At 40.1% G+C, this 71,642-nt stretch overlaps 5 protein-coding genes across 6 annotated transcripts; 2 read left to right on the forward strand and 3 right to left on the reverse strand.

Moving 5' to 3' along the window:
- Positions 1-13,430: 13,430 nt before the first annotated feature.
- On the reverse strand, positions 13,431-15,404 carry LOC122721401. The gene is made up of 2 exons (XM_043949141.1): positions 14,641-15,404; positions 13,431-13,891 (listed from the first exon to the last, which is right to left on the reverse strand). The coding sequence occupies exons 1-2, from the start codon at positions 15,186-15,188 to the stop codon at positions 13,696-13,698; spliced, it is 744 nt and encodes a 247-aa protein (XP_043805076.1). The 5' UTR covers positions 15,189-15,404; the 3' UTR covers positions 13,431-13,695.
- A 6,236-nt stretch (positions 15,405-21,640) lies between these two features.
- On the reverse strand, positions 21,641-24,469 carry LOC110628102. The gene is made up of 5 exons (XM_021774595.2): positions 24,115-24,469; positions 22,878-23,019; positions 22,314-22,384; positions 22,031-22,234; positions 21,641-21,926 (listed from the first exon to the last, which is right to left on the reverse strand). The coding sequence occupies exons 1-5, from the start codon at positions 24,322-24,324 to the stop codon at positions 21,897-21,899; spliced, it is 657 nt and encodes a 218-aa protein (XP_021630287.1). The 5' UTR covers positions 24,325-24,469; the 3' UTR covers positions 21,641-21,896.
- Positions 24,470-24,498: 29 nt separating this feature from the next.
- On the forward strand, positions 24,499-31,529 carry LOC110628101 (peptidyl-prolyl cis-trans isomerase CYP65). The gene is made up of 11 exons (XM_021774594.2): positions 24,499-24,866; positions 24,962-25,024; positions 25,128-25,231; positions 26,588-26,679; positions 26,766-26,855; positions 26,975-27,050; positions 27,133-27,506; positions 29,413-29,669; positions 29,765-30,053; positions 30,468-30,581; positions 30,691-31,529. The coding sequence occupies exons 1-11, from the start codon at positions 24,742-24,744 to the stop codon at positions 30,901-30,903; spliced, it is 1,797 nt and encodes a 598-aa protein (XP_021630286.1). The 5' UTR covers positions 24,499-24,741; the 3' UTR covers positions 30,904-31,529.
- Positions 31,530-36,439: 4,910 nt separating this feature from the next.
- On the forward strand, positions 36,440-38,514 carry LOC110627486 (protein SHORT-ROOT). The gene has a single exon (XM_021773820.2). It carries the CDS (start codon positions 36,799-36,801, stop codon positions 38,302-38,304), a length of 1,506 nt encoding a protein of 501 aa, XP_021629512.1. The 5' UTR covers positions 36,440-36,798; the 3' UTR covers positions 38,305-38,514.
- Positions 38,515-41,946: 3,432 nt separating this feature from the next.
- LOC110628481 lies at positions 41,947-48,410 on the reverse strand. 2 transcript variants are annotated; one of them, XM_021775154.2, is made up of 3 exons: positions 47,922-48,410; positions 46,846-47,348; positions 41,947-42,917 (listed from the first exon to the last, which is right to left on the reverse strand). In XM_021775154.2, the coding sequence occupies exons 1-3, from the start codon at positions 47,962-47,964 to the stop codon at positions 42,072-42,074; spliced, it is 1,392 nt and encodes a 463-aa protein (XP_021630846.1). In that variant the 5' UTR covers positions 47,965-48,410; the 3' UTR covers positions 41,947-42,071. The 2 variants fall into 2 exon arrangements, with proteins under 2 accessions (XP_021630846.1, XP_021630845.1); XM_021775153.2 differs by having other exon boundaries at positions 46,846-47,431.
- Between the last annotated feature and the right edge of the window lie 23,232 nt (positions 48,411-71,642).

The raw sequence follows: 71,642 nt of genomic DNA on the forward strand, positions 1-71,642 counted from the left end.
GATAGGGTATTCGCTTCCGTCCGTTCCATGCCGTGATTACCTGAGAAATGATGCATTCCATGAGAGCATATTTTATTCTCCACTCACTGGGCTAGTTGAGCTCATCCCTCTCCCCTCATCCCAGTATTGCAGGTTTCAGTCATCAGAGTTCAGAGAACAAGGGTAGCAGAGGATAGAAGGATTGAAGGATATGTAATAGCTAGTGTGGACATGACTTGTTATGAGATAGATTGTACAGTGTATAGATTGTGCTTGACTAGTTTGCTAGTGCCCTAGTGTATGCATGATCATTTTATGAAAATGTTTTATGAAATGTATGTGATGGAAACCAGGCTTAACATATAATGAGTATCGTATGCACAGGTTAAGCCTGGAAAAGAAAAGAAAGTTTTAAATTTTTACAGAAAATGTATGATCATGTATGAGTTTTCACAGGTACACAGAGTTCACAGTAGGCTTACTACGGGTCCCGGCGGCCTTAAGCCGATCTGGATCCTAGTGCCGGTAATGGTTCGGTTTCTGGGCTGTTACAGAGTGGTATCAGAGCACAAGGTTCGTATGGTCGGACCTATAGAGAAAGAGGGGCTCATAGAGGTTTTAGTTGGTCAAGCACAATAGGAAAAACATGTCCACTAGGATAGGATGTTAGTCCTGTCTTTTGATGATGATGTGACATGCCCTGCTTTATGCATGTGCATTCTGATATGTGATGTTTATGTGCTTACGTGCTATGCTATATGTTGTTTTTCAGTGAGTTCAGATGCGAGGAACTCGTCGATCAGCGAGATTGACTAGAGTCCCACCTGTCAGTGAGGAACCATCTGCTCATCCTCCTGCTTTGCCAAGGGCAAGGACTCATAGGTCAAGCAGAGAGGGAACGTCACAAGACCCTAGAAGGTCTTCTGATGAAAGCAGAAGAGGAGTAAATAGAGGAGGAAGAGTAGAGGAAGAAAGAGAAGATGTAAGCATGGGTGTAGGAAGCTCAGAAGAAGGCATGGGGGAGTCACAGGGAGGCGCACAGGCCTCGGGATATGGCTATCCACCCTTTCCACAGGGCTCAGGGTATCCGATGGGAGGTACGTCGGATTACTCCAGTTTTGCTCCATATCCACCGTATATGCCGTACATGCCTTATCCATCCTTTTATCCACCCTACCCTATGTATCCACCTCCACCTTACCCAACAAGTTCAGCACAACCAGAACCCAGAGAAGCAGTACCTCCACCACCACCATCTGACCCAGTAGCCCCTGTTGTTGATAGACAGCAACCCAGTTCGTCAGGGGGAAGCAAAGTGAAGATGACTGACTACTTGAAGTTGGATGCTCCAAAGTTCAACATAGGAGATGATCCCTTCGAGTATCTCAGTGCTGTCAGAATGATAGCTAGTGAGCTGGGAGCTGATGACCAAAGGGCCATTGAGATGGCAGGATTCACACTAAAGTGCAAAAAGGCTAGAGAATGGTTTAAGCACTATGTGGAGTTCAAGATCGCCACCATGTCTTGGGAAGAGTTCGCCAATGAATTTGCAGGGTGGGCTTTTCCTGACAGTGCTAGAGAAATGAAGATGGTGGAATTCGAACAATTGAGACAAACAGAGGGGATGAGTGTAGATGAGTATACTGACAAGTTTTTGGACTTGTTCCAGTATGTAGGGCAAGCATATGATACTGAGAAGAAGAAAGCTAGGAGATATGCCATGAGGTTACACCCTCGGTATTTCTCTTTGATTCAGACAGCTGATAAAGAGAGTTTTCATTCAATTGTTGATGCAGCAAGAATGATGGAGGCAAGTGTCAAGTTTCAAGAGACAGCTCAGCGACAGGTGGCACAGTCCTCAGGTTCTAAAGCTCCTGGCGTAGCTTCATCAGAAGAGAAGAGAGGAGAGAAGGGAAAAGGGAAGAAGAATAGATTCTGGGGCAGAGTGAAATCCAGTTTCGGAATGGGTAGAAGCTCAGGTTCTGGCACGGGCAGTCAAGTATGTAAGAAATGTGGAAGACTACACCGAGGAGTTTGTCTGTTGGGGACTTCAGCCTGTTTCCGATGTGGGCAGGAAGGACATATGGCACGGGACTGTCCACAGGCGACTTTGGTTGCACCGTCTCAGCAGATGACTTCTGGCAGTGTAGCACAGCCAGCAGCTTCAGCCATACCACAGAGCAGTGGCAGAGGCAGAGGAAGAGGGGTAGCCTCTTCATCAGGGATGGGTTCCCGGGGTGCAGGTCCGTCAGCCCCAGCACGGATTTTCACCATGACTCAGCAGGAGGCAGACACTTCGAACACTGTGGTGTCAGGTAATCTCATCATTGGGTGTTCAGAGGTGTATGCTTTGATGGACCCCGGTGCTTCTCACTCTTTTATTGCTCCTAGAGCCGTAGAGAGGTTGGGTTTGATGGTCTCCGAATTAGAGTGTCCTCTTTGGGTTAGTGGACCCAAGTGTGACCCATCGTTGGCAGAGTCAGTCTGTCAGTTCAGTCCAGTATGTATAGCGGGTAGATACCTTCCAGCTGACCTTGTGGTTCTAGAGTTGACAGATTTTGATGTCATTCTAGGGATGGACTGGTTATCTACGTATGATGCTACCTTGAACTGCAGAGACAAGGTAGTTAGTTTCAGAGACCAGGATGGGTCAGTGTATGTTTTCAGAGGAGATAGGAGGGGGACACCTAAGGGTTTGATTTCAGCCCTTCAGGCTCGTAGATTGTTGAGGCGAGGTTGTCAGGGGTTCATAGCTCATGTGAGAGAGCTAGATAACCAGGTTAGGGAACCATCCTCAGTACCAGTTGTTAGAGAATTCCTTGATGTTTTTCCTGAGGAGCTTCCAGGATTACCACCTGATAGGGAAATAGAGTTCGAGATAGAGGTGATGCCTGGTACCAGACCGATCTCTATACCTCCCTACAGGATGGCACCAGCAGAACTGAGAGAGTTGAAAGAACAGTTACAGGACTTGGTAGATAAGGGTTTCATCCGCCCGAGTACCTCACCCTGGGGTGCTCCAGTACTGTTCGTCAGGAAGAAGGATGGATCTCTTAGACTTTGTATCGACTACAGGCAGTTGAACAAAGTCACTATCAAGAACAAGTATCCTCTACCCAGGATTGATGATCTATTCGACCAGCTGGCAGGAGCAGGTTGCTTTTCTAAGATAGATCTGAGATCCGGATATCATCAGCTGAAAATCAGGGAAGAGGATGTACCCAAGACCGCTTTCAGGACCAGGTATGGGCATTATGAGTTCCTAGTAATGCCGTTCGGGTTAACTAACGCCCCTGCAGCATTCATGGATCTCATGAACAGGGTTTTCAGGGAGTACTTGGATCGCTTTGTGATTGTCTTCATTGATGACATCTTAGTGTACTCCAGAGATGCAGAAGAGCATGCCCAGCACCTACGGATAGTTCTCCAGACTTTGAGAGAGCATGGCTTGTATGCCAAGTTCTCTAAGTGCGAGTTCTGGCTGAGGAGCATTTCCTTTTTGGGTCATGTAGTTTCAGCGGAAGGCATAGCAGTGGACCCTAAAAAGGTAGAGGTAGTAGCCAATTGGCCTACACCCACGACAGTGACAGAGATCAAGAGTTTTCTGGGTTTGGCAGGCTACTATCGGAGGTTCGTACAGGACTTCTCGAAGATAGCTGCTCCTATGACCAGACTAACCAGGAAGAATCAGAAGTTTATATGGTCAGAGGAATGTGATGAGAGTTTTGAGGAGTTAAAGAGACGTTTAACTTCAGCACCGGTGTTAGCTCTGCCAATTAGTGAGGAAGATTTCACAGTGTTCTGTGATGCATCCCGAGTGGGATTAGGTTGTGTGTTGATGCAGAATGATAGAGTGATAGCTTATGCTTCTAGACAGCTGAAGAAGCACGAGCTAAATTACCCGACACACGATCTGGAGATGGCAGCTGTTATCTTTGCACTGAAGATGTGGAGGCATTACCTCTATGGGGTAAAGTGTGAGATCTACACGGATCATAAAAGCCTGCAGCACATCTTAAGTCAGAGAGAGCTCAACTTGAGGCAGAGACGGTGGGTCGAACTGCTCAGTGACTATGATTGTAAAATTCAGTATCATCCGGGTAAGGCTAATGTTGTAGCTGATGCCTTAAGCCGGAAGTCGCTTGGCAGCTTATCCCACATGTCAGTAGAGAGAAGACCGGTGGTGCAGGACTTCTACAAGCTTATGGAAGAAGGGCTACAGTTGCAGGTATCTGGTACAGGTGCTTTGATTGCACAGATGAGAGTTACACCAGTGTTTCTGGAGCAAGTGGCTCTGAAACAGCACGAGGACCCTGACTTAGTAAAGATTGCCAGGACTGTTCAGTCTGGCAACAGTGCCGAGTTCAGATTTGACAGTGAGGGGATTCTTCGTCATGGTAAGAGGTTATGTGTACCAGATGACCCTAGTTTGAAGGAAGACATTATGAGAGAAGCTCATAATGCGAGGTATAGCGTTCACCCTGGAGCCACCAAGATGTACCAGGATCTGAGAAGAGTGTATTGGTGGCCAGCAATGAAGAGAGAAGTGGCACAATTTGTGTCAACCTGCGAAACATGTCAAAGGGTGAAGCTAGAGCACCAGAAGCCGGCTGGATTGCTTAACCCACTGTCGATTCCAGAGTGGAAATGGGAGAATATTGCTATGGATTTTGTAGTGGGGTTACCGGCGACATCCAACAGGCTAGACTCCATCTGGGTGATAGTGGATAGACTGACGAAATCTGCTCACTTCATTCCAGTTAGGAGTACCTACTCTGTGGATAAGTTAGCGCAGGTGTATGTAGAAGAGATAGTGAGGCTTCATGGAGTTCCAGTGTCGATCGTATCAGATAGAGGACCTCAGTTCACCTCCAGGTTTTGGCGGAGTCTGCAGAATGAGATGGGCACAAGATTGGATTTCAGCACTGCTTTCCATCCACAGACCGATGGTCAGTCAGAGAGGACCATCCAGACCATTGAAGATATGTTGAGAATGTGTGTGTTAGACTTTGGCGGTTCTTGGAGGCAGCATCTACCTCTAGTGGAGTTTGCCTACAATAACAGCCATCATGCTAGCATAGGGATGGCCCCTTATGAAGCTCTATATGGAAGGAAGTGCCGAACACCAGTTTGCTGGGAAGAAGTGGGAGAAAAGGCTCTTGCAGGGCCAGAGTTAGTAGAAGTTACCAGCAAGTTAGTGCCTATCATCAGAGAGAGGATCAGAACAGCTGTCAGCCGACAGAAAAGCTATGCAGACGTCCGTAGGAAGCAGATAGAGTTCCAGGAGGGGGATATGGTATTGCTAAAGGTGTCTCCGATGAAAGGAGTGGTTCGCTTTGGAAAGAAAGGTAAACTAGCTCCACGGTACATTGGTCCCTTTGAAATCCTGCAGAAGGTCGGGAATGTATCGTACAGGCTGGATTTACCTGCATCTATGGAGAGGATTCACCCGGTGTTTCATGTTTCGATGTTGAGGAAATTTGTGTCAGATCCGAGTAAGGTTCTCAGTGAACCTGATGTAGAGATCCTAGGAGATCTCACTTATGTAGAACAGCCAGTGCGGATCTTAGACACCCAGATCAGGAAGCTGAGAAACAAGGAGATACCAATGGTGAAAGTCCTATGGAACCACCACAACCTCGAGGAGTGCACGTGGGAGACACGGGAGTCTATGCTCCAGCAATACCCATATCTGTTTTGAGGTTAGTTTTCCCCTTTTCTATGTGTTTTAGTGTTTATATGTGTTTAGGAACATTCGGGGACGAATGTTCTTAAGGGGGGGAGAATGTAATACCCGGCTAGAGTCCGGCATCGGAATTCCTGTCGTCCGGTGGGATCTCGGGTGTCGGAAGTATCTAGAAGGGTACTACATGTGTTTTCTAAGTGGTTTTAATGGTTTAAGGACTAAGGTTTTGAAAGAAAAGCATTATGGGAGAACTAGCAAGTTCGGCCGCCGAAGGTGACTTTCGGCCGCCGAACCTTGCATGGATTCGGCTTCACGTTTGGCCGCCGAAGGAGGTCTGGCCAGCCCCCTTTAAATGGTCAAAGGTCGGTGATTTGGATAAGTTTTCCATTTTCTCCACCAGAGGTGAGGCTCTGAGTCTCCTTGGGAGATTTTCATGTTCTTCCATAACTTTTTCCAAGTTTTAAAGAGTTTATGTTTGTTTTTGAAGGTTTTAAGCAAAAAGAGCTAAGTTTGGAAGTTTGAAGGTTTGGAAGCTTGAATCTTCATAACTCCACGTTAGGATCGTCTGATCTCTTGTTTGGAAGAGGTAATTGAAGATCCTGACCTTCCTTACTTGTGTTTTTAAGGTTTTATGAAGTTTGGATGGGTAGTATGCATGTTTAGGTTTAAGGGAGGTTTTGTTGATCTTTGGTGTCACAGCATGTTTAAGTGTTCTTTGATGTGTTTGTTTGGGGTTTTAGGTGAGTTTTGGACCCCTTTGTGCATATATATGTGTATATGCTAGTTGGGAGTAGTTGATATGCATGTTATAGGAATTTTGGGCAAGGTTGCATGAAGCAGAGCAAGGTTCTGCCCTTCGGGCAAAACCAGGTTCGGCCGCCGAAGGAAGGTTCGGCCGCCGAACCCCTTCAGGAGGCAGTTTCGGCTGCCAAAGCTTGCCCCCGAAAGCTAGGCTTTCGGTTTAGAAAAGGACTTTCGGCCGCCGAAAGAGGAAGTTCGGCCGCCGAAAGTGTGTGAGTTTCGTCTCTGGACGAGACCTTCGGCCGCCGAAGGTGCCGCCGAACATGCATGAGTTTCGTCTCTGGAGGGGGGTTTCGGCCGCCGAACCAGCCGCCGAAAGTGCCCTGTCCAGCCGTTTCTTGCATGTGTTTGTGATTGTTTTAGGACCTTTTAGAGGGGTTTTGGGGAGTTTCTTAGAGTCGTGTTTATGATAGTTTGAGCCCTCATATAGTCCATCTGTGTAGGAACGGACCAGAGGAATCAGAGTGGTCATCAGTGAGCATAGTTCAGAACCTGCAAGGTTAGTTCAGAGTCAGCAAAGGTGAGTGGAACTATGACTTTTTCACTAATGTTCATGACATGATTCATGCATCATGATGTACTTAGGATGTTTGCATTAGAGATCACGAATATGCTACATTTATTTGACTTGTGACATGAAGGAATGGACATTGCACGGATTCGAATAACCCTGTAGTTGTGTGTACTGAAGTCCCGCGAGCCTTCGGGCCGGGCATAAGGATGTGTGTACTGAAGTCCCGCGAGCCTTCGGGCCGGGCAAAGTTGCATGATACTGAAGTCCCGCGAGCCTTCGGGCCGGGCAAAGCTTGCATGATAGGGTATTCGCTTCCGTCCGTTCCATGCCGTGATTACCTGAGAAATGATGCATTCCATGAGAGCATATTTTATTCTCCACTCACTGGGCTAGTTGAGCTCATCCCTCTCCCCTCATCCCAGTATTGCAGGTTTCAGTCATCAGAGTTCAGAGAACAAGGGTAGCAGAGGATAGAAGGATTGAAGGATATGTAATAGCTAGTGTGGACATGACTTGTTATGAGATAGATTGTACAGTGTATAGATTGTGCTTGACTAGTTTGCTAGTGCCCTAGTGTATGCATGATCATTTTATGAAAATGTTTTATGAAATGTATGTGATGGAAACCAGGCTTAACATATAATGAGTATCGTATGCACAGGTTAAGCCTGGAAAAGAAAAGAAAGTTTTAAATTTTTACAGAAAATGTATGATCATGTATGAGTTTTCACAGGTACACAGAGTTCACAGTAGGCTTACTACGGGTCCCGGCGGCCTTAAGCCGATCTGGATCCTAGTGCCGGTAATGGTTCGGTTTCCGGGCTGTTACACCAGTGGTGAAGGAGTTTTACAAGCTCATTGATGAAGGTCTACAGTTGGAGTTGTCTGGTACAGGTGCTTTAGTGGCCCAGATGAGAGTGACACCTGTGTTTCTGGAGCAAGTGGCTCAGAAACAGCATGAGGACCCAGAGTTAGTGAAGATTGCCAGGACTGTTCAGTCAGGCAAGGACAGTGAGTTCAGATTTGACAGTAAGGGGATCCTCCGCTATGGGAGTCGATTGTGTGTACCAGATGACATAGGGCTAAAAGGAGACATTATGAGGGAGGCTCATAATGCAAGATACAGCATTCACCCCGGAGCCACCAAGATGTATCAAGATCTGAAGAAGATTTATTGGTGGCCAGCGATGAAGAAAGAAGCGGCACAGTTTGTGTCAGCCTGCGAAGTGTGTCAGAGGGTGAAGCTGGAACATCAGAAGCCGGCTGGAATGCTTAACCCGCTACCTATTCCTGAGTGGAAATGGGAGAATATAGCTATGGACTTCGTAGTGGGGTTACCGGCAGCGTCCAACAGAGTGGACTCCATATGGGTGATTGTGGACAGACTCACCAAATCTGCTCACTTCATTTCTGTCAGGAGTGGCTATTCTGTGGACAAGTTGGCGCAGGTGTATGTGGATGAGATCGTCAGGCTGTATGGGGTTCCTGTTTCTATAGTGTCCGATCGAGGACCCCAGTTCACCTCCAGGTTTTGGCGGAGTCTGCAGAATGCCATGGGTACTAGATTGGATTTCAGTACTGCCTTCCACCCCCAGACGGACGGACAGTCCGAAAGGACCATCCAGACTATCGATGATATGCTTAGAATGTGTGTGCTGGACTTTGGCGGTTCTTGGAGGCAACATCTACCTTTGGTGGAGTTTGCCTACAATAACAGCCATCATGCTAGCATTGGGATGGCTCCATATGAAGCTTTATATGGGAGGAAGTGCAAGTCACCTGTTTGCTGGGAGAAAGTTGGAGAAAAAGCCTTGGCAGGGCTTGAGCTGGTAGAGATCACCAGCAGGGTGGTACCTATAATCAGAGAGAGAATCAAGACTGCTGCAAGCAGACAGAAGAGTTATGCAGACATCCGCAGAAGACAGGTAGAGTTTCAGGAGGGGGATCTGGTATTGCTCAAAGTGTCTCCAATGAAAGGAGTGGTTCACTTTGGGAAGAAAGGTAAACTAGCCCCACGATACATCGGACCCTTTGAAATCTTGCAGAAGATTGGGAATGTGTCATACAAGCTAGATTTGCCTGCTTCAATGGCAAGAATCCATCCGGTTTTCCATGTTTCAATGTTGAGGAAATTTGTGTCAGATCCGGGCAAGGTTCTTAGTGAGCCTGATGTGGAGATCCAAGAGGATCTCACCTATGTTGAGCAGCCAGTGCGGATCATAGACACCCAGATCAGAAAGCTGAGAAACAAGGAAATCCCGATGGTGAAAGTCCTATGGAACCACCACAATATGGAAGAGTGCACCTGGGAGACACGGGAGTCCATGCTCCAGCAATACCCTTATCTTTTCTAAGGTTAGTTTCTTATATGTTTCATATGTTTTATGTGTATGTTATGTGTATGCCATGCTTTGTGCTAGTTGAGGAACATTCGGGGACGAATGTTCTTAAGGGGGGAGAATGTAATACCCAGCTAGACTCCGGTATCGGAATTCCTACCGTCCGGTGGAATCTCGGATGTCGGAGACCTCTAGAAGGGTAAAACCATGTTTTCATGAAATGTTTTAATGTTTTGATGATTTTAAGTAAAGAGGAAATGAGTTTTTTTGAATAAAAACACCCTTGGAGGAAACTCAGGTTCGGCCGCCGAACATGCATGCATTTCAGGTGAGCCTTAGGCCCCCGAAGGCATAAGTGAGGGAAGCCCAGGTTCGGCCGCCGAACATGGCATGCATGCGGAGGCACGTTCGGCTCCCGAACGTGGCCTGGCCAGCCACTATAAAAGGGTCCCTTAGCCGAAAACGGGCGAGTTTTTCTCCCCATTGTCGGCTAAGGTGAGCTCTCCGCCGTTCCTCACCATTCTTGAGTTCTTTCCTTCAAATCTTTCACGATTTTCACAAGTTTTTGCTTTGTTTTGAAGATTTTCGAGCTTAAAGTAAGTTTTGGAGCTTTGAGGTTCAAGAACTCAAAATCTCCCACCTCCGAGTTTAGGACGTCTCTCTCTCGATCTTCAAGAGGTAAGAGCCGATCTTAAACTCATTTCATGTTTAAAGTAAGTTTTATGCAAGATCTATGGGGTAGAATGCATGTTTAACTCATAGTTAGGTTTTTGAGTTAATGTTATGCTTTGAGCAATGTATGTTGGATTTGTTTTGTTGTTGTGTGTTGTAGTTGGGGTTTAAGTTAGTTTGAAGCCCCTAGGAGCCAATGTATGTATATTTGCATGTTTTGGTTGAGCTAAATGCATGATTAGAAGTTTTGGAGGCAAATGTGCTTAAAGGAGCCAAGTTTCTGCCCTTTGGCAGAAACCAGGTTCGGCCGCCGAACATGGCTGGGGAGGCAGGCCTTTCGGCTGCCGAAGTTGCCCCCGAAAAGAGACTTTCATCTCTGTCTGGGACTTTCGGCCGCCGAAGGTGCCGCCGAACCTGCCTGGGTTTCGGCTCTGGAGGGACTTTCGGCCGCCGAACCTGCCGCCGAAAGTGCCCTGTCCAGCCTTCCTTTGCATGTTTTTGCATGATTGTTTTGAGGTGTTTTAGGGGGTTGTTTGGGGGATGTTTTTAGAGTTATGTTCTAGTTGTTTGGTCCCTCATTTGAGTCCACCTGTGTAGGTTCGGACCCGAGGAACCGAGGACCCCAGCAGTGATTTTAGCTGCTTCTGAGTCAGTAAAGCTTCAGCCAGAGGTGAGTAGAATAAACCTTTATATTTTTTTTAAAGCAAATGAATTATACAGTTGAGCATGTTCATGCATCATGAATGCCATGTGATGAATTAGGTTGTTTTGCATTAGAATTCACGAATATGTTGCATTGCATTTATGATGTTGATGTGGATTGGTTATTGAATGATCCTTTAGTCCTCATATGGTATGATGATGCTACGGCATGATATGGTATGGAAGTCCAGGTTGTACCCATTCTACGTCCCTGGCACTATGTAAGAGAAAGTCCAAGTTGTACCCATTCTACGTCCCTGGCACATTGGTATGTATGATATGTTATGTTAAGAGAAAGACCGGTTGTACCCAGTCTACGTCCCGGCACTTTGGAATGTAGAGGACTATTGGTGACAATACCATCCGAGATGTGATTTGTTGTGATGTGTTGCATTACATGATGGCATGAGATTTGAAATGTTGTTTTCTTTAATTCTGCTCATTGGGCTCTAGTAGCTCACCCCTTTTCCCTAATCCCCCAGGATTGCAGGTACGGGCTAGACAGAGAAGTCAAGAAGAGTAAAGTCTTATGTTTGTAATAGATAGATAGTGGACATGATAAATTGTAAGATGATGTATAACTGAATAGTTATGTTATGTATAATGATATTGAGGATTAGAAGTTGTGCTTGACCCTATAGATGTTGTAATCCCTTGTTCATACATGATCTTAATGTCTATTGATGTTTATGTTTAACCAACTCAACTTATGATGTATCGCCCATTGGGGCATTGATGAGATCCCACTGAGGGGTCAAATTTATGATTATGATTATGTTTAGTGCATGCACAGGTTGAGTTTGGTGTGTGAGGAATGAATGAAAGAAAAGTTTTAATTTTTATGTATGATTGTTGATCATGTATGGGATTAAATAGGTTTACAGGTTACATGTCAGGCTTGCTACGGGTCCCGGCGGCCTTAAGCCGATCTGGATCCTAGCGCCGGTAGCGGTCCGATTTTTGGGTCGTTACACTACGGGTTCCGGCGGCCTTAAGCCGACCTGGATCCTAGCGCCGGTAGCGGTCCGATTTCCGGGTCGTTACAGGGATATCAGGAGCAAGCCTGGCTTCTCTTAAACCCCGATTGAAGCCAGTCGCGAACATGCGGAAGCCTTTTTGCCAAACAGCAGTCTTCATCTTATCAGAGGCTTTATACTCCGCAAGTTGTGACTCACAGGCCTCAGCTATAATTGCCTTCAGCTCAAGAGAATCCTTATAATCTTGGAGGTGAGCTTCACAGGCCTGCTCAATCTTCCTTTTTAGCTCATCCGACTCCTGATACTCCGTCAGACGCCTCTCACACTCCAGCTGGATCTTGTTCTCAGCATGTCTGGTCTCCTCGAATAGGGCTGAACCTTTACATTCTAAAGTCCTTACTTCATGGCTGAGCTGTTGTTTATGAAGTTTGAACTCCTCCGCCGATGAAGCCAGGTCTCTGATACGTTCAGAGTTCGTGCTCAGCTCCTGCTCGAGGATTTCCACTCTGGCCAGGGCCCCCTCTTTTTGAATCTTCACCTTATCAAGGTGAGCCTGAATTTCTTTGAAATCAGCCTTCAGGGCCTCATACTGGCGCTGGACTTCGTCCTTTTGGCTTATAGCCTCGTTCCTCTCACGAAGGGTCTCCACCATGGAGGACAACTGCTTCAAAACTTCCTCACAGCGAACCTCAGTTGCAGGTACCCTCTCGTCAGATTCCTTCAGGACCCCTCGGGTGTGAGACAACTCTGCCTCCAGGGATTTAGCATGTTCCTGCGCCTCAGAGGCCCTCACATCAGCCCTCTTGAGAGCCTCCAAGGCTATATGTAGCTCGAGCCGGAGGGATTCAGAGTGCTCTCGAGCAGCTGTGAGATTGCCTCTGGCGTCGCTGGTGGCGGACAAGTTCTCCTCCAGACGCCCATCCTCAATCCGGCGATTCACAGACTCCCGGAGAGAGTGGTCGCGAGCATCCACCTCCATGAAGAGGCCCGTCACCTAGTACAAAAAAAAAACAACCATCAAAAGAAAGAAATAAAGAAAGCCAGAAGGGAAACAGAAAGACGACTTACCATCAGAAGCATCTCCCTAATCATATCCCCGAGCTCTTCCCGAGGTCGAGATCGGAACGCTGCTTACTCCTTAGTAGAACTGGCTAGAAGACCAGTGAGGGCAAGCAGGCGTGAATCTGAAGCCTCCGTAACTCCACCAAACATCCGCTCTTTGAGGATTTCGACAACTACACTGGCCGAAGATTGGTGGGTGATGTCCTCCGCGTTCAGAATATCGTTGTCAGGAGCAGACAACAGAGGTACTATGGGGACATCTTTTTCCTTTCCAATAGGAGGGAGGGCTGGAGCTGATCCTTTGGAAGCCCTGGACTTCTTCCGAACAGGAGCTGGGGGAGATATTTCAGGAGGGGCTGGACGCTTGTCCCCGGTCTTCACTGTGACGCCTCCGTCAACAGATCCAGATCCAGTCCCCACAGGGGCAGGGGCATCCCCGATAGGGGCCTCCAGGACATTCTCTTCCACAAGTACGACCTCCATTCCCTTCCTTGGGGCTTCCTCTTCAATAATGGGGGACCCAAACCTTCCCCCTGGCACCTCCTCGGAAGAAAGAGCAAGATCCGACCTTGCCTGTTCAATGTCTTCTGTCTGCTTCGCAATGACCCGTGGAGCTTCCCTCACCTCCTCTATGAAAGCTTAATTGGATCTAGACTCCTGGGCAGGTTTAGGAGCCGAGGTCGACCTACCATGGCTAGATGGCTGAGAGGATCCGGCACCGCGGGAGCTCGGCTTAGGAGCTCGAGAGGAAGCTCTGGCAGGAGGTCGGCTAACCTTCCTAGAAGAAACAATCTGAGCCACTTCTTCAGCGGCCTCAGACATGTGGCGTCCAGCCCGAAGGGCGTCTAAGGCGGCGTTCATGCTCTCCCGGGATAGAACTAAGTTCTTTGGGGGCTTGATCTGGTCCATCTTGACGTCAGAAGCTGCCAAAAAACACAAAACCAGAAAAAGTTAGCGTATTTTCTAATACCAGTTACGAGAAAAAAACAGAACTGCTGGACAAAGCACTATACCCGTATCTCGAATATCCCTAAGATTAGACACGAACATACACTTCCCGACGTCATACTTCTTGTCAACAGAAGTCAGTCGAAGATACCCCACCTGCTCGGTAAGGCTTAGTTGGGGCAGGTCGTTGCAGCCCAGGGGGACATCCTCCCTGTAACAGCCCGGACGTGATTCCCGGCACTGTTACCGTTCACGGCCCAGGGCTATCCCTCGCCTGGCCTCTTTGCCACCTCGGGCTTTCCACTGGCGTCGTGAACAGCTCTTAACATCCATTCACCCTCACGGGTTCCTGGCAAGATTTGTCCCCTTGGGTTCTTGCATCGAATGCATCCTTCCCCAAGTGGATTTGGCCCAAATTTCCCTTTGGAAATTAGGTCGCCTCCCCCACTACTCGAACTCTTGACCTCCCACTTTAAGGGAATAGTCTGGTGAGAGTGAGTACCAATTGTTCCAATTGAACTTGAGACAGAGGAGATGGGTAGAGCTGCTGAGTGACTATGATTGCAAGATTCAGTATCATCCGGGTAAGGCGAATGTCGTGGCAGACGCCCTAAGCCGGAAGTCACTAGGCAGTCTATCCCACATCACGGCAGAGAGGAGACCAGTGGTGAAGGAGTTTTACAAGCTCATTGATGAAGGTCTACAGTTGGAGTTGTCTGGTACAGGTACTTTAGTGGCCCAGATGAGAGTGACACCTGTGTTTCTGGAGCAAGTGGCTCAGAAACAGCATGAGGACCCAGAGTTAGTGAAGATTGCCAGGAACCCGTGAGGGTGAATGGATGTTAAGAGCTGTTCACGACGCCAATGGAAAGCCCGAGGTGGCAAAGAGGCCAGGCGAGGGATAGCCCTGGGCCGTGAACGGTAACAGTGCCGGGGATCACGTCCGGGCTGTTACACTCCCAGTCTAGCCCCACTCCCCACGACAAGTCAGTCTCTTTTCTCAGCTCTGCCACAAGGAAACTCTCTACCCATCCCTTTATTGAGTCCTTGTAGCCCTTGAAAAGAGACAATCCACCACGGAGGGCAAAATAGTAAAAATTCTGAATCGCCCTAACGAGACAGAAGAAAGTGACGAATAGACACGCCGTGGGTGTAAAACCCCAACTCAAGCAGATAGATTCAAAACAAGACATGAACAAAATAGAATTTGGAGACAACATCCGGGGGGTTATCCCGAAGTATTGGAAAACCTCGATGAAGAAAGGGGTAAAAGGGAAAGTCATACTGAAGTCCCTCTGCTTAAGGAAGAAGACTAAGCTACGACCCTTCTGGGGATCTATCAAACCGGAAGGGGAAGGGTTTGGAAGAACTATCCTCTCATTTTGCAGAGGAGCTCGAATATAGTAAAGCGGAGTATCTAAATATCTCCGAGAAATATACTTAGTTATGGTAGAGGGAGTAATGTTTGACTCAAGATTAGAAACATCGGGAAGTTTAGAACCTTCCATGGAGGAATAAGAAAGCGTACCTGAAACACAATAAGGATGAATAAGCAGAAGAGGTCGAAGGAGAACAGAGAGCAGAAGAGAGCAAGTTTTCTTAGGAGACGGAGAGAATTCAAAATGAGAAACAGTAATGAGACGAAGAGTTGCTCTGAGCAGTTTTGTCCTGGAGCGGCGCGGTCATTATTACTCTTGATATTTACCTCCTCGTCTGTCGGACAATAACTGACAAGAAGGTAAAGGGGCAATTGATGATCGCTGGATTTCTCCACCCCGGTCAAGGGCCAGGGCCACGGCAATAGCCCATCATCCGAAGGCCCACACACCATCTGCACAAAACAGGCCCGGCTCGTCCAAACCTTAAGGTCGGGCTCCACCTGGATTTCTCATCCAGGTCGGCCAATCCTGCCTAGCCTCTCATATAGGTCCCCTTTTGGGCTCGGTTCTCATCTCATCTCTCGACCCAGCCCAGAACTAGGAAGGAGTTCAGCCCCTTCGCCTTGTGGAACCATCTGCATGCGCACCCGGGGAGAATCAGGGGCCGTTATGCACGGGACAGAGATCTGATTCTCTCGTACGTTCGTATCAACGTAGTAGGGACAGGTGGACCAATGATACACGTCCTGTCAACACGTCACTAGCAGACAAAAGGAAACATATAAAAGGAGAAATACTCTCCTCTAGGTCTAAGCTTATTGTAAAACCCTATTCTCTGAATCTCAGATCATTACGTACCATTCACAAAAAAAAGATATAGAAATAACAATTTTTAAAATTTTCTCAACCCAGAAAACCCGAGAAACCCAATTTTAACAAAATCTACTTCAAATACTCTCATTTGATTCTATCGTAAACCTTTGCTATATCCGTCTTCAAAGCCAACCAACCAATATTATCCTAAGTTTTCCGTTTTAACAAGTGAAAAGTCTCATAAGCAATAATTATGTCATTTGTAATAAGACGGTTAGGAATAAAGACGTACTGTGATTCCAAGATAACTGACGGTAGAATCTGTTTCAGCCGATTAGCGATTGCCTTGCGTACAATCCTGTCCACCACTTTACTGAGAGAAATCAGTCTTAGATCAGCTACAAGTTTAGGTACTTTTTCCTTAGGAATCAAAACTACATTCATTCTATTCAAATCAGGTAATTCCGCCTCCCCATTCAAAAATTGTAAACAAACATCAATGACTGCTTCTCCCACAATTGACCAGTAACCTTGATAAAATCCCGGATTAAGCCCATCAAAACCCGTGACTTATCTGGATGCACTGAGAATAATGCTCGTTTAACTTCTTCGGACTTTTTGCCAATTTAGATGTAAAAAATTTTTTATTTGTGGATTTGAGGCTGAAAAAGAATTATTTGTAGATTTAGGGTTGAACTGTGTAGCAACAAAAAAGAGAAAAGAGTATTAGAATGGTGCCAAAAAATTATTATTATTTTTTTTAATTTTTAAAAGTGGCCTGGCGCCACTTAGAGGGCGCCAGGCCATGATTTTTTAATTTTTTTAATTATTAAAATATTATAATTATATTAATTAATTAGTATATTATTTTTATATTATATTAATTTAATAATTATATTTATATTACATTTTTATTATAATAAATTTTTTATAATATATTTTATTAATTTTAATATATTTTTATAATAATATTATAATTAAATAATACTAATTATAAATTTATTTATTTGATATTAAATATATATAAAAAATATTGAATTAAATAATTAATAAAAAATTAATTAATTAATTAATTAATATAAATATTTAAAATTATAAAAATTAAATTTATTTTTATTAAACTGTTTTGTGTAGATAATCACAGAATAAGCTTAATTTATAACAATATACATAATTACATAATAATATTAATTTTATAACACTAAAATTATATAAGGTGAATAATATTTTTAATTTAAATATTAATAGTAAAATATATTAAATATTAATATATAAATATATTAATATTTAAAATTATAAAATAAAATTATATTATTAATTAATTTATTATGTGATTAAATTAATTAATTAATTTATTTCTTTTTGATAATTTATAATTCAGTATTCTCATATAATACCTAATAGCACAATAATATAATAATTTTAAATATTTTATATTCAGTAAAGTGATTTTATATACGTTTAAATAGCATAATAATAGATAATATTATAATTTTAAATATTTTTGTGTATAGTCCCTTTAATATTTTTATATATTAAAAATATTTTTACAAAATATAATAACCGTTTATAACTGATTTTAGTAATTTGTAGAGTTATAAAATAACATTATTATGTGATTAAAAAATTACTGTATTAATTTATTAAAATAATAAAAAAATTATTACTAAATAAATATATACAACAGTATTAAATTATTTTTATATATTTAATCGCAATCGAATTATTTTTATATATTTAATCATGATAGTATGATATCCAGAATAATGAGATTTAATGCGGGTAGAACTATAAAGTAATTGGACCTGCTGTACTTCTTCAAGTCACATCACTGGGCTGGACTCTTCATGCTGAACCGGGGCTTGCGAGCGGTCCGATCTGTCCCCGTGTCTGGATCAGGACCGAAGATGCTAGACTGGCTAAATGAAGTGAAATTCTAAAACTTTGCGTGTATTTTACTTTTTTAGATTTAGCATTTCCTAAAATGAGATAAACACAGTAGTTATTAAATCATATAATTATATATTTTATAACTCTCTTAAATATTAGGATATTAATATTATTCTGTAATTATGTAAAACCGCATAACAGCAGTCCAATAAAAATAAATTTAATTTTTATAATTTTAAATATTCATAAATTTAAGAGATTTCAAATTTACTTCCAATCTCCATTTGATAAAAAAAATTAAATATTTATATTAATTAATTAATCTATTTTTTTATTAATGATTTAATTCAGTATTTATATATATATATAATAATAATATATAAATAAATTTATAATTAGTATTATTTAATTATAATATTATTATAAAAACATATTAAAATTAATAAAATATATTATAAAAAATTTATTATAAAAAAATATAATATAAATATAATTATTAAATTAATACAATATAAAAATAATATATTAATTAATTAATATAATAATAATCTAGCGACTCTCTAAATGGCGTCAGACCATTTTTAAAAATTAAAAAAAAATAAATAATGATTTGACACTTATCAAATATGCGCCAAACACTCAATTTAAATGCAACTTAACATCAACCCTAAATCTACAAATAATTTTTTTCTGAATTCTAAATCCACAAATAAAAAAATCTTCAGCACATAAATTTACAAAAAGCCCAACTGCTTCTACTGCAATGTTAAAAAAAATATTTTGCTTCAGTTACCTTCCTTTGTACAAACTGAAAAATAACCTCCATACTTTCTTGTGCTGACGTAAACAACTGTTCATAAAAATCAATAATCAAATTGGGTAAACCGTTTTCCCAAAATACCTAATTTCCTGATTCATCCTTCAATTGAGAAACATAAATTTTCTTTTGTCAATTGGAAACCATCCTATGAAAAAATTTGGAGTTTGAATAACCTGCAGTTTCATTCGGTAACAACAAACCAGAATAGTAAGCTTCAGCCACCTTTCTGTCTGTGAAGGAATTTTAGATGCTGCTTAGCCTCTTTCAACTATTTTCGAGATTCAGCATGATGATTTTTTGCCCAATTTCTCAATCGGCTAACATAACCTTCCACCCGAATTGAAAACTCCATTGGAGCAGACTTTCGCCACCCTTCTTCAACCACCTCATACAATTAACTTCTAATTTCCAAGAATTGTCGAACCTAAACCGTTTTGCCACCCAATGATTTAGCTGTACCACCAAGGCAAGGCAAAATAGGTATATGATCAGAAACATCTGATTCCAACACATGAAGTTTTGTCATTGTAAATAAATTATTCCACGTTTCTGTTGATACTGCATGATCCAGTCTTTCCCTAATTAAAGCCTCACCAGTTCTTCCGTTGCCATGTAAAAAGGGGGCCATCATAACCCATGTAAAAAAGGTTACAATTATCCAAAGTTCTTCTAAAACCTTCAATCATAGCCCTTGGTTGATTACCTTCCCCTTATTTCTCCGAAGGCTAGAGAATATCATTAAAATCTCCTAGCACACACCAAGGCCTGTCCAATTTGACTAATAAGGACTCCAACAAAGACCAACCATTACATCTCAAACTATGCTCAGGACCCCATAAAATCCCGTAAGCCTCTAAGCCTGCATTCTTTCAATATTCACATGTATATTAATGTGATGGGTTGAGAAACTCAAACAACTATCCCCTTATCCTTCAATTTTGAATTTCGAATTGCCACCCTATCCACCGCCATGCTACTGCCATCTCCCTTTTCCGTCGCAGGTTTGGCTACCAGAATAAACTGCTCCACCACCTTCCTTCCCTCCTCCACCAAATCATATTTAAAATGGAGGCATTTTGACCCGACCTGTGATACATTTTTTGTTTCTACTTTTAGCCATGGACTAAACAAAAACTTTTCAGGTGGAATATGGGGCATATCATAAAGCAGACGACAAAATTTATCTGTATGACTAAAAATACCACAAAAATAACAAAATGTAATCAATGATTCATATTTAAATTCCACCTTTTCCCAATCACACTTTGGTCTCTTCACTTCAAGTTTCTTTTTCAATGGTTTCCTAACGTCTAGTCTTACCCTGATCTTCATATACTCCCCCCAAGTCTTCGAATAATTTTTAGGATCAGACTCTAAATATTCACCAACATGCTCACCAAAATCATTAGCATATTTTTCTGATATAAAACCTAATGGTAAGTTGTGAACTTGAACCTCTGCTTCGGCTGTAATACATGCAACGATGATGGAACTTGTTGATAATTCCATGGAGCTCCTCTCACAACATGATCCGCATCTAAATGATGAAAGAATTGAAATAAAAAAGCATTATTCTCCAATTCCTTAATCATAACAACTTTTACAGGCCTCCAACTACTAGACATTATTTGTTTGTAAATTTGGAAATTGATCGATTTCTCTATTAACAGCTGACAAATCACATAAAATTTCTAATCAACTTCCTCTTCGACAGATTCCTCCATCGTCTCCACATCCACATATTCAATCTGCCCATTCTCATCCTCCAAATTCAACCTTCGATACATCTTCGCCACATCATCATCAATACCATCTTCAGCCATAATCACAATATAATAGAAGAAATTTAATTGATAAGATTTGAAAGAAAGAAAATAAATTAGAAAATAATAGAAGAAATAAAGAATAGCTTGTTATCATAGAAACAAGAGAAAAAAAGCCTCTACTTCTTGAGAGCAGCGCTGAGAAGATGGCAAACCCATCTTTTGAGCCTTTCGAGGATTCAATTTTGTGGCTTTACTGAAATTTTTAAGTATTATTCTGAGTATTTAGGTCCGTAGCCTTACCGGCACTTCCAGACTTTTAGCCTTACTATATGTTTAGCTACATTGACCTTTATTTTGCTTTAAAAACTTATATATAAAATAAAAATTTACACTGTATATATGTTTAGTCACATTGACCTTTATTTTGCTTTAAAAACTTATATGTAAAATAAAAATTTACAATATATATCGTGAATTCAATAATATTTATCAATAAATAATATATCACACATAGCACGTAGATTCATATTTCAGATGAATGTAAATTTTAGTTTTCATTAACAATATTGACTTGTACAATTCAATGAGTTCATTAAATAATATTTTGCATGTGTATATGTCTTCAAACTTTTTTAATTCCTGAAATACATAATTATTTTCAAAATATTTGTGTTGACGTTAGATTAATAATAGAAATTTTATGCTAAGTTAACATTTCAATATAGTGTATCATGCGATTATATGTATTTATGTTTACAAAAAAAATAAAATGAATACCACAAATTTAGAAGAATGTAATATTAAGTATAAAATTCAAGATATCTAATTTTGGAGAAACAACCCTAAAAAGGTTTTGAGTACTCCTATTTATAATGAAAGATACTAATTAATTTTTTTTGCATGTGCATAGTTATCCCCAATTAATTTCAAAAACTAAATTAATTCAGCATTTTATTAGTTTCAGTGTCGAATGGAGAAAAGTTTAAATAATCATCGTCATATGCCCTACAAATAAGAATTGAATTTAACTAACATTTTAGTTTAAACTGACAAGACAATTCTCTAGAATTTGAACTAAATGAACATGCACATTGTCTTGACACGATCAGAGTATTCTGAAGTAATATTATTGTGCATGCACCATGTACTCATAGAATTATTACAAATTCAATTTTATACGTGGTTTAATTCTATAATTCCATAATTAATTGTTGGACTTGAAATATGATACTGGCTCATTGAGGGGATTCCTTACTATCTAAGGCCATCTGTGTAGCAGTGAGCCCGTGACATTTAACTAGAACTCATGACTAGAATTTCACTTGCCAATTATGAAATGGAAAAGTATTCAACATCCAATAAATTTCATGATATAAATTTGTACACAAATAATAAGAACAAAGTTTGAAATTCTATAATTGCTCGTCTTGATGGAAGCATCTCAACCATGGAGTTCTTTTCTAGGAGGCGATCTGCCATATTAAGCCACAAATACACCTGTCTCAGGTCAGCTGTGAGGCAGAAATATCAACCCAAATGGATATTTGCCTACACTTTTTGCCCGTTATTTCTGTTTAACTGACAGACAAGAGAAGCAGCCAACAGATGATTAAAAGATTGAAGTCAAATTCTCTGATAGAAACAATAAGAGAGGACAGAGAATTGCATGAATCCAAAGTTACCTGCATTTCCTTTGCAATGGAGGGTAGCCATTTCTCCCCCCGGATTCTTTTCAATTCTGCAACTCTTTCCTCTTCCTTTTTGGCTTTTGCTTTTGCTGCTGCTTCTTTGGCTTCCAATTTAGCTAATGCTTTTTGGCCCTTCTCTCTTGCTGCAGCAATTATGTCTGCTCCATCCACAGCAACAGATCTGATTTGCCGTCTAAACTGCAAGATATCATAAGATTCTGAGTAAGATTTTGTCGTTTTAACATATCAACGGTAAAAAGTCCATTAAGAAGCAAACCTTCTTTGATTTCTCGTCAATGTCATACCCAGGTAGAATTCTTGGTCGCTTTCTGGGCCCTTGAATTTCATCTGGCAGTGACAGTAGCACACATAAGCTTCAGTGTACAATGTGGCAAGAGTGTATGAAGAGTGCAGGACGGAGTTGCATCCAGAGAATAGTAACTCTCCAATCATGCAAACTACTCCATTGGCAACATGAAGTTCAATAATTTCAGCTTTTAGCAGAATATTAGCCAACAAAAGCAGCTCTTGTGTAAATAAGGCATATCCCACATAAAATTTTGCTCCAAGTGTGCTGCTTTCTTGGCTTGTTATCTAAACTAAATGATCTATGGGTTTGTCATCTACAACAAATTTTGAACCTATGGCTGGCTGAGACAGTTATGATGGACAACTCATATAAATAACTCAGGAAACAGGTCATTTGCCTTGCATGATTAACGTCACCAAAGCAGTGGGTCGATAGTGCTGATTTATAACTAACAACCAATTGAGAGAACCATCATTCCATTAAGCAAACACTGAAAACTTAATACACACAGACAAAAAGAGATGCACTCACCTCTATGATCAAATATTATCCCAGCAGGAGAATGTTTAAATAGCCGCACTCCACCATCTGCAATGGGATTATCAGGAGCATGAATGGGCTCACTCACCAATACTAAGGTCTTTCCTAAGATGTCATCTAAAAGCTTTTGTGCCTGCCATTAGCTTCTACTGGTAAATTACAAAGTAAAAAAAAAAAAAAACAGCAAAGAAATCGAAATACATAACACTTGAAGCTGAAAATGTGGGGGATATATATATATATAGGCACTATCAGTAAGGCGATGCTGAACACAAATTGATCATATTTGGTTAACTGTGGAAATGGAAACAAGTTAAAATTGGAATTATTGAAATAGGAAACAGTTTTCTTGTTTGCTGTACAAGAATCTAAATATTTTTTACAGTATCCTTATATTTGAATAACTTGAATATAGGCAAAAACGATACCTACTCTTAACTATGATTTTTAAGATTATGCACATTATATTTAATGGTCCCTAAAAAATGAACTTGGAAGTGGATCTTTGCATAAAAATGAGACAATGTAGGATTCCAATAGATGAAGATACATATAGGAAACCAAATTATAACTACTTAGAATCTAAATAGATAATCAGACAACAAGTCACTAAGCCAATGCAATTTAAACAAATTACAAAAGCCAAATGAAGTGATAAAACAGCATGCGAATAATCCACCCATGACAAGGTTGAAAATGATCTCTCTGTAGTTATAGCCAAATAACAATAATTATGTGAACCGAATATCAACCTCCCGATCAATATCAATATATCATATCCACATCACAACTAGCACATGCAATTCTCTACTCCATGCATCACAAACTCTTATAAAGAAAAATTTTTGCCCTTCATGGTGCACATGAGAACACTAAGAATACCAGTCTCTACAACATAGGCTGAGTCTAGCTTGGCTCATCGCTAGCTTGAACAAAGAAACTCCAAATCTACGATCATCTTGGAAGCTCTTCCAGCACCAAACGAGCCACAAGGGCTCGTGGGTATTTACTAAGAGTTTTCAAATGTCCTTATCATTTTTGTTGAGAGCGACTAAAGTTGACCACCAATATCCACCTACGCGTTTCACAGAGACCACACTCCCCCTCACGTATACAAAACCAGCAAAATATACATCCTTTTCCCGAAACATTTTCATCCCATGAGATAAAAATCGAACTATTAACATGTAAAAGGAGCAATTTAAATTAGGATGAGGAGAGCAGTGACCTTGAGTTGGTAGTGCTTGAGCTTTTGGGAATTCTGGGTTTGCTCACTTTCAACATCTCTATTAGAAGTGGAATGAGATGTTGAGCCATTCGAACTGTTGCCAAAAACTTTGCTGCCAAAAGTAGTAGTGGCAGCTATTGACTCGATAGCCGCTTTCCAATTGGCATCCTCCTCCTCACCGCTGCTGCTGCTACTGGTCGGCCCTCCCATTTGCCTTTATGCAGCTGAGGTTCCATATTTCCAGATTGCAGCGTTGTTTTTGTTTAGGGGTTTAAGGTTTTGGAAGTAAAACAATGGGCTTTTCTGGGCTAACTTGGCCCAATTAGTCAAGTGGTAGCCTATATGGGCTGCCCCTGACCCAATCGGAGGTTCCATGCATCTCTCGCCGATTCAACGTTGATGTCGGCGAGCCTCACCGTCACAAACCTCTCAAACATTTGAGCATTAACATCTCGTGCCCGCCAATTTCCTCTTCCTTTCTTCGGTGGCAAAGAAGGAGAAAAAGAGAGCAGAAGGATCAGATTTCTAGAAATTGATTTGGAGAACTCCTCAAATATAGATTGCCGAAAAAAAACCCTAAGTTTTGATATCACCGTTGATTTGTAAGCTCCACGAAGCAACAGAAAGATGGGGAAGAAACAGCATAGCAAAGATCGAATGTTCATAACGAAAACGGAATGGGCCACCGAATGGGGCGGCGCCAAATCCAAAGAGGTCGTCCGTTTCAAGCGCCTTCCCTTCTACTGCTGCGCGTATGTATCCTTCCCCTTCCTTGTAATGCTATTTTTGTTTTACTATAGAGCACTGAATTTTCTATTTCTTTGTTTGCTTATCATTTTTTTCGCAGTCTTACATTTACCCCATTTGAGTATCCAGTGGGCACAGCAGATGGAAGCGTCTTCGATTTAATGTTCGTGTCTCTGTTGCTTCTTCTTGAATTTTCTACTTTCAGACTACTTTTTTGTGGCTAAATTTGATGGTAACGTAATTTTGGTTTTGAAATTTATGTACAGGAACATTACTCCGTACATAAGGAAGTATGGGAAACATCCAGTAACTGGAGCTCCGCTCAAACAGGAGGATCTTATCCCACTCACTTTCCACAAGAATGCTGAAGGTTTTGGCTTTATTTAATATTAAGTTATAATTCAATTTCTTGCTTTTTTTTTTAAAAAAAAAAAATCAGTTTAGCACTTCTTCTGAATTTATGAATGTCTAGAGTAGTGAAAATTGCTTTCAAGTCATATAAAATTTAGTTTGAATTATGGTTTGAAGCATAATCCATATAAATTTATTCGTATCATCCTCCTGACATTATGCTGTTTAAAGTACTTATTGCAATCAAGTTAGGGAATGATGGAAACTCATGGAGAGAATTCCATCCACAGTTAAAGTTAATGGGCAATAGATTAATTGCTTGGAACAATCCTATTTGTTGTTGTTGTTGTTGTTATTATTATGAGACCAAATACATATTTACACTTCCGAACTTTGCTAAAAAAATTCTGGGCGACACCTTGAACTTTGAAAATGTCCCATGACACATCTAAGCTATTTAAAGTATAATTAATATAATCTCACAATCTTAGTACAAGATAGTGTGAACTTCAAACGCACTAACATGTATCCACAAGCCTCAGATTACTGTCCAAATTCAACATTAACAGTCAATAACTTGGTAGTAATAATCATACACAATATGAATTCTGATTACACTCAAAGAATCTTCTCCTTGTATTTAAATTGGTCTGAGAATGCTTTAAAAGATTCACATTATGTGCTAATTGGGTTTGTAAAATCATTTTAATTATACTTTTAAATAGTTCAAGTGTGTCATGAGATCTTTTCAAGGTTTAAGTTCCTATGAGACTTTTTTAATTAAGTACAGGGGTGCAAATATGTGCTATGCATTATTTTATTTTAGACTTTTTATTGTTGCTTCATAAATATATGTGCGCCAGATACGCAGTACCCAGGGCTGTGTCTTCATGGGCCTGGTGCATTCTAGGTTGGTCTTGGCTACATACAAGTGTTTGTGCAGAGTCCCAGCTACTATTAGTATGTTTCTGGGAGGCACATTAGATTTTTTGTCTCTTTGATTGTGTTATGTGAAATTAATGTCACTGGAGAAGAAGATGGAACAGTTGTTCTTCAATGAGTTCAATTGCAGCTGCATAGTTGAAAAAGAACTAGTAGCACTATCCATGTAGGTTATATGTATAAAAATGAAATACATAACTACTATTCATGTTATTACGAGTAGTATTATACTCATTCTTTGTTTTTGGAAAAACTTTCCTCATAAGAATTGTTTTCCTAAAACACTTGTAGTTCTCTAATTGCAGAATGTGATTGTTTCTCGCAATATTAATTACTGTTTTGTTTACTTTATGCAGATGCCGTCTCTTTCTTTTCTGGGTTGTTATTCGCCTTTAGCATATATTCATGTCTTAACCATTGTTAATGTCTGCAGGAGAGTATCATTGTCCTGTGCTAAACAAAGTTTTTACTGAATTTACGCATATAGTTGCTGTAAAGACTACAGGGAATGTTTTTTGTTATGAGGTTTGTTGCATATTGAATTATTAGTAGCAGTAGTTTTCTGTTAATTTTTTTGTACGATTTTTTATTGTACGCTTTTTATCTTGTAGGCAATTAAAGAATTAAACATCAAGACCAAAAACTGGAAGGAGCTTCTTACTGATGAGCCATTCACTAAGGAAGACTTGATAACAATTCAGGTATTCATAACTTTGAGATGCATTGATCTTTGACTATGTTGAAGCATGCTGGCAGTTTCTTCTAGCATGAATATTATGATGAGTAGAAGCACCCTTATTTCTGCTTGTATGCTTTTCAGAATCCAAATGCACTTGACAGTAGGGTCACACTGGATTTTGACCATGTTAAGCATGGTCTGAAAGTTGATGATGAAGGTGAGGCTAGATTCATCATTGCTAATAGATTCTTCTTTATCCTTTCTTTTTCATAATAATAACCTTCAGTTCAATCTTCTAGAGCTAAAGAAGATGAATTCAGATGCAACATATAACATAAATGCTAATGGAGATATGAAGCAGATGCTGGAGGAGCTTGGGACTGAAAAAGCAAAGGAAACTGCACTTCATGGTGGAGGTGGCAGCAAGGCACAAAAAGAAAGAGCTGCTGCCCTTGCTACTATTTTGGCTGCAAGGTCACGTATTAAAGAGGATTCAAAATCAGATTCAAATGGACAGTCTAAGCCCCCACAAGCATATAGTATTGTAGATGCTGCATCTGCTGCAGTACATGGGAGAAGTGCTGCTGCAGCTAAAGCTGCATCAGGTGATAAAACTGCTGCTCGGATAGCCATGCACATGGCTGGTGAGAGGGCACCTGTTAATGCAAAGATGGTTAGTTTGTTCAATCTTGATCTTTCCCTAATCCTTACACGCAACAGCATATGCTATAGATCTAAACCAATGATTTTTTTTTTTTTTTGAGTTCTATTTTCCATATGCCTCCTTTCTCTCTGTATGTTGACCAAATTTTCTTTTATGGTGTCATAGATCTGGCTGAGATGCTCTAATTGCACGCATGATGTTTATGCCAGTATTCAGGAGTACATAATTTGAATTCCGTTCATTATAAACTTTGTGATAAAGTCGTAATTCCTGCAATTGAAATTTTGCTTATCATTTGACAATCTGTATGTTACTATGGCTGAACAAAACTGGTTTATAACCCAAAAAGTGAACAGATTGGATTCAGTATTGGTTTGGTTGCAATTTATGAATTTTGAAAAACTGGATATTTTGAACTTGAAGGAAAAAACTCAACACCGAACTCAACCTAAATAAATTATGTTAGGATTAGGGTCAAATATGCATTCTCTTTCTTGCTCCTTTCTGCCTCCAGACCAGCCTCCCCTTCTTCACTATCCTCTCTATGTTTATGGTTCTCTCCTCTCATAGGTGATCTTGAACTCAATCCAAACTCCCTTATTATCCTACTTTCAATGTAAAATTGGCTACTCTTTTCACATTCATTGTGGCTGATGGGGATGCTATTGCTAGGGCTGCAATTCTCAGTTGTGAGCTCAAACTTGTAGAAAGGTCATCTATAGGACCTTTCTTTGTCTCTCTCCATGCCTCTAGGTGACCTCGTGGTTTCCAGCTGCTGCCAGAGAAGCCATGAGGTGTATGATTAGCCATGCATCTGGGTTTGATTGGGAGAATTCTCTCCCTGCTTGTTCAATCTCTCTTAACTAGAAAAGTTCTCCTCCATCCTATTGTTGTTGACAGTTAAATGTGATGGGAATTTCAAGGGTTACTCTCTGGTAATCTGTTGGGTATTGAACTGCTGATTGAAGGTTACATGAGTGTGTGTGTGTGTATAATGGGTATTAAATATTGAAATTTGGCTTAAGTTGCATTTTTTTCGAATTGATATAATTAATTGAAAATTCCTGCATGGTGCTGATTTCTTATTTATGGGTATTTGATTGAAATTTTCAAGCCATTGCAAAATTCTCTCTCTCTGTTTTTTCTTTTTTGGTTGAAGTTTTTCTAATAATTTTTTAAAGAAAGAAAAGACTAAAAATGTGGCAATCAAGATTTTTTGCTTTTCTTTTCTGAGCTTTAGAGCCTGCTAATATTTTGCTCCCTGCCAGGTGTAGGGCAGAGGAATTTTGGTGGATTGTCTAGGGATAGCAATGAAAATAGTTGGTTTACAAGCAAGGTTCCAATGTTGATAGCCAAAAGACAAATTAGTTGGTCTGATTCAGATCTTAGCATTTTGGTTTATCGAACCAACAACTTGCATATCTGTAATGAATAACGGATAGATTAAATCCATAACAAATAGATTATTTATCTGTTATTTTATCTTTGCTATCTTATTTTATTTCTAGTATCTTATCTTATGCATTTGTTATTAGATTTTTGTTATTTTATCTTAGGAGTTCTTTATCTAATAGTTGTTTATATTAGATTTGTACTCTAATTAGAATTAATATGATTGTGTGAATCTCCACTATATAAGAGCTTTATTTTTATTCAATAAAACAAGCAGAATTTATTCTTAAAATTATGAGATTTAAGACTCTCTCGTTAACGAGTCGGAGGTGGTAAGAGCTCTCTCTAACGAGATTCTTTCCTATCAACCATCCCGTGATGCGATCCATAACTCGTGACCGTAACAACTAGATTAAATCCATAACAATACCCCTGGACATTACTGGCTTTTCTCCTCCCAGACATGTAAAAGATATTAAAGACTAAAACTCAATGTCAGTTTTGACATGAGATTTTGTTTCAGGTAAAGAGCCAGTACACTACTGGTGCTGCTTCACGATCCTTCACTTCCACCTCTTTTGATCCTGTCACCAAAAATGACTTTGAATATATCAAAGTTGAGAAAAATCCAAAGAAGAAAGGATATGTTCAACTGCATACAACGCATGGTGATTTGAACATCGAGCTGCACTGTGATATAACTCCAAGGACGTGTGAGAACTTCATCACCCTTTGTGAGCAAGGCTACTATAATGGAGTTGCTTTTCATAGAAGCATTCGGTATATTAGCCACTTCTTTTTGACTTAAGTTAATTTGCTATTTAGTTGATTCTGTGTTATAATCAGATATAGAAAACTTTTTATCCTTTGTGTAGGAATTTCATGATTCAAGGTGGTGATCCTACTGGTACTGGGAGAGGAGGCGAATCCATTTGGGGGAAGCCTTTCAAAGATGAGGTGAACTCCAAGTTGCTCCATTCTGGAAGAGGTGTTGTTAGTATGGCAAACAGTGGGCCCCACACCAATGGTTCTCAATTTTTTATCCTTTACAAGTCTGCAAATCATTTGAACTTTAAACATACAGTGTTTGGTGGGGTTGTCGGTGGCTTGACTACATTGGCAGCAATGGAAAAGGTTCCTGTTGATGACAATGACAGACCTCTGGTTAGTTTTTTTCTGCTTTTCTTTGGAGAATTTATCTCTGTTCCTCGAGTAATAGGCATGACTGCTTTTCATTTACTTTAATGCTTGCTGCTATTGAAGATGGAAATATAACACTCATGTCGTATAAAGCAAAGTCTTTACAAGTTGGGTTTGCATCTTTGTACTCAGTCTTGTTCTTAAAATGCCAATGTGAATCTTTAAACATTGGCGGAGTTTGGTATCATGTTTTCTGCGTCACACAGATGATCACATGGTTGTGAGATATAGCGGGTGAGGATGTAATTGCGAGTGGATTAGAAAATTGACTTAATCTATAATTTTCTGGCTCACAAGAGCCACTGAGAAAGTAAAAGATAAGTTTTCTTGTGAAATCATTGCCTCATATTGCTTTCGATTCTCCTATTCCTTATACAGGAGGAGATAAAGATTAATTCTATTACGGTATTTGTCAATCCCTACACGGAGCCTGATGAAGAAGATGAGCAAGAGGAGGCCAAAGATGAGAAGGCCACTGAAGATGAAGAAAATGTTAGTTTCTGGAGTGTATTGTAGCGACTTTTCATATTCCATTCATTGATTTTGGTTTTTCTTTGAGATTGACATGACTTTTGCAATTTTTTTTTCTTTGACATTTCAGGAAAAGGTTGGATCATGGTATAGCAATCCAGGCACAGGAACTACAGAATCTGGAACTATGGGAAGTGGCGGCGGTGTCGGTAAATACTTGAAAGCAAGGAATTCTCAAACTGAATCAGCTACCATGGATGCTGGTTTATCAACAAATGGTGTGGCAAAGAAAATGAAAGTGGGAGTTTCAACAGGGGAGTTCAAAGACTTCTCTGGTTGGTGAAAACTCCAAAAATCTTGTTCAGTTGATGAAATGGTGAAGAAAGTGGAGGTGGTGTACGACAAACAGTGTAACATATTCTTTTGAGGTGCTGAAAATCAAATGGATACTGTTGAAGGAGGCAGTCTATTCCATTGAATTGTTGTGCAGGTCATATGTACAATAGGATATATTAGTCACAGAAATTATGTATAGTTCGGATAACACTCAGCCTTTGTCCAGTCCATAGGGTGCCCTCTTCACCATCTCTCTCTCTCTCTCTCTCTCTCTCTCTCTGCGTGTGTCTCTCTCTCTCTGTCACACACACACACAAAACACAAATACATCCACTCATATTTTGTGCAGCAGAAGCAGAGGATGAGTGAACATGTGTAAAGGTGAAATCACAGTTCCAAGCTGCCTTTCTACAGCAGTCTTTTATATGGTGGTATCATTAATGTGATGGTGAATTGTCATAATCTCATGATGGACATCTAGGACCATTTTTTCATGGTCTTTTTGCAGTTTTCCTCTGAACTCGAGGCCCCATTTCCCAGCTGTTTCTTACCATTTGTTATTTTCTTTACCTCTGATTTTCTGCTCTATTTTTGGTGCATTGCTGAAGGGAATTCGAAACTTTTCTCTGTACAGATTTTGTTTCTCTTTTTATTTTTCTGATGAATGTGGCTGCATTCCAAAGGGTGGTGGTTGACAGTCTTTAGTTATCTACTGCTTCTAAAATGGCTTTAAGACATGCTACCTTTAAATTTTGAAGGAAAAAATTATTATTTAGTTTATATAATATGGATAATTTACTAGTTAATTTTTTAATTTTAAAAAATTTATTAGTTGATTTTTTAAATTTTTTAAAAAAATTATTAATTAATATTTTGTATCAGTAATATTTTAAATTTTATTATAATATCTTATAGGTAAAATTAATATAGAAATTAATTAGACTTTTTAAGATGTTAGAATATTTTAATATTTTTTTTAAAGTAAAAAAATTAATGAGAATTTTTTTATAATATAAGAGTTAAATAGTTTATTATTTTAATTTTACTGCAATATCAGAGACATGAAGCTTCGGGCCGCATGCGGGTGAATGGAAGACGATGACAATTTGAATTTTGTGGTAACTTTTAACACTTATTTTTATAAATATTTAATTCATTTAACACTTAATTTTTTAAAAAATATTTAATTCTTATACATGATTATGAGGTATATAGCTCAAAATTTTTAAGATTTAATGTAACATACCTTATCTGGGAAGAAAAGAGATTGAACGGACTTATGTATATTTAGCTCATAACTACTGAATTGTTTGGGACAATCATTGTGGATTAAATATAAAATAGTAATTATTTAGATTAATTTTAACTATTAATATTAAAGATAAATTGGATACAAAAACTATGAAATTAATATTTTTAGCTAAAACTTATTCGAAACTTTAGTGTAACCTTAATTTGAAAGGTTAATACATTTTTCTTTATTTATTTTTTATTTTTTGTGATCGTCGCTATGCTACAATACTGTCGTACATGTGAATGTTCTGTTACTTTTTCCGTTATCAAGTTGTTATTTAATTTCCTAACCCGTATGAATATGGTCCTGGATGTAGAGAGATTTATTTTCTTGACTCATCAAATTAGGTGAGTTGGATTTTTTTTATGAAGTTCGAGTTTTATTTTATTCGAATTGTCCGAACTTAGTTTGGATTTTGCGCTAAAAAATAAATTTGCATATTTAATTTTGATAGAATTAGGCTTGACGTTTTTTTATATGGACTCGACGTACTCTAATTTAATACGTGTATTTTATAAAATTAAAATTATTTTCGTGAAAATGAAGTGTCAAAACAGTTTAATATCAGAAATAGATTTTTTTAAATGAAAGTTAAATATTTGGCTTTTTTTTTTCTTTCCTTTTTTCAACAAATGAACGGACTTTCCGTATTCAACCCATAATCACAATCTTAACCTGAAAATTTAAAAGCTTAATGAACAAGGGATGCTTGTGCCTTGTGATGCTGGCCTCTCTCACCAGAAAACATTAGAAAATGGGAAGGGACAAACGGGATTATCAACCCTTGACGTGTTTACACTATTAATCAAGCACCAACCCTTGAACTCTAGCAATTTTCCCTTTTATTTTTTTATTTTTTCCTTTTGATTGCTTGATGAGTCGTCATCTCTCTACCTAAAACAACAAGACAAGAAACCTTGATAATACGGTAGGTGCTTCATCAAACACATTTTGTTACTCAAATGATTGAGCTTAGATCTTCGTGGAGAAGAAATTGAGATGCTTTTCCTCTGCAATGGCAGATGCTTCAACCAAGATTTCTTTGGCTTCTTAATCCAACCCAGATAAAGAAAGGGGGAGAAAAGCTGCCATACAGTGAAATTTTAGAATTATTAATCTGTTATTTAGGAGTTAAAAGAGTAAGGCATAAAAAGTTTATTTGTCATAATAATAACCGTTATAAAAATAATTAATATTATTAAAATAATTTAGTATAAATATCAGAAAATAATAAGTTATTAACGAGTTTTAATTCATTGATTTTGAAATTATTTTTTGACTTAAAACGTTTTTAAATTAATTATATTAAAAAAATAATTATGAAGTTGTTGTCAATTCTCTCTCTTTTTATTTTTTTAAAATTCTTTAATTATATATATATATATTTTTAAGCCAACACCGTTGGATAGCAGACGTAACAGTGACATAATAATGGCATATACTGGAGTCACTTTTCTTTAGAAAATATATAGGAGGACAAAAAAAAGAAATGGGGTTAGAGGTTTGGAGAAGATTAACACGCAGCCTTCAATTGAATATTTAATGCCTACAATCAAATAGCATTGATTTATATTGATGACCGCCGAACTTTATTCACTCTGGGCGACGCCAGATCTAAGAGAAGAGAAATGACCCAAAATCCATCGAGCCCTCATTATACTCTCGATCCAGACACGCCGAGCCGAATGAGTTATCGTGAGCCCTGACCCAGCAGGAAGAAACTCAGTCCGGTGATGTGATGTGAGGGAGAGAAGTCGGTCCAGTCACTTCGCAGTCCTGCCCGCACGCCCGTCTGAGAAATTAAATGGCTGTCTGGCGTGGAGAGAAATTTGACACGTCCGTACGTATGGATCTGAGTAACATAAACAGATAGCATAATAGCAGAAAAGAAAAAAACGTGAGGGGCAGATAAAAAGGAGAAGGTCTTCTCTTTCCTTATTCTTTTTCTGACTTCTTTCTCAGCTCCATATCTAGTTCATAAACCTATCTGACCTAAACGTCGGTCTTCACCGGGAGCATTTCCAGTAAACCCATGACCATCATTTCTTATTTTGCAAGTCTTTTCATTAAATTGAATATTTGAGACACCCATATGATAGACCATATGATGAAACATAAAAAAAATCAGATCTATCACGGAGTTAGAGAAAAATATAATGTATCATATTCTATGATCACTAATATTTAATTTAAATAATAAAATTAATTAAAATTAAAATGAAAATTATAATATAAAATAACAGTTTAATTACAGTGGCAATATAAATTTTATTATAATTAAAAATCAATATTCAACCATTCCACATGTATAAAATAATTTTTCCACCTCTGCAGACCAATTCACCTAACCTAATTAAACAGACTAAGTTGAAAGGAAAAGGGCTTCTGAAAGGGAGAGATGGGACCATTTAGCAAAGCTATATGGCTAATTAATGGCTTAATGACCTCATGCCACCGTGGAAAAATGCTCATTCAGAGATACGTGGATTAATTCTTTTTTTTATTATTATTATTTTTTAATTACTTAACTTATTCAACACGGCCAAATTAAAAAATTAAAATATTTTTTCATAAAAATTTCCATTTTTTATTAAATTAAATTAAAATATGTCTTTCTCAGGTGACCATGTCGACTACGTCCACTTTGTACCCCTTTTTTTTCTTGCGTGGAAACTACCACAGTTATAGAGTTTGATTATTTCCACACGGATTAAGTATTCAACGGTCTGAATATATATATATATATATATATATGAAAAGCATGCATTATTTTTTAAATAGAAAAATCATTGAATCGATTTAATTTTAATTATTTTAATTTAATTTAATTTTAATTAAAAAATAAAAAATTAAATCGAATGATAATAATATATTATTTTTTATAATATAGAGATTAAAATATTAAAAATAAGATATAAAAAATAAAAAATCTATTAAGAAATCTAATCAACCAAATTGAACTAAATAAATTGAATTAAACCAAATCGGTTCAATTTAAATTAATTTTTATCTAACTCAATTCAGATTGTTTATTATAAATATTAAAATTTTAATTTTTAATTTATTTAATTTGATTTAATTTTAAATTAAATTGATCAAATAATTATTTTTAAATATTTAAATTTAGATTTTTTAAATAGAATATTTTAAACCGTTAAACCAATACAATTATTCTTTACAAATAATTTGAGATTTTTTAATTATTATGAGACACTTATACCTCTACTTGTAATTTATTTTATTAAAGTCGTCCTAAGATATATACAATTGGAATTTGGAGACATCGACCCCACATTGAATAAAAATTTCTATTATGTATTATTGTTTTTTTAATTAATTAATTTTTATTTAACGATAATAAAAAAATCCCCATAAATTAAGCCTTGACAGGATTTGTCTGATTTGTTAAGTATTTTATATTCTGTAATTAAGACAAAAAGGGTATGATTTTTAATTAATGCATAAAGTATTGTGACCAAAGTGCCCTTTTTTCTGAGATTATAACACGACTGATAGGGCTTGGGAGTTGGTTAATGCCCTTACATTGTTTCTGCCAACAATGATGTTTTCCAAGAAAAGACTTCCATAAAACCAGTTGTTTGTAAGAGACAAAGAATCCACACATGGAATTTTACTAATCATTGATGGAGGAAACCAAGGAAGATAAAAGAGAAGCAACAAAATTTTTAAAAGGACAAAAATAAATGCATGCTCACCTTGACACAACAACAACAAATGATGAAAATTCTACCAACTAATGTAGCATATAGCTTGCATATGTTAGCTAGCTAGGCCTATTTTTGCTACTGAGCACACAACACAGATCAATAAGGTTTAAAATATGGACAATAAGGTTGAGACAATAGAGGGCAAGTGGTACACTTTATGCTTGAAGATGAATCATAATGAATGAAGGATGTCTTAAAATGAGTTTGAGTCAAGTGGGTAGCTAGTATATAAGATTTTTGGGCATAGCTAGCTTCATAGCTAGTGAGTAGTGACATGAAAAAGAGCTACTGTATAGCTTGGCTGGTGATATTAGAGAAGGAATACCTTAAAAATAAATAATATGATGTATGGGATTATGTTATAGTATGGAAAAGGCAAAAAGTGGTGGGTGGAATTTTGGCAGTGTTTGGAGAGTGATTAGGAGGCAAGAGATGTGGTGAATGATGGTGGGTTTGATGATGATGATGCACGCCGGCAGCTTTACTCATCTCTCCCAATTGGCACGCCTGCGCTAGCTCCCACTAAAACAATAAAAAGCTAATCCACTAACCATATTCTCATCTTGACCTTGCTTTCTTTTTTGTCAGATACGTACTTGTATTTCTAAATTACATTAGCCCCACTCCAATATCATCGATTCCTACAAAAGAAAACCATATTTAACTTGCTTAGATTCTCTTTCTTTCATTCTCTAATTCTATATCTTAAGCAAAATGCAAAACCCAATAGACTGATTTTCAAGTTGAAGATTCTAGCTATCTCCTTTAATCATTCTCCATCTCCTCAATTCCCCACTGTTAAAAACACTAACACACATATCCTTCTCCTTCATTCACTCAATTCAAAGTCTATTGATGTTGGTCTCAGGTTTGTTTTCAGATGGATACCTTGTTTAGGCTTGTTAGTCTTCAACAATCTGATCAATCATTCAATAACTCTACCAGCAGAACCTCTAGCAGCTCTAGATCCTCTAGACAAAACAACCACCATCACTACCAACAAGAAGACGAAGAATGCTTCAACTTTTTCATGGATGAAGAAGACTTCTCTTCGTCTTCTTCTAAGCATTATTATCCTTATCACCATCAACAACACACTACTGCTACTACTCCTACCACTACCACCACTAATACAAGCACTCCTACTAATCAACATGCCCTTGAATCCTCTGACTTCTCTTTCTCACCTACTTGTGAAGTAAATTTTGAATTTTCCGGCAACTGGGCTTCTGATATCCTCCTCGAAACCGCCCGTGCCATCGCCGATAAAAACAGCTCCAGAGTCCAGCAACTCATGTGGATGCTTAATGAACTCGCCTCCCCTTATGGTGACCCTGACCAAAAGCTTGCCTCCTACTTTCTCCAGGCTTTGTTTAGCCGGATGACGGATTCCGGCGAGCGATGCTACCGTACTTTAGCTTCTGCATCGGATAAAACTTGCTCTTTCGAGTCTACTAGAAAAATGGTATTGAAGTTTCAAGAGGTGAGTCCTTGGACCACTTTTGGTCACGTATCTTGTAATGGTGCAATCATGGAAGCATTTGAAGGTGAAACTAAATTGCATATTATTGATATTAGCAACACATATTGCACTCAGTGGCCTACTTTGTTAGAAGCCCTAGCAACCCGTACTGATGAGACACCACACCTCAGGCTGACCACCGTAGTTGCTAAGAAAACTAGCGGTGGTTGCGGAGGCAACGGAGGTTTAGCTGCAGCCCAGAAAGTAATGAAAGAAATCGGAAGCAGAATGGAAAAATTTGCTAGGCTTATGGGCGTGCCATTTAAATTCAACGTCATACACCATGCAGGTGATTTATGTGATCTAAACCTAGCTGAATTGGACATTAAAGACGATGAAGCTTTAGCCATCAACTGTGTAGGATCTCTACACTCAGTTACTTCAGTTGCTAATCGCAGAGATTATATTATATCAAGTTTCAGAAGGTTGCAACCAAGAATCATCACCATTGTTGAAGAAGAAGCTGATCTTGATGTGGGTGTTGATGGGTTAGATTTCGTAAGAGGTTTCCAAGAATGCTTGAGATGGTTTAGGGTTTATTTCGAGTCATTGGAAGAAAGCTTTTCAAGAACAAGCAACGAGAGGTTGATGCTAGAGAGGACTGCAGGACGTGCCATAGTTGACTTGGTGGCATGTCCGCCGTCCGATTCCATCGAACGGCGGGAAACTGCCACGCGCTGGTCTTCAAGGTTGCATGCAAGTGGGTTTAGCGCTGTCTTGTTCAGTGATGAAGTGTGTGATGATGTACGCGCCTTGTTGAGAAGGTATAAGGAAGGTTGGTCAATGACGCAGTGTAGCGACGCCGGAATATTCCTGTGCTGGAAGGACCAGCCTGTAGTGTGGGCTAGTGCATGGAGGCCTTGATTATTGGTGATGGTTTTATTATTTTTGTTATTATTTCTTAATTAAAGTTTGATGGAGTGATTAGCACGTGTGATGTGTTTTTTTGGCACGTGCTGGGGATGGTTTGTGGGGGAGAGGTTAGAGATTTGCATCGATTTGAATAGGACTTAAGTATATTAATTTTTATTAATCTTTATTTATCAAGTAATTAAATTAATTTTAGAAACTGAATATTGAAACTTTAAAAAATTTAATGAATTTATAATTAATTATCACCGCCCGAATTTTTCTATTTATGGGATGAGGTTAAACTCTAAAAAAAAACATATCAAACTACACGCAAATAAGTCAATTTAACATCACGCGATGCATGTATGTCTATTTAAAAAAAAGTTTAATTTGATGACATAATTGAAAATAAGAGAAGCGAGTTGATCAACTCGCAGTCCTATCAACACGCGTCGAAAAAAATTATCAATACTCGCCGAAAGAAATTAAATAATTATTTAGTGTAAAAAAATATTTTGAATCATTGATATATAATTTGAATTTTAGATCAATAATTAGCATTTAACACTTGTTGATATTAATATAATTAAATATATATAAAAATTAAAAGAATATATAAAGAGAGAGGTCGTTCTCCAGAATGGGACCTTAGAATCTTAGGACGGCGAACCGGGTAGAGAGTGTTATAGGGAATCTGATAAAAAGGTGTTTGGTCAATAGTGGCATCAAAGGCTCAAAGTGGCCAGCACGCTCCGTTGATATAGTCTTTTGTTTTCTTTTTCTTTTCAAAGCCTATCATCCTTTCTTCATTTTTTATTATAAAAATAAATAATAGAATTTTATTTTAATTTGTTATTTTTACACCATAAAATAATAAAAGGGTTATGATATAAATTTAAAATTAAATAATTTTAATTAGACGAACATAAATCTGAATAAATAACATGATGTACCCACCACCACCGTAAGAGCTATTCCACTCCATTGGATATGAGGTGGAGAAGTGGGTGCTTTTGGCCCACGGCGGTGCTAGAAAAAAAAAAAAGAAAGAAAAATTTATAATGGGAACATCTTTTTAGGGTTGCCATCTTAATCTTTTGATGAGACTTGCCTCCTCCACGTTAACACACTCAACGTCTTTTCTACTGCCATCTTTTCTTTTCTTTTCTTTTTCTTATCTTACAAAAAGGAAAAAAGGAAGAATTATTATGAATGATGTTTATAATATTTGTGTTTGTAGTTTGGGAACAAATTTTTTTTTTTTCTCATTTTAATTTAAAGTTGATAGCCCCATACCCTTTCTTTAGCTTAAAGCTTTTGCTTCTTTTTCTACTATTGACTGTGACCAGCTAGCTGTCTCTTGTTCCAGTCTTTTTCCCATCTGGGACCGAGTTCTTAGGGGGAGAAATCCCATGGATATTAATCCACGTTCCTTCAACAATTATTATTATTATAATTCAAAAGAATTTTTGTATTTATACAAATAATCAAAAGTTAAATAATTTTAATTAAAGAGGTGTTTAAATCATAATTTTTTTAATTATAAAACCAATTCTTTTAAGTGTGTTTAATGGATAATTTATAAAATAATCTAATTTAATGTGCTTAAAAAGTGAAATTTTAAAGTTTTGAAATCTCGAAAAATCTTCTATTTAAAAAAATTATGTTTTATATATAAATATTACTTAAATGAAAAACTTTATTTTTCTCCAAAAACTTCTTTTCAAATATAATATTTTATAACACATGATCATTATAATTATTTCTAATAAAATAGCAATTTTATTTAAATTCTTAGGCGATCGATTTTTTAGTGTTCGAATTGAGGCCAGATCTAAAAAAACAAAAATATATTCAAAATTTAGTAAAATTCATCAAATAAGCCAACTCATCAGCACGCTACACCGCCTGAGATTGAAATAAGTTGGACCGACTCAAAACTTAAATTCCTCAGAAGAGACTCTAGCACCAGTGATGTGACAAAGAGTAAGACTACATGCCCGATTATGCCTCAGTTATACTAACATTTGCGCCGAAGGAAAATTAAATGGTTGTCTGACGCATAAAATAGTAAGTATATTCGTACGTACGAAATTATATGATAAAAACGGGTGACATTGTAGAAGAAAATAAGAAATAAAAGAGAATACGTTATTCTTCATACTAAACTTACAAATACTTCTATAAACCATTTTCTCTGTGCATCTCAGAACATCAATTCTAAATTAAGTTAGAGAAAATTTTAGTCCGAATGAAACTAAAACAATTTCTTTTCTTTATTTTCTTCCACCAAAAAATTAATCAATAACCTTATCTGAATATTTCTCTTACAATCTCAAGAGCCAGAATGGCATAAATTCCCCATAGCTAGAGCCCTTTGAGACTGCAACAGATTCAAAACCAATGACCTTCCACTATGCTATGCTATTTTCTTAGTTGTTAATTATTTTAAAAATTTTTAAGAAGTCCGGCAAAAGAATCAACTTAATTTCAGTGAAGTCCAGACTAATTCCTGGAATTCAACCATTCATAGTTTTTTTTAAAAGCTATAATTTAAATTTAACTAAAAATTAAAATTTATATTCAATCAAACAAGCAGTGAATTACCATTCTACATACTTTTTTAAAAGCTTATTCTCAGACAATCACTGGGTCACTTTCCAATAGAGTCATCCATCCACCAACTATGCCAGTCTTTAGCGTATGGGTTTGGGTGGTGGAATGGGGACCAACCTTTCTGGTAAATTATAATTGTAAATGTCCCTATCAGATTTTAGCCAAATCAAATGCTACCTGAATTAGCTCGCTTTTTAATTTGTTTCTGTCACCTCAGACACTTGTTTAACTTGCATCAATGTGTCTAAAAGAGTTGGAAATTTCCCTAGTGTTGTTGTTATCAGCTCACTTAATAGACATAGTTTATCTGCTGCTTTTGCTAACAGGGTACAGCAATAATTAACAATCACAACAAAATTATTATGGATAATAATTAGTTTAGCAGAAGTTCAGGAGCAATTGAAACCCTTTTCTCTCCCTCTCTAATTCCCAGATCTTTTTTTCTCCTTTCTGTTTGAGACAGAGGCTACAACAACTTGGGATTTCAGACCTCCATGGACTGAAAAGATCAAATTGGCTCAGACAACTACTTTCAGGTATGTAACAGAAACTACCCGGCATAAAAAATCATCAAAGCTACAGAGTAGCACTGGGATGGAAGATCTAGTAATGACAACTTTGGTTCTCATCCTTTTCATGGTGAAGAGAGAGAGAAAAAGAGAGAGAGATTCTCACCATAAATGGACCACAAGTTAGGTCACAATCTCTACATAGAAAAGGATTCTCTTTCAGCTTAAAAACCTTCTAATCCTGAACAAATCCAAACATTATATTGTCAGAAACAGAAACCTGATGGGTTGATGATCCATACTTAATTCTCAACAGTAGCAAGAATGGTTTCCGTATGAACCTTAAAACTACAAAACCTTAACTCTGCAAATGCTACCATCGCCTTCCCACAAACAGAGATTTTCATGTATGTCAGACAGCAATAGGTGCAACAGTAAGGTTTTAGAAAATTTTCATGTTGACGAATAACTCTGGCTACGACCATCCAACCCTCTACAATGTTAATATTAGAATCATCTCAAACAAAGATTTATAATGAAAATAAAAGCTTTATGGATAATGGAGGCAATAACAATGAAAATGGTGAAAGAATAAGAAAAGAACATTCACATATGATACACTAATATAAGATATAAACCTGTCATTTCTACCCTCTACACTCTCCACACAGAAGGAAGCCTCCACTTTTTATGCCAGTAAATTGATACTCTTGACCATACTGGGAATCCAAAATTAAACTCAAGTGGCCGATCAGCAGGTCCCCCAACTACCAAAGGTAGCCACACATATCTTGAGTCCCTCAAGTCAGCAGGATTCCACCGATCTGCCATGAAAATAAATGAACCTGGAAGCCCTGACAAAGGAACTACAAATGTGCTTTGTGCAAAAAAAGTTGTAAGCCGAAACATCTTGTTGCCTCCGATGCATGGATTTCCCATAGTTTCCCATGGACCCATGATTGATTCGGCTGCATGGGCAAGAGCCTCGTTCGGGGCCCAGCCAGTGCACCCTGACGTGATCATGTAGTAAGTCCCCTGATGCTTAAATAGTGCTGGAGCCTCCCTGTGTTGTCCAACAAGAATCCTTCTCATAACATCAGTAACATCGAGATAATCTTCTGTAAGCGGTCCAATGTGAAGCTCACTGTTGTCCTCAGAGGAGTATATAAGATATGCGACACCATCATCATCTCTGAACATGGTCATATCCCTGCTCTCAAATCCATGAGGCCTTTTGCTATGGAGGTAATCAAAAGGACCAGTCGGGGAATCGCTAACGGCAATACCAACAGCAGCTTTGGTATAGTTGGCATCATCAATGTGCATCCACATCACATACTTCCCTGTTCTGTCATTATAAATCACTTTTGGCCTCTCGAGCACGTTAGACTTGTGCAGGTCATGTGTTTCATTTGTCTCTTCTGCTGCCAATACAATCCCCTCATTTTTCCATGTCCATAGGTCTTTCGAGGAATAGCAACCAACTCCAATGATGTCAACCTGAAAGAAAGATCATAAATAAACCTTAATGAGTTATATCTTCAGGTTAACACGTTTTATGCATGCCTGAAAAATGTAGTCTGAAAAAAAAAAACAGTAATTTAACCTGAATCCTGGTGTTCGGCGAAAAACGTGTTTGATATGCATGCATTTTGTATACACCCATAAGAAGCTTAAGATCCCTTATGCCAAGTCATAATCTTAAAAATTACATGAATTTGGTTCAATGGCTTATTTATACTTAGATTAATAACCACAACCATGTAATGCAATTGCAAAAGACATGACGAATTCACATATATCTCATGACACCTTTAAATGCTTAGAGAATTCCAGAAACTACACCATGGAAGTGTTAATTATGGACTTAAAAATATTTAATACAAAACAAAATTTCCTATTAGAAAGTATTAAAGAAATTTATTTTAAAGAATTCTATAATTCAGAAACATCTCAATAAAATAGTATATATGCTTTTGTATAACAACACATGAAACATAATCCAAGATAACAGAAGTTCCACAAATTATCTCAAGAGAACAATTGCAAACACTAATTGAAAATAGCACCTTCAAGATAATTTAAGAAAACGCCACCACAGTGCCGTAAACCTATGTTTGGAATAGAATTACGAAAGAGGTAGAATTTTATCTACACCGGTGTAAAATGTGTTAAATAATAACATAATTGATAAATAAAAAAGGTCAATCATTGATTTACATCACATTGCAACAATAAAAGCATTACTGCACAGTAACACTTGGTGCACCACAATATGCTAAATATGATATTTAAATTAAAATTGCATTTTTTGTGACATAATTACAGAATGCATTTTCTTACACACCAAGAGAACTCCCCAGTAACATGACAAAGACCATTTTTGAAACTTGAAAATACATATCCTTTTTTTACATATAAGTGATAGTTGAAAATATATTATGTAAACAATCATTCTGCATGTGTGAACATCAAATAACTTTCTTATGAAACATATCTTATTGTAAACAAGAATAACCCTTCAATAAACATTTAATTATTTCAGCAATGTTATTTTAGTACCAAGGCTCCATTGTTTCACAGAAATATTAACATTTTTTCACATTTTCTGTGTTTGAGACATTCGTGAAAATTGATCAATAAAAATATTTTCCTCATCAAAAGGAAAATTAAGCAATTTTTAAGAAAAATTACTTCCTTTTGTTCAAAAGAGAGTCATTTTCTAGATTTTGAGAACCTTATCAATACTACTAAACTTTTACACCAAAATTTATTAATATCCTTTGTTTTTATAATATTATAACCAAATAATGGGGAAAAAAAAAAGTTATGTTCTTCGAAAATATATTCCATATACAAGTTATTTTGCTGGAAACAAATGACGCCTAAATTTTTAACAACATAAACGAATTTTTAAAGGAATTGTCACAAAGTAAAAAAGCATATTTTGCCACACAATAAATAACATCATGTATTTTGTACCCATCTCAATAAAAAATGTCACTCATCCACCAATTCTAGAATTGTGGTCATTGCGAAGTTTCAAATTGTTTAGCAGGCTCTAGACTAGGATAAATAAGATTATTTTCATTGCTGATTTCATCCAATTGACATGGCACATACAGCATATGCCTCAGAAGAAAAAAAATTCAAATATATGAATTCAGAAAGCCAGAAAAACCTAAAAGCTCAAACTTTAGGTGACAATCCAAGAATAACGTAATGTTATCTCCTAACAACTAACAAGAACTTCGTGGGAAAGCCAACAGGACATGAATGTTTGGCCAAGCACAGTGTCACTTCTACATTGTTTAAAAATTCAACTCATAAGAAAGGGGTGCCAAGAATAAAACCTTAAATTACTTGGTAAAAAAGGTTTTCATGCCTTTTCAAAAAACAACTCAATATGTATGCTAACTCAAGGTTATAGGAAAAGCAAAGAATTAAGTTTCTACCAATGTGAAAGTCCATTGGGCTTCAGTGAGTGTACAAGCCTAGGGCTACCACTATCTCGTGCTAAAAATTTAATTAGTAACATGGGGCACCCAAAATTTTTATGTTGGGCCAACTGATCAAAGAGGCTATGATATTATATTAAGGAATCACTCAAACCAAAAGTTTAAACTTGGGCATGAAAGCTCAAAATTAAGTTTATATCTCTAACAGTTTACATCTTATGTATGAAAATAAGAAGATAGAAGGATAAATTTTGAAGGCATCTTGTGCAATAAGGGAGATAATTACATTCTTCTGACTAGTAATTTTGTACTTTTTGAAGATGGTGCAGTTACAAGAATGACAGGATCAAGTAATGCACTTTTCATGGTCTTTGACTAGCCTGTGCAAAAGGTTCTGGTATTAAAAATGGAAATTATGGACCAGTAATCAATTGCAGGCTAATCAATGCTGATCTGATTGTCACTTATAATTTTACAAGCTTCACATAGGATATTCATTCTTAAACATACTCATCAACAGCATTGCAGCTTGGGTGGTCAAGCATCGCTCTTATGGTCATAGTCTCTTAACTACAATGATTTTCATCCAATATAACTCACCATTGCATTCTGTCCTTGGCCCATATAAGTGAAGCTACCCAATCAGAACTGTTCTTGGATAAGAAGAGGCCAACCATATTTGGGAGAGTAGATAGAAGATAACCTGCTTAACTACCTGACAGTAATCCCTTTTCATAAATGTAAACCTTGCTTGCCCAACTACTGGCACAGATTGCTAAAACCCACCATAAGAGCACAAAAACTTCATCCAAAAAACCAAGCTGATACCAATTGCCATATTCAAGTAGTAGATCAATTTAGGATCATATGATTCTCCCAAAAGCTCCGTAGCATGACCTCCAATTGGACCTTGGTCACTAAGAGTGATCATCAATATTCCAGCTTTGGAATTAGGATAGAAAAAAATGGATTCACAGTGCTTAACCAAAAAATTGAAATAGTGCATGAGAAATATGTCTCAAAAGCAAAGTTGTACATCTTACTTATGGAAATAAGGTCAGAGCATGCATTAATCTGAGGTGTGTTGTGCGTACAGGAAAAAAAATTGCACAATCGTCTGGTTGACAGGGTTCTAGAACATTGATTTAGCCTTAGATAAATGCTCTTGCAAGGTATTACACTAGATGGAAAAATTTTGACAACTAAATCATTGAAGGATCAGATAATGAGCATATAATTTGCAGGGTGTTCTATTACTCTCAAATATCAGCTTCATGTTATATCTGAATTCTAAAAGATACTACTCTACAACACAGTAGATTGTGTAGTCAAGCACCACTTGCAATGACTCCCCTTCTGATAAATCACTATCACACGACGATTGATAGGAAGTAAACGAGTTCCATATAATTGCTTGAAGCTATCCAATGAGAATCAAAATTGGACAACGGAAGGCAACCAGCTTTAAGAGAAAAAGAGATGAATATCACTTGCTTAAATTTCTGCTAGACATACCCCAAGCTCCAGTTACAAAGCTAAGACATCCCATCAAAAGAGCATATCCCTCATTTGAAAGGCTAAAATAAAGGCAAAATCAAATTTGCATATCATTGTTCCAAAAAGTCTACTATTACCAATCAGACACAGACCTAGGAGTGACTAGCAAAGTTAAACCTTGTTTAGGGGATACCAGTGAAAGGAATGCAATAGTAGGGTTATAAATAATTCCAAATAAAGATGCAAAGTAACTTAGAGATAAGGGATTCTAATGACTCGGTACAAAAGTCAATCTCTTCCCAAGTTTAACCTTCATAATAGTGAATAAAACAAGGGACATTACTAATTAGCATTAGCTGCAAGAAAGAAATGCAGATGGAGATGTAAGCAATACAAAATATTTCCATGGAGGAACATGTAGATAAAATGTCTAGCTACAATTGATGATAAGATAGTATAAATTGCTAACATACCCGTGCTGCCCCCTTTTTATGTGCATGGTAAGTAGGTCCATCCTTATACTCTCCATACCAATAGTAAGTCTTTGAAATTTCATCATATAAAATTCCTCCTCCATGAGCTTGAATGGGATTTCCCTCAGTGTCCAACCAAATTCTACCAGGATAATAATAGAGGGTATTGTTCCCAGCATCATTCATTGGATCTATGGCACTTTTCATACCAGGAAAGAAAACATGCCTGAGTAGAGAATTCTCATCAAGAAATTCATCAATCAGTGTAGTTGTTCGCTTAGGCCTCCGTTTTGCAGCACGTGGAGATCTTTTACCCCTTGGTGGAGGAATTTGGATATTCTCCTCCTCCACCTCTTCAAGTTCACGGATAAGAGGGTGATGACTTGAATGGAATTGGATCTCCCCATCTTTCCCACCATTGTGGCTAACAAGGGAGTATAAGTGAAGGAAAAGCAGAAATCCCACCAAGCTCCACACCACAGCAGACATAGAACATCTGCTTCCTGCATTGCAATGGAAAGTGGTTGGTTTCCTGTATTTGTTCCTCATCCTCATTTTCTATCTCCTTTTTATCTCCAAGATAATGCTGCAATTAACAAGATGCAATATATGGAGATCCAATGAACCCGACCAAGCAAATGTCACAAAAAATTTCAAATTCAGAACCTAAGAAACGAGAATAGGACTCGGCACTTGAGTGAATTGACAGTATTATGTCCGGAATACAGTCCAAAGCACTCATTTCGGAATTGATATATGAGCTTCCTAGCCTTCTAATTGCGAAATTTGGACTGCCAATCCATTCGCCACCATAGAAAATCAGATTCTTTATCTTGGAAAAGCACGTTAGATTTTAAAACTAGTAGAACAATTACATTTCAGATCAACAATATTCCACTCCAGTCATTTGAAAGAATACCCAAAAAAAAAAAAGTTGAGTCCCATATGGCAGATCAACACAAAACCCCTCGTAAACCCAAAATGATCTCATGTTCCCAGCAGAAAAATTGAAACAAATTAAAAAGAAAAATGCGGAGCAAACCAACAACTCAAGGCCAAAGTCAAAAACAACTGACCTGACCAATTCCGAACCACAACTCGAGCCAAACTTCCAGACATGGGTTTTACTCCTGATGCTCTTCTAAGTTGAAGCAACAAACCAACTTAACGAACCAAGCAATCCACAATCCACTTCCCAATATCATCGAATACCAATAATTTTCTCTCTTATAACAACAATCAAGTTGAGTGAGGTCAAAAGAAAAGTAAGGGAATAGAAAAAGGGAAGTTGGGCAGTTGATTTCTGGTTCAATTTGGATCTGAGGAGGTGGATGATTGATGATGACTTGAGACCAAAGATGCTGTGTTTATATATATTTCTATCGCACTGGCTGAAGCGTTTGTTGGATGATTGTATTGCTGAGACGAGACTCGAAGGACGGACCAAAAAGCGATTTGTGTAGAAAGATATGGTGTGTACTGAAATCAATTTTCATGATGGGTTTGCGTAATTGCCTCTGATTCTTTCATACTCTTTCTCCTGTTTTTTTTCTTTTTTTTTTTTTTTTAATTTTTGAACTTTTGGGCATCCAATGGAGTTCTGACATCTACTTTTTACACTAAATAATAAGCCTTCATCACATTATAAGTAAAAATAGAGATAATTATATAAAAAAAAAAATAGAGCAACAGTCTCGAGTGGAATTTTATAATTTAATTTATAATAAAAAATAATTTATTCCATTATTAAAATGATATTCTTCTATTTAATATTATTAACAAATATTAATATAATATTTAATAATTAATTAAAAATAATTTTTAATTAAAATAAATTACATTTTAATTTTTAAAATTTTATAGAATATATAATTTAATTCAAATATTTATAAATTTAATTATAAGTTTTATTTTATAATAAAATAACCTTTTTAATTATAATTTATTTATATATTTTTATAAATTAGTCTTTAAATATTATAATTATTTATAGATAAATATTTATATATTTTTTAAATTAATTTCATATATTTATGAAATTTAATATTTTAAAATAAATTAATAACATAAAAATTAAATAAAAAATCTTCACACAATATGCATTTAAATTCAATTCTAAAAATTTCTTTTTAGTTTAATTTTTCTTTTTTATTATTTTTTTATTAATTAGGATAAAAAGAAAATATCATATTTTTTATTTTATTTTATTAAATTTTAATATTTTAAATTTAATAAATTGAGAGATAAATTTATAAATATAAAAATTTATTAATAATTATATATTTAAGAACCAATATATAAAAACACGGGATTAACTTCAATTAAAAAATTATTTTATTAATTAAATAAAATTTAATAAATTAAATTTAAAAATATAAATACTAAAATATAATTTTTATTAAATATTAAAAAAATTGTAATTTACTAGTAATATTTAATACCATTTAACAAAATTTTATTTTAATTTCAGCCATTTTAACATCACAGTTAAGGAGAAAATCCCTAACTTGTTCCCTCTTAATGTCAGAGTCCTCCTCTTCATTTTCTCGGCTATTTTCGATCAAACACAGTATCCATTTCCACATTTTCATAGACCCACTGACCTCATTTTAGTGTTTCCACCTCTTTTGACCAAGACATCATCTCGATCATCAACTCCTGCCGTCGACCAGCTAAAGTGGATCCGCCTAAAACCAGCGAGTCAGCTTTTTTAAGCAAGTGGTGCTAGCAACATCCCATAGGTTTCCAGAAGACACCGACGTTTTCTATTCGTAGAGTCAAGGTCAATAGTTTAAATATTGGGGTATTTGAATTAGGTGTTCTCAATGCACAGGGATTGATGTCAAAGAATTGTCGGAAACAACTGATTGTTACTGTAATACCCGGCTAGATTCCGGCATCGGAATCCCTACCTTTCGGCGGAGTCTCCGTTGGAATATGGAATTTTGATGATGCCAGAGTCTTCTAGAGGGGTAAAATATGATTTCTAAAATGATTTTACTGATTTCATGGTTTTAAATGAAAAAGAAGTGAGTTTTGAAAAGAAAAGACCAAGGAGGTTTTTGCCAAGTTCGGCCGCCGAAAGTGAAGTTCGGCCGCCGAACATGAGTTGGTTTTGGGGGCGCTTTTGGCCTCCGAAAGCTATGTTTGAACAAACCAGGTTCGGCCGCCGAACCTCAAGTTCGGCCGCCGAACATGGGGGTGTTTTGCATGCATGTTAGGCCGCCGAAGGAGGTTTGGCTGGCCACCTATAAAAGCCCCTCAGACCGAAAATGGGCGAGATTTCTCCCCATTCTCGAGCTCAGGTGTGTTCATGTCCTCCTTTGGTCATTTTCATGTTTTCCCTTCATCTCCTTCATATTTTTATGAGTTCCATGGTTGTTTTGAAGAGTTTTCAAGCTTAGATCAAAGTTTTGGGAGCTTGGAGACCCAAGGAGTAGTTTCCTTCCATCTCCAAGTTAGAGCTCGCACAAACCCTCGATCTTCAAGAGGTAAGTGTGGATCTATGCTTTCTTTTATGTTTCATGAAGTTTTAAGTGAGTTTTAAGAGGTTTTGATGGTTGAGTATGGGTAGATATGCATGTTAGGGTTTATGTGGGTTTTATGCCCAATGTATGATAATGTGATGTTTGTGTTGGGGTTTAAGTTAGTCTTCAAGCCCCTTGAGCTTATGGGAGAGAGAGTATGCATGATTGGGAAAGAGTATGTGAGGTTTGGTTTATTTTGGTGGTTTTGGCCTATGTGGGTCATAAACTATCTATGTATGCTTTAGATGTTGTTTTTGGGAGTTTAAGCTTGTTTGAGCTCCTTTGTGCATGGTTAAGGATGTATGCATGTGTTTGAGAAGTTGGGTGCTTGTTTTGGGGTGTATGGAAGGTTTGGAAGGCTTGAAATGCACAAAGGCTGAGTTCTGGATGAACTCAGGTTCGGCCGCCGAAGGTGGTTTCGGCCGCCGAACCAGCCTGAGGATGCAGGGATTGGCCGCCTAACCTTGCCCCCGAAAGTTGAGTTTTGGCTCGAAAGCAGACTTTCGGCCGCCGAAGGTAATGTTCGGCCGCCGAAAGTGCCTGACTTTCGTCTCTGGAGAGAGGGTTTGGCCGCCGAAGGTGCCGCCGAACCTGCCTGACTTTCGTCTCTGTCTGGGACTTTCGGCCGCCGAAGGTGCCGCCGAAAGTGCCCTGTCCAGCCCTTTCATGGGTGTTTTCTATGTTTGTTTTGAGGATGTTTAGGGGGTTTTTCGGGGAGTTGTTTATGTATTATTTAGAGTATGTTTGGCACCTCACTGGAGTCCATCTATGTAGGATCGGACCCGAGGAACCGAGGTGTTTAGCAGTGTTAGCTGCTTCAGAGTTAGTCCAGAGCTAGCCAGAGGTGAGTGGAACTAACCCTTATGTTTTAAATCAAATGTTTTCAGCATGTTCAAGCATGTTCATGCATCATGAATACCATGTTATGCAATAGGTTGTTTGCATTAGAATTCACGAATATGATGCATTGCATAATACGATGACAATGATGTGGATGGATACTGGATGATCCTCTAGCCCTCAGTATGTTATGACATGATATGAATTGATATGATATGGCATGTACGGTATGATATGAGATGAGAAGTCCAGGTGTGGCCGTATCGCCCCTGGCATAGAGCATGAGAAGTCCAGGTGTGGCCGTATCGCCCCTGGCATAGAGCATATGAAGTCCAGGCGTGGCCGTATCGCCCCTGGCATAGAGTATTGTTGACTTGTTATGGTACGAGATTGATATGTAGAGGGCTATTGGTGACAGATTCATCCTTGAGGTGATATATTTGTGATGTGACGCATTCCATGATAGCATATGTTAAAATGAACTGTTTTCTTTTTTTGGTTTCTGCTCACTGGGCTTTTTAGCTCACCCCTCTCCCCTAACCCCAGGTTTGCAGGGTCAGAGATAGTCAGGAAATCAGCAGGTTACGTTCATGGTCATATTTATGTAATAGAATAGTAGTGGACATGATGTAATGTAAGGTTATGTATTGTTGTAAAAAGAGTTGTATTGCATAATGATATTATGTTATATGTTCAGAGGTATAGTATTGTGCTTGGCCCGAGTTGGATAATCCCTTTTGTACATGAGTTTTATTTTATGTTGTTACATGTGATGGACCGAGTTTGACATAGGGTATGCTGACCCTAGGGGTTCTATGAGTTCAGTCATAGTGCATACACAAGTCAAACTGGTTAAAGGTAAAGTTTTAAATGTTTTATGGATATGTTTGATCATGTTTGGGATTATACCAGCTGTACAGGATGCATAGTAGGCTTGCTACGGGTCCTGGCGGCCTTATGCCGATCTGGATCCTAGCGCCGGTAGCGGTCCGGATTTCCAGGTCGTTACAGAATGGTATCAGAGCCCCAAGTTCACATGGTCGGACCTATAGTGTGTCGGGCTCATAGAGGTTATAGTAGGGCAAGCACAATAGGAAGATCATGTCCACTAGGATAGGATATGGAGTCTTGTCTTGTATGATGATGTGAAATGCCATGATGATGAGCATGTGCATTAATGATATGATATGTTATGTATGATGCAGGTTCGTGTGTTTCCACATGAACCATAAGATGCTAATGTTTATGTGCTATGTTATGCTTTCAGAAGTCAAGATGAGAGGAACTCGTCGATCTGCGAGATTGACTGGAGCTCCGCCAGAGAACGAGGGCATGGATGCCCATTCCCCTGCTCTGCAGAGGGCAAGATCTTGTAGGACGATCAGGGAAAGTACAGCAAGGGACCCTAGAAGGTCTTTTGATGCAGGTCGGAGGAGATCAGTTCATGAAGGTATGTCAGCGGATGTGATGGAAACAGAGGAGGATAACCAGAGAAGAGATAGTAGTTTGGGCATGAGTATGTCAGTAGAGGATATGGGAGAGTCCCAAGGAGGCACTCAGGCCTCGGGCTTTGTTCCACCACAGTATCCACCCTACCCGCAAGGGCCAGGGTATCCGATGGGAGGTACATCGGATTTCTTTAGCCATAATCCATATCCCACCTTTATGCCCTATCCTCCCTTTTACCCACAGTACCCCATGTTTCCATCCTCACCCTTTTTCCCAGGTCCAGCAAACCCTAACCCAGGGGATGTTGCACCTCCTCCTCCACCAGCAGAACCAATAGTCCCTGATGTCCGGATACCCAAACCTGGTTCACCAGTTGGGGGTAAAGTAAAGATGACGGATTACCTCAAGTTGGATGCCCCCAAGTTCGAAGCAGGCGATGACCCTTTTGAGTACCTCAGAACGGTAAAGATGATAACAGATGAGCTAGGAGCAAGTGACAGTAGAGCCATTCAGATGGCAGGGTTCACATTGAAATGCAAGAAAGCAAGGGAATGGTTCAAAAACTATGTGGACCCAAGGTTGGAGAGCTTATCCTGGGAGCAGTTTGCCAATGAGTTTCAGGATGGGCTTTTCCAGATAGTTCCAGAGAACTGAAGATGATTGAGTTTGAGCAGCTAAGGCAGACGGAAGAGATGAGCGTAGGGGAGTTTACAGACAGGTTCCTGGAGCTGTTGCCGTTTGCAGGACAAGGTCTTGACACAGACCTGAAGAAGTCTAGGAGATATGTTATGAAGCTTCACTCCAGGTATTCCTCGTTGGTTCAATCAGCAGAAAGGGAGAGCTTCCATGCTATAGTGGATATGGCACGGAAAATGGAGGCTAGTGCTATCGTTCAAGGAACAGTTAAACAGTACGTGGCACAGTCTTCGGGTTCCAAACTCCCGGGGACAAGTGATGTTAATCTCTCCCCTCTAAGCGAGGCTGTCACAAAAAGTAAGAAGGGAGACAGAGGTCTCAGAAGATCAAAGAAGAACAAGTTCTGGAATCGGATAAAGTCTGGTCTGGGATTAGGAGGTGGCTCGAGCTCAGGCACAGAGGTTGCAGAGTGTACGAGGTGCGGTAGGCCGCACAAGGGAGTCTGTCGGTTTGGGACTACAGCATGTTACAGATGCGGCCAGGAGGGGCACATAGCTCGAGAGTGCCCTAAGGCAGCTTTTATGACACCGTCCCATCAGACAACTCCAGGCAGTATGGTACAGCCATCAGCTCCAGTCATGTTTCAGGGCAGTGGTAGAGGCGGAGACAGGGGGACAGCCCCTTCTTCAGCAGGTTCCCTAGGTGAAGGTCCATCAGTTCCAGCTCGGATCTTCTCCATGACTCAGCAGGAGGCTAACACATCGAACCCGATGGGATCAGGTAATCTCACTCTTTTATGTTTGATGTGTATGCTTTCATAACCCTGACGTTTCTCTTTTCTTTGTTTGCTTGTGAGCCCTTGTGAGGTTGGGTTGATAGCTTATGGGTTAGAGTATCCCCTTGGGGTCAGTGCACCCAAGTGTGATCCATCTGTGGCAGAGTCAGTTTGCCGGTATAGTCAGAGTATGTGTTGTGAGTAGATGCCTTCCAGCTGACCTAGCGGTTCTAGATTTGACTGTTTGACGTCATTCTAGGGTTGGATTGGTTCTTCTACCAGTGGTACTACCTAGTCTGCAGAGACAAGGTAGTCAGGTTCAGAGGTCAGGATGGATCAGAGGTAGTCCTTAGAGGGGACAGAATAGGGATACCTAGAGGTTCAATATCAACCCTATAGGCTCGTAGGTTGTTCAGGAAAAGTTGTCAGGGGTTCTAGCTCTTCTGAGAGAGTATAGCAGTCAGGTCAGGGAGCCCGCCTCAATGCCCATTGTTAGAAAGTTTTAGATGTTTCCCCAGACGAGTTTCCAGGACTATCACCTGTCAGAGAGATAGAGTTCAAAATAGAAGTAATGCATGGAATTGGACCAATCTCTATCCCTCCCCACAGGATGGTATCAACAGAGTTAAAAGAGTTATAAGGATCAGTTGTAAGAGTTGGTAGTTAAGGGTTCCCATCTGACTGAGCACTTCGCCTTGGGGTGTTCCAGTGTTGTTATGAGGATGAAGGATGGATCCCTAGGACTTTGTGTCGACCACTAGTCGTTGAGCAAAGTCACTACCAGAATAAGTATTTGTTACCTTGGATCGACGATCTATTTTAAGCCAGCTAGCAGGAGCTGGTTGCCTTTCCAAGATAGATCTGAAGTCTAGGTACCATCAGTTAAGATCAAGGAAGAAGATGTACAGAGAGCAGTGTTTAGAACCAGATATGGGCACTATGAGTTCCTAGGAATGTCGTTCGGGTTAATGAACGCCCCTACATCATTCATGGATCTCATAAGCAAAGTTTTAATTGATTTCTGGATCACTCCGTTATTGTCTTCATTGACGATACCTCGGTGAGTCCCAGAAATGCAGAAGAGTATGCCCATTATCTGAAATCAGGATTGCAGACCTTGAGGGAACATGGCTTGGATGCCTAGTTCTCCAATGTGAGTTCTGGTCAAGGAGCATATCCTTCTTGGGTCATGTGTGTCGGAGAAAGAAAAGTGAAGTAGACCTGAGAAAGTTGAAGTTGTAGCTAACTAGCCCAAGCTCCTTGTAGTGACTAAGATCAAGAGCTTTTTGGGTTGGGCAGGTTACCTAATGGAGGTTCATCTAGAACTTCTCTAGAGTTGCCGCTCCTATGGCCAGATGGATCAAGAAGAACCAGAGGGTTGTGTGGTCTACTCAGATTGAAGAGGGCTTTGAAAAGCCAAAGGAAATGTCGATGTCAGCACCAGTGGTGGCTCTGTCCGCCAGTGATGGAGATTTCACAGTGTCCTGTGATGCGTCCCGTGTGGGGGCTAGGTGGTGTGTTAATGTAAAGTGGCAGGATGATTGCTTATGCTTCTAGGTAGCTGAAGAAGCATGAGTTGAATCATCTTACACACGATCCAGAGATGGCAATGGTAATACTTGCACTCAAGATGTGGAGGCGATACCTATATAAGATATGATGACAGATCCTTACAGATTGAAAGAGCTCGCAATACATCTTGAGTCAAGGGAGAAGGACATGAGGTATAAGAGATGGGTAAAAACTGCGTAGTGGTTATGACTTCAAGGTTTAGCATCATTCGGCTGAGGCAGATATTTTTGATAGATGCCCTCAACCGAAAACCACTTGGCAGCTTACCCCATCCCTTCGTACAGTAAGAAGAAAGCCAATAGTCAGAAGATGAGAAGAATCAGAACTGCTGTGAGTCAGCAGGAGAGTATGAAGTCGTTCGCAAGAGGCATGTAGAGTTTCAGAAGAGAAGAAGAGTTTTGTCAGAGTGCGCAGCGGAAGCGTGTTTAGGTTCTCGAGGAAGTCGAGGTTTGCTGGAGGTGTCTCCTAAAGAGAGGGTGATTCATTATGGGCAGAAAGGTAAATTAGCTCTCAGATACATTAGACCCTTTGAAATCCTGCAAAGGATTTGGGAATGCATCCCACGAGTTAGGTTTACCCACTTCAATGGAAGAGATCCATTTGTTTTTCCATGTTTCCACAATATATGAGTTCGTGTCGGGTCCGAGTGAGGTTCTTAAAGGAACCAGAGGTGGAGACCGTAGAGGATCTCACCTATGTTGAGCAGCTAGTACGGACTGCAGACACACAAGTCAGAAAGTGTGGAAACAAGGAAATCCCGACGGTGAAAGCCCCTTAGAATCACCTTAAGATGGAAAATGCACCAGGGAGACCGAGAGTTTATACTCCAGCAATGACCGTGTCTCTCTTTTAGAAGAGAGGTTTTTAGGTTTTGCTTGCTTGTTGCTTGCTTGCTTATGTATGTTAGATGCTATGCTTTGAGTTGCCTGTTTGTTTGTTTGAACATTCGAGGACGAATGTTCTTAAAGGGGGGAAGAATGTAATACCCGGCTAGATTCCGGCATCGGAATCCCTACCTTCCGGCGGAGTCTCCGTTGGAATATGGAATTTTGATGATGCCAGAGTCTTCTAGAGGGGTAAATTATGATTTCTAAAATGATTTTACTGATTTCATGGTTTTAAATGAAAAAGAAGTGAGTTTTGAAAAGAAAAGACCAAGGAGGTTTTTGCCAGGTTCGGCCGCCGAAAGTGAAGTTCGGCCGCCGAACATGAGTTGGTTTTGGGGGCGCTTTTGGCCTCCGAAAGCTATGTTTGAACAAACCAGGTTCGGCCGCCGAACCTCAAGTTCGGCCGCCGAACATGGGGGTGTTTTGCATGCATGTTAGGCCGCCGAAGGAGGTTTGGCTGGCCACCTATAAAAGCCCCTCAGACCGAAAATGGGCGAGATTTCTCCCCATTCTCGAGCTTAGGTGTGTTCATGTCCTCCTTTGGTCATTTTCATGTTTTCCCTTCATCTCCTTCATATTTTTATGAGTTCCATGGTTGTTTTGAAGAGTTTTCAAGCTTAGATCAAAGTTTTGGGAGCTTGGAGACCCAAGGAGTAGTTTCCTTCCATCTCCAAGTTAGAGCTCGCACAAACCCTCGATCTTCAAGAGGTAAGTGTGGATCTATGCTTTCTTTTATGTTTCATGAAGTTTTAAGTGAGTTTTAAGAGGTTTTGATGGTTGAGTATGGGTAGATATGCATGTTAGGGTTTATGTGGGTTTTATGCCCAATGTATGATAATGTGATGTTTGTGTTGGGGTTTAAGTTAGTCTTCAAGCCCCTTGAGCTTATGGGAGAGAGAGTATGCATGATTGGGAAAGAGTATGTGAGGTTTGGTTTATTTTTGAAACAGCCGGGCCCAAACTGGCCCAAATAACTTTTAGACCCACTTTCCACTTGGCCCAAAATGGTTAACCCAAGTTATTTAGTAGTTCTGTGCTAGCTATTATATACAAATCAATTTTCTTTCAATTTTCCGATGTGGGACGGATTTGCGCCGCAAATCCGTAAGCAGGCAGCTGGAAGCAGCTGACCGTCACACTCGGTCTCGCTAAATTTTGCGACGTCCTCGTCGCAACTGAATCCATTACAATTGCTAACCAGAACCGGACCCTTAGGTATTGTGGTTCGCTAAGTACCTCGGGTGGCTCCACCTCGTCTCTCACGGGTAGCCCTTTCCTCGCAGGTCCACTAGCTCCGCACAATTTTTCTGACCCAGGGTGGCTCTGATACCAATTGAAACAGCCGGGCCCAAACTGGCCCAAATAACTTTTAGACCCACTTTCCACTTGGCCCAAAATGGTTAACCCAAGTTATTTAGTAGTTCTGTGCTAGCTATTATATACAAATCAATTTTCTTTCAATTTTCCGATGTGGGACGGATTTGCGCCGCAAATCCGTAAGCAGGCAGCTGGAAGCAGCTGACCGTCACAATTTTGGTGGTTTTGGCCTATGTGGGTCATAAACTATCTATATATGCTTTAGATGTTGTTTTTGGGAGTTTAAGCTTGTTTGAGCTCCTTTGTGCATGGTTAAGGATGTATGCATGTGTTTGAGAAGTTGGGTGCTTGTTTTGGGGTGTATGGAAGGTTTGGAAGGCTTGAAATACACAAAGGCTGAGTTTTGGATGAACTCAGGTTCGGCCGCCGAAGGTGGTTTCGGCCGCCGAACCAGCCTGAGGATGCAGGGATTGGCCGCCTAACCTTGCCCCCGAAAGTTGAGTTTTGGCTCGAAAGCAGACTTTCGGCCGCCGAAGGTAATGTTCGGCCGCCGAAGGTAATGTTCGGCCGCCGAAAGTGCCTGACTTTCGTCTCTGGAGAGAGGGTTCGGCCGCCGAAGGTGCCGCCGAACCTGCCTGACTTTCGTCTCTGTCTGGGACTTTCGGCCGCCGAAGGTGCCGCCGAAAGTGCCCTGTCCAGCCCTTTCATGGGTGTTTTCTATGTTTGTTTTGAGGATGTTTAGGGGGTTTTTCGGGGAGTTGTTTATGTATTATTTAGAGTATGTTTGGCACCTCACTGGAGTCCATCTATGTAGGATCGGACCCGAGGAACCGAGGTGTTTAGCAGTATTAGCTGCTTCAGAGTTAGTCCAGAGCTAGCCAGAGGTGAGTGGAACTAACCCTTATGTTTTAAATCAAATGTTTTCAGCATGTTCAAGCATGTTCATGCATCATGAATACCATGTTATGCAATAGGTTGTTTGCATTAGAATTCACGAATATGATGCATTGCATAATACGATGACAATGATGTGGATGGATACTGGATGATCCTCTAGCCCTCAGTATGTTATGACATGATATGAATTGATATGATATGGCATGTACGGTATGATATGAGATGAGAAGTCCAGGTGTAACAGCCCGGAAACCGAACTGCCACCGGCACTAGGATCCAGATCGACTTAAGGTCGCCGGGACCCGTAGTAAGCCTGCTATTCTGTCTGTATACCTGTGAAATCCCATACATGATCATACATTTGCTGTAAAACATAAAACTTTTCTTCATTCCAAGGCTTAACCTGTGCATGCACTCTCTCTGTGCTCTACCAATCCCTACTAGAGCTCCTCATGGCTCTAGGCGGATCAAACTCATAATGTTAAGCCTGGTTTTGCTCATAAACATACATCAATAAAGAAACATACATACACTGATCATGTGACTCCACAAAGGGATTACAAGTCTTATAAGTCAAGCACTATTCTATACATTGTACATACACTGTACACATTCATTATCTCTATACATTTACATGTCCACACTAGCTATTACAATACTTTGTACTCTTCCTGTACCCTGCTGAGTTCTCTCTGACCTCTGAACCTGCACAACTGGAGTTAGGGGAGAGGGATGAGCTACTATAGCCCAGTGAGTAGAATAGTCAAATAACAGGTGATAAAACATGCTCTCATGGAATGCAACACATAATCACATCACCTCGGCCGGACGGATCAAAACTCCCTCTATCTCATCTGGGGTACCGGAGTACCATGTGCCTGGTCCCCGTAGGGCTGTTCCAGGTCTTTGTGTGCCTGGTCCCCGTAGGGCTGTTCCAGGTCTTCCTCTGAGGGCTAATGAATCCTCACGAAGTCCGTGCCGTCTCACATAAGCAATGTACAAGGAGCAATGCCAAGTACAAGGATAAATGCAATGCATCATCTTTGTGTACACTAATGCACTCACCCTAGAGCATATTCATGATGCATGAAGCATGATAAAATATTCAGTTCTCAGATTAAAACATTAAGTTAAGTTCCACTCACCTGGTTATCTCTGCACTGACTCTGCAGGTTCGGACACTGGACTCACTGCTGACTTCCCTGATTCCTCTGGTCCGTTCCTACACAGGTGGACTCAAATGAGGGACCAAACTCACTCAAGAACATCTCTAAGAAACTCCCCAAAACCCCTCTAAACAATCCTAAAACCATCACATACAACATGCAAAAGAAAGCTGGACAGGGCACTTTCGGCGGCAGGTTCGGCGGCCGAAACCCCACTCCAGAGACGAAACTCATGCATGTTCGGCGGCACCTTCGGCGGCCGAAGGTCTCGTCCAGAGACGAAACTCACACACTTTCGGCGGCCGAACTCCCTCTTTCGGCGGCCGAAGTCTCTTTCTAAACCGAAAGCCTAGCTTTCGGGGGCAACCTTTGGCAGCCGAACTGCCTCCACAAAGGGTTCGGCGGCCGAACCTTCCTTCGGCGGCCGAACCTGGTTTTGCCCGAAGGACAGAACCCTGCTCTGTTTCATGCAAACTTTGCCCAAAAACCTACCAACATGCATATCAACTACTCCCAACTAGCATATACACATATATATGCACAAAGGGGTCTAAAACTACCCTAAAACCCCAAACAAACATAACACATAACACTTAATCATGTTGGAACACCTCAAAACACCAAAACCTCACCTAAACCTAAACATGCCTACTACCCATACAAACTGCATAAAACCTTTTCAAAATCATCAAAGAAGCTCAGGATCTTCACTTACCTCTTACACAACTTGAGGATGAAGGATCCTAACGTGGAGATATGAAGAAAAGCTCTTCCAAAGCTCCAAGCTTCAAAACTTGGTTCTTTTGCTCAAAACCTTCATAAGTCACCAAAACTCTTAAAACTCTTGAACGATTTGATGAAAATCATGGAAAACATGAAAGTCAACGTAGGAGAGGCTGAAACTCACCTCTGGCTGCAAGTGGAGGAGAAATAACCTCCTTCCACCGACCCTTGGCCCTTTTATAGGTGGCTGGCCAGACCACCTTCGGCAGCCGAACGTGAAGCCGCAACCATGCAATGTTCGGCGGCCGAAAGTGACCTTCGGCGGCCGAACCTTTGCATTTCTCCCTTGTTGCTTTTCTTTCAAAACTCAATGCTTATCACACTTCAAAACATGAAAACAAGTGAAAATACCGTAGAAAATATGTATTACCCTTCTCGAGGGTTCCGACACCCGAGATTCCACCGGACTACAGGAATGCCGATGCCGGACTCGAGCCGGGTATTACATTCTCCCCCCCTTAAGAACATTCGTCCCCGAATGTCCCTAACACAACATAAACACATAGAAAAGGGGAAAAACTAACCGCAAAACAGATATGGGTATTGCTGGAGCATGGACTCCCGAGTCTCCCAAGTACACTCTTCTAGGTTGTGGTGGTTCCACAGAACTTTCACCATTGGTATCTCCTTGTTTCTCAGCTTTCTGATCTGGGTGTCAAGGATCCACACTGGCTGCTCTTCATAGGTGAGATCACTTAAGATTTCCACCTCAGGTTCACTAAGAACCTTCTCTGGATCTGACACAAACTTTCTCAACATAGAAACATGGAATACCGGGTGAATTCTTTCCATAGAAGCCAGTAAATCTAGCTTATACGACACAGGCCCGATCTTCTGCAAGATCTCAAAGGGACCAATGTACCGTGGGGCTAGTTTACCCTTCTTTCCAAACCGAACCACTCCCTTCATCGGAGACACCTTAAGCAATACCATATCCCCCTCCTGGAACTCTATCTGTTTCCTACGGATGTCTGCATAGCTTTTCTGTCTGCTTACAGCTGTTCTGATCCTCTCTCTGATGATAGGCACTAACTTGCTGGTTATCTCAACTAACTCTGGCCCTGCAAGAGTTTTTTCTCCTACCTCTTCCCAGCAAACAGGTGTTCGACACTTCCTCCCATACAGAGCTTCATAAGGAGCCATCCCTATGCTAGCATGATGGCTGTTGTTGTAGGCAAACTCCACCAGAGGTAGATGCTGCCTCCAAGAACCGCCAAAGTCTAACACACACATTCTCAGCATATCTTCAATGGTCTGGATGGTTCTCTCTGACTGACCGTCTGTCTGTGGATGGAAAGCAGTGCTGAAATCCAACCTTGTGCCCATTTCATTTTGCAGACTCCGCCAAAATCTGGAGGTGAACTGAGGTCCTCGATCTGATACTATCGACACTGGAACTCCATGTAACCTTACTATCTCGTCTACATACACCTGCGCCAACTTGTCCACAGAGTAGTTACTCCTAACTGGAATGAAGTGAGCAGATTTAGTGAGTCTATCCACAACCACCCATATGGAGTCTAGTCTGTTAGACGTCGCTGGTAACCCCACTACAAAATCCATAGCGATGTGCTCCCATTTCCATTCTGGAATCGGCAGTGGGTTAAGCATTCCAGCCGGCTTCTGGTGCTCTAGCTTCACCCTTTGACATGTCTCGCAGGCTGACACGAACTGTGCCACTTCTCTCTTCATTGCTGGCCACCAATACACCCTTCTCAGATCTTGATACATCTTGGTGGCTCCCGGGTGAATGCTATACCGCGTATTATGAGCTTCCCTCATAATGTCTGCCTTCAAACTGCTATCATCTGGTACACATAACCTCGTACCGTGCTGAAGAATCCCCGCATCATCAAATCTGAACTCTGTATTGTTGCCAGACTGAACAGTCCTGGCAATCTTCACTAACTCGGGGTCTTCGTGCTGTTTCAGAGCCACTTGCTCTAGAAACACTGGTGTCACTCTCATCTGTGCGATCAAAGCACCTGTACCAGATAACTACAACTGTAACCCTTCTTCCACGAGTTTGTAGAACTCCTTCACCACCGGTCTTCTCTCTACTGCAATGTGGGATAAACTGCCAAGTGACTTTCGGCTTAAGGCATCAGCTACAACATTAGCCTTGCCCGGATGATACTGGATCTTACAATCATAATCACTGAGCAATTCTACCCACCTTCTCTGCCTCAAGTTTAACTCTCTCTGACTTAAGATGTGCTGCAGGCTCTTATGATCCGTATAGATCTCACATTTTACCCCATAGAGGTAATGCCTCCACATCTTAAGTGCAAAGATAACAGCTGCCATCTCAAGATCGTGTGTCGGGTAATTCAGCTCGTGCTTCTTCAGCTGTCTAGAAGCATAAGCTATCACTCGGTCATTTTGCATCAACACACAACCTAATCCCACTCGGGATGCATCACAGAACACTGTGAAATCTTCATCACTGATCGGCAGAGCTAACATCGGTGCTGAAGTTAACCGTCTCTTCAACTCTGCAAAACTTTCCTCACATTCCTCTGACCACACAAACTTCTGATTCTTTCTGGTCAGTCTGGTCATAGGAGCAGCTATCTTCGAAAAGTCCTGAACGAACCTCCGATAGTAGCCTGCCAATGTAACGACCCGGAAACCGGACCGCTACCGGCGCTAGGATCCAGGTCGGCTTAAGGCCGCCGGAACCCGTAGCAAGCCAAACATATATCCTGTGAACTTGTTTAATCCCATATATGATTAAAAACATACATAAAAATTTAAAACTTTTCTTTCCAAGCCAAACCTGAGCATACATAACATATCATAAACTCCTCATCAAATACCCCAATGGGTAACATATCATGACATATGGTAGGCTTAGATAACATAAACATCATAAAACATTTTTGGATCATATACACAAGGGATTAAAACAACTCCAGTCAAGCACATTCTAAACTCTCATTACATTACATAACATACTTTTACATTACGAATAAACCATGTCCACAGCTATGCTATTACATAAACTTCTCTTACTCTTCTGACTTCTCTATCTACACTGTACCTGCAAGACTGGGGTTAGGGGAGAGGGGGTGAGCTAAAAAGCCCAGTGAGCAGAAAATAAAAACATTAATTTAGTTTCACCCTTTTTATGTTTATTATTATTATTATTATTATTAAGAACATTTGTTTTAGTTCCTCCATTTTTAGGTATATTATTATTCATTTTATTATTATGATTATACTTTTTCTTTCTTTTTCTTATACATGCTTTCATGAAATGCATCACATCACAGCTAATCACATAAAGGATGGTATTGTCACCATTAGTCCTCAACATCTCCAAATTCCAGGGGCGTAGAATGGGCCTCACTGGACTTTCTCTTACATAACATAACATAACATTCCAAAATGCCAGGGGCGTAGAATGGGCCTCACTGGACTTTCTCTTACATAGTACCAGGGGCGTAGAATGGGCCTCGCTGGTCGTCCATAACATATCATCATAACATAACATCAGAGGACTATGGATCATCCGAAAACCATCCACATCAACATCAATTTATGCAATGCAACATATTCGTGAATTTCTAATGCAAACATCCTGGAACATTTCATGGCATTAATGATGCATGAGTATGCTTTCAGATTCATTCATTTGTTCAATTATTCAATTACTTTACTTAGAAACTTAGGGAGTTGTCCCACTCACCTGGTGACTGAAGCTATATCAACGGACTCTGAACGACTATCTCACAACCGGGGGTCTCGGTTCCTCGGGTCCGAACCTACACAGGTGGACTCAAATGAGGCACCAAACAACAAGAACATAACTCTAAACATACCCCCAAAAACCTCCTAAAAACACCTCAAAACATCCCTAGAAAACATGCAAGAAAAGGCTGGGAAGGGCACTTTCGGCGGCACCTTCGGCGGCCGGAAGTCCCTCCAGAGCCGAAAGTCAGGCAGGTTCGGCGGCCGAAACTCCCAGACAGAGACGAAACTCATGCATGTTCGGCGGCACCTTCGGCGGCCGAAAGTCTCGGACAGAGCCGAAACTCCAACTTTCGGGGGCAAGCTTCGGCAGCCTAAAGCTGCCTCACAAGCCATGTTCGGCGGCCGAAACTCCCTTCGGCTGCCGAACCTGGTTTCTGCCAAGGGCAGAAACTTGGCTCCTCTTGCCTCCAAGTTCCCCAAACTTCCTAGTCATGCATAAAACTCTTCTACAACACTCATACACAAGCATGCAAGCTCCTAGGGGCCTCAAACTAACTTATACCCCAACTACAACACACAAGCAAGCCACATTGCTCAAGAACATGCACATCAAACTCATAAACATAACATAAACTTCCACAAGCCTACTCATGCATTTCTACCCCATAAATCTACTCAAAATTTACTTAAAACATGCAAGAGAGGTTGGATCTAAGCTTACCTCTTGAAGATCGAGAGGAAGAACGATCCTAGCTTGGAGGTAGGGAGAAATCCACTCTTTGATTTCCAAGCTTCCAAACTTGCTCAAACTTCCAAAACTCTTCAAAAACAAGATGTAACTCGTAAAAATCTGAAAGATTTGAGGGAAAACACCTAAAATGACCATAGGAGGGCTAAAGCTTACCGTCGGCCGAAATGGGAGAGAAAACCTCGCCTGTTTCGGTCACGGGGTCCTTTATAGGGCTGGTTCTGTCACCTTTCGGCGGCCTAACGTGCCCCCACATCTCATGCATGTTCGGCGGCCGAACATGAGGTTCGGCGGCCGAACCTTGACTTACTCAAACAAGGCTTTCGGAGGCCTAAAGCGCTCCCAAAACCTTACCATGTTCGGCGGCCGAACTTAACTTTCGGCGGCCGAACCTGGCAAAGCCTCCTTTGGTCTTTTTCATTAAAACTCAATTCCTTTTCACTTAAAAGCATAAAATACATTAAAAACATTTCATAAAACATGGTTTTCCCCTTCTAGAGACTTCCGGCATCCGAGATTCCACCGGACGGTAGGAATTCCGATACCAGAGTCTAGCTGGGTATTACAGCCAAACCCAGAAAACTCTTGATCTCAGTCACTGTCGTGGGTGTAGGCCAGTTGGCTACTGCCTCTACCTTCTTGGGATCTACTGCTATTCCTTCTTCTGATACAACATGTCCCAAAAAGGAAATGCTCCTTAGCCAGAACTCGCACTTGGAGAACTTGGCATACAAGCCATGCTCTCTCAAGGTTTGCAGCACTATCCGCAGATGCTGGGCATGCTCTTCTGCATTCCTGGAGTACACCAAGATATCATCTATAAAGACGATCACAAAACGATCCAAGTACTCCCTAAAAACTCTGTTCATGAGATCCATGAATGCTGCAGGGGCATTAGTCAACCCAAACGGCATCACTAGGAACTCATAATGCCCATATCTGGTTCGAAAAGCAGTCTTGGATACATCTCCTTCCCTGATCTTCAACTGGTGGTATCCGGATCTCAGATCTATTTTAGAAAAACAACCTGCTCCTGCCAGCTGGTCGAAGAGATCATCGATCCTGGGTAACGGATACTTATTCTTGATAGTGACTTTGTTCAACTGTCTGTAGTCGACACAAAGTCTAAGAGGTCCATCCTTCTTTCTGACAAATAATACTGGAGCACCCCAGGGTGAGGTACTCGGGCGGATGAAACCCTTAGCTACCAAATCCTGTAACTGTTCTTTCAACTCTCGCAACTCTGCTGGTGCCATCCTGTAGGGAGGAATAGAGATCGGTCTGGCATTGGGCATCAACTCAATCTCGAACTCTATTTCCCTATCCGGTGGTAGTCCTGGAAGCTCTTCAGGAAACAAATCTGGGAAGTCTCTAACAACTGGTACTGAGGATGGTTCCCTAACCTGACTGTCTAACTCTCTCACATAAGCTAGGAACCCCTGACACCCCTTCCTTAACATCCTACGAGCCTGGAGGGCTGATATCAAACCCTTAGGTGTCCCTCTCCTGTCTCTTCTGAAGACACACTCTGACCCATCCTGGTATCTGACACTGACTACCTTGTCTCTACAGTTCAGGGTAGCATCATACGTAGATAACCAATCCATCCCTAGAATGACATCAAAATCTGTCAACTCTAGAACCACCAGGTCAGCTGGAAGGTATCTACCCTCTATGCACACTGGACTGAACCGACAGACTGACTCTGCCAAAGATGGATCACATTTGGGTCCACTGACCCATAGAGGACACTCTAACTCAGACACTATCAGACCCAACCTCTCTGCAGCTCTAGAAGAAATGAAAGAGTGAGAAGCACCGGGGTCCATTAAAGCATACACCTCTGAACACCCAATGATGAGATTACCTGACACCACCGTGTTCGACGTGTCTGCCTCCTGCTGAGTCAGGGTGAAAATCCGTGCTGGGGCTGACGGACCTGCACCTCGGGAACCCATCCCTGATGAAGAGGCTGCCCCTCTTCCTCTTCCTCTGCCACTGCTTGGTGGAATGGCTGAAGCTACGGGCTGTACTACACTGCCCGCACTCATCTGCTGGGATGGTGCAACCAAAGTCGCCTGAGGACATTCCCGTGCATAATGTCCCTCCTGCCCACATCTATAGCAAGCTGTGGATCCCAACTGACAAGCTCCTCTATGCTGTTTGCCACACCTCTTGCACACTGGAAAATCTGTGCCAGAACTGGAGCCACTACTCATTCCCAGACCCGACTTAAGCCTGTTCCAGAACTTGCCTCTCTTTCCTCTGAATTTCTCCCATCTCTTCTTACTTGCACTTGTTGTACCCTGTGAGGAGGAACCTGGTTTAACACCAGAAGACTGTGCCTTGACTACACCTTGACTTATAGCACTGGCCTCCATCTTTCTAGCAGCATCCACAATAGAGTGGAAACTTTCCTTCTCCGCATGAAGAATCAAAGAGAAATACCTGGGGTGAAGCCTTGTGGCATATCTCTTTGCCTTCTTCTGATCTGTATCATATGCCTGACCGACATATGGCAATAATTCCAGGAACTTATCTGTATATTCATCAACGCTCATCTCCTCCGTCTGTCGCAACTGCTCAAACTCCACAACCTTTAGTTCCCTGGAACTGTCAGGAAAAGCCCATCCAGCAAATTCGTTGGCGAACTCTTCCCATATCATACTCTCAAGTCTCGGGGTCACATAGTTCTTGAACCATTCTCTAGCTTTCTTACACTTTAACGTGAACCCTGCCATCTCAATGGCTCTACCATCATCTGCTCCCAACTCACTTGTTATCATTCTCACTGCACTGAGATACTCAAAGGGATCATCTCCTGTATTAAATTTAGGAGCATCCAACTTTAAGTACTCGGTCATCTTCACCTTACTTCCCCCTGACAAACTGGGTTACTGTGCTTCCACAACAGGGGCTACTGGTTCAGGAGGTGGTGGTGGAGGAACTGGTTCCCTCACTTCAGGCTGTACTGGACTTGGATGAACAGGTGGGGGTGGATACATGTGATATGGTGGATAAAAGGAAGGATAGGGCATATAGGGCATGTAGGGTGGATATGGGGCAAAACTGGAGTAATCCGACGTGCCTCCCATCGGATACTCTGGACCCTGTGAAAAGGGTGGATAGCCAAACCCCGAGGCTTGAAAGCCTCCCTGGGACTCCCCCATACCTTCTTCTGACCTTCCTACACCCATGCTTACATCTCTACTCTGATCCTCTTCCATCACACCTCTTTCTTCTACTGACCTTCCCCCTCTGCTTACTCCTCTCCTGCTCTCGTCAGAAGACCTTCTCGGGTCTCGTGACGTTCCTTCCCTGCTTGACCTGTGAGATCTTGCCCTTGGCAAGGCAGGTGGACGAGCAGCTGTACCCTCACTTATAGGTGGGACTCCAGTCAATCTCGCGGATCGACGAGTTCCTCGCATCTTCACTCTCTGGCAAACAACAAATCACATAACACATCAGCAACACATCAAAAACATGCACCTGCATAACTCATGGCATGACACATCAGCATATAACGACAGGACTGACATCCTATCCTAGTGGACATGTTTTTCCCTATGTGCTTGACCTGCTAAACCTCTCTATGAGCCCAACTCTCTCTCTATAGGTCCGACCATGTGAACCTAGGGCTCTGATACCAATCTGTAACAGCCCGGAAACCGAACTGCCACCGGCACTAGGATCCAGATCGACTTAAGGTCGCCGGGACCCGTAGTAAGCCTGCTATTCTGTCTGTATACCTGTGAAATCCCATACATGATCATACATTTGCTGTAAAACATAAAACTTTTCTTCATTCCAAGGCTTAACCTGTGCATGCACTCTCTCTGTGCTCTACCAATCCCTACTAGAGCTCCTCATGGCTCTAGGCGGATCAAACTCATAATGTTAAGCCTGGTTTTGCTCATAAACATACATCAATAAAGAAACATACATACACTGATCATGTGACTCCACAAAGGGATTACAAGTCTTATAAGTCAAGCACTATTCTATACATTGTACATACACTGTACACATTCATTATCTCTATACATTTACATGTCCACACTAGCTATTACAATACTTTGTACTCTTCCTGTACCCTGCTGAGTTCTCTCTGACCTCTGAACCTGCACAACTGGAGTTAGGGGAGAGGGATGAGCTACTATAGCCCAGTGAGTAGAATAGTCAAATAACAGGTGATAAAACATGCTCTCATGGAATGCAACACATAATCACATCACCTCGGCCGGACGGATCAAAACTCCCTCTATCTCATCTGGGGTACCGGAGTACCATGTGCCTGGTCCCCGTAGGGCTGTTCCAGGTCTTTGTGTGCCTGGTCCCCGTAGGGCTGTTCCAGGTCTTCCTCTGAGGGCTAATGAATCCTCACGAAGTCCGTGCCGTCTCACATAAGCAATGTACAAGGAGCAATGCCAAGTACAAGGATAAATGCAATGCATCATCTTTGTGTACACTAATGCACTCACCCTAGAGCATATTCATGATGCATGAAGCATGATAAAATATTCAGTTCTCAGATTAAAACATTAAGTTAAGTTCCACTCACCTGGTTATCTCTGCACTGACTCTGCAGGTTCGGACACTGGACTCACTGCTGACTTCCCTGATTCCTCTGGTCCGTTCCTACACAGGTGGACTCAAATGAGGGACCAAACTCACTCAAGAACATCTCTAAGAAACTCCCCAAAACCCCTCTAAACAATCCTAAAACCATCACATACAACATGCAAAAGAAAGCTGGACAGGGCACTTTCGGCGGCAGGTTCGGCGGCCGAAACCCCACTCCAGAGACGAAACTCATGCATGTTCGGCGGCACCTTCGGCGGCCGAAGGTCTCGTCCAGAGACAAAACTCACACACTTTCGGCGGCCGAACTCCCTCTTTCGGCGGCCGAAGTCTCTTTCTAAACCGAAAGCCTAGCTTTCGGGGGCAACCTTTGGCAGCCGAACTGCCTCCACAAAGGGTTCGGCGGCCGAACCTTCCTTCGGCGGCCGAACCTGGTTTTGCCCGAAGGACAGAACCCTGCTCTGTTTCATGCAAACTTTGCCCAAAAACCTACCAACATGCATATCAACTACTCCCAACTAGCATATACACATATATATGCACAAAGGGGTCTAAAACTACCCTAAAACCCCAAACAAACATAACACATAACACTTAATCATGTTGGAACACCTCAAAACACCAAAACCTCACCTAAACCTAAACATGCCTACTACCCATACAAACTGCATAAAACCTTTTCAAAATCATCAAAGAAGCTCAGGATCTTCACTTACCTCTTACACAACTTGAGGATGAAGGATCCTAACGTGGAGATATGAAGAAAAGCTCTTCCAAAGCTCCAAGCTTCAAAACTTGGTTCTTTTGCTCAAAACCTTCATAAGTCACCAAAACTCTTAAAACTCTTGAACGATTTGATGAAAATCATGGAAAACATGAAAGTCAACGTAGGAGAGGCTGAAACTCACCTCTGGCTGCAAGTGGAGGAGAAATAACCTCCTTCCACCGACCCTTGGCCCTTTTATAGGTGGCTGGCCAGACCACCTTCGGCAGCCGAACGTGAAGCCGCAACCATGCAATGTTCGGCGGCCGAAAGTGACCTTCGGCGGCCGAACCTTTGCATTTCTCCCTTGTTGTTTTTCTTTCAAAACTCAATGCTTATCACACTTCAAAACATGAAAACAAGTGAAAATACCGTAGAAAATATGTATTACCCTTCTCGAGGGTTCCGACACCCAAGATTCCACCGGACTACAGGAATGCCGATGCCGGACTCGAGCCGGGTATTACACCAGGTGTGGCCGTATCGCCCCTGGCATAGAGCATGAGAAGTCCAGGTGTGGCCGTATCGCCCCTGGCATAGAGCATATGAAGTCCAGGCGTGGCCGTATCGCCCCTGGCATAGAGTATTGTTGACTTGTTATGGTACGAGATTGATATGTAGAGGGCTATTGGTGACAGATTCATCCTTGAGGTGATATATTTGTGATGTGACGCATTCCATGATAGCATATGTTAAAATGAACTGTTTTCTTTTTTTGGTTTCTGCTCACTGGGCTTTTTAGCTCACCCCTCTCCCCTAACCCCAGGTTTGCAGGGTCAGAGATAGTCAGGAAATCAGCAGGTTACGTTCATGGTCATGTTTATGTAATAGAATAGTAGTGGACATGATGTAATGTAAGGTTATGTATTGTTGTAAAAAGAGTTGTATTGCATAATGATATTATGTTATATGTTCAAAGGTATAGTATTGTGCTTGGCCCGAGTTGGATAATCCCTTTTGTACATGAGTTTTATTTTATGTTGTTACATGTGATGGACCGAGTTTGACATAGGGTATGCTGACCCTAGGGATTCTATGAGTTCAGTCATAGTGCATACACAAGTCAAACTGGTTAAAGGTAAAGTTTTAAATGTTTTATGGATATGTTTGATCATGTTTGAGATTATACCAGCTGTACAGGATGCATAGTAGGCTTGCTA

Source organism: Manihot esculenta, chromosome 12, assembly GCF_001659605.2.
Source record: "Manihot esculenta cultivar AM560-2 chromosome 12, M.esculenta_v8, whole genome shotgun sequence".
NCBI lineage: Eukaryota > Viridiplantae > Streptophyta > Magnoliopsida > Malpighiales > Euphorbiaceae > Manihot > Manihot esculenta.

Excerpts from the sequence above, each read along its gene's own strand:
- LOC110628101 (XM_021774594.2), top strand. The coding sequence starts at position 24,742 with ATGGGGAAGAAACAGCATAGCAAAGATCGAATGTTCATAACGAAAACG. Across the intron at positions 27,051-27,132 it reads TCTGAAAGTTGATGATGAAG|AGCTAAAGAAGATGAATTCA; the intron begins GTGAGGCTAGAT and ends TCAATCTTCTAG. Across the intron at positions 30,582-30,690 it reads CCACTGAAGATGAAGAAAAT|GAAAAGGTTGGATCATGGTA; the intron begins GTTAGTTTCTGG and ends TTGACATTTCAG.
- LOC110627486 (XM_021773820.2), top strand. The coding sequence starts at position 36,799 with ATGGATACCTTGTTTAGGCTTGTTAGTCTTCAACAATCTGATCAATCA.
- LOC122721401 (XM_043949141.1), bottom strand. The coding sequence starts at position 15,188 with ATGGAAGGTTCTAAACTTCCCGATGTTTCTAATCTTGAGTCAAACATT. Across the intron at positions 13,892-14,640 it reads TGGGGAGTGGGGCTAGACTG|GGAGGATGTCCCCCTGGGCT; the intron begins GGAGTGTAACAG and ends GGGCTGTTACAG.
- LOC110628481 (XM_021775153.2), bottom strand. The coding sequence starts at position 47,400 with ATGAGGATGAGGAACAAATACAGGAAACCAACCACTTTCCATTGCAAT. Across the intron at positions 42,918-46,845 it reads ATAAAAAGGGGGCAGCACGG|GTTGACATCATTGGAGTTGG; the intron begins GTATGTTAGCAA and ends TCTTTCTTTCAG.
- LOC110628102 (XM_021774595.2), bottom strand. The coding sequence starts at position 24,324 with ATGGGAGGGCCGACCAGTAGCAGCAGCAGCGGTGAGGAGGAGGATGCC. Across the intron at positions 23,020-24,114 it reads TCAAGCACTACCAACTCAAG|GCACAAAAGCTTTTAGATGA; the intron begins GTCACTGCTCTC and ends AGCTAATGGCAG. Across the intron at positions 21,927-22,030 it reads CCATTGCAAAGGAAATGCAG|TTAAACAGAAATAACGGGCA; the intron begins GTAACTTTGGAT and ends CTTGTCTGTCAG.